Source organism: Vanellus vanellus (genome assembly GCF_965231255.1).
Source record: "Vanellus vanellus genome assembly, chromosome: 23".
Taxonomy (NCBI): Eukaryota; Metazoa; Chordata; class Aves; order Charadriiformes; family Charadriidae; genus Vanellus; species Vanellus vanellus.
The window spans coordinates 7,000,258-7,070,031 of record NC_138928.1 but is presented as its reverse complement, the minus strand read 5'-3'; the positions used below and the strand labels follow the sequence as shown (position 1 = coordinate 7,070,031).

Here is a 69,774-nt window from a genome sequence, read left to right as displayed (position 1 = left end):
TTCAGAAGGAGCCGGCTCCAAGCGAGCCTTTGGGACAGGCTCCAGCCAGCGCCCGGGGCCCCATCGCCTCCTCTCCCCGCCCCGCCGGCGGCGGGCGCTGCCCCTGCTCTCTCCTTCCCTGGGCCGGGAATGTGGCTGAGATGGGCCCTCGGAGGGAGCGGAGCCCACGGGCTCCCCCCCACTGCCCCCAGCCCGGGGCTGCTCCCCGCCAACAGCAAGCCTGTGCCGGGGCACGCAGCAGCCGCGAGCTCCTCTCCGGGGATCTTTCCTCCAAACAGGCACCGTCGAACAAAGCCGGGGGGATGGAGGCTTTCCTGACATTGTCAGTGCTGGCTCTTTGGGAACGGAACAAGTCGGGTTTTGGAACAAGTCGGGTTTTGGAACAAGCAGCACAAATGTGTATTTACACGTGCACACAATAGGTCGTGTGCTCACCAGCGTTGAATGGGAGCAAACTGCGGCCGTCCCACTGCCGGGTCCCACCAGCGAGGGAATGACGGAGACAGCAGCACCGACCGACTCAGCCGAGAAGACTCTCCCAGCGCACAGAGCTCTGCGTTTGCTTCCCTTTCCCCCGTGCCCCCCTCTGCGCAGCCTGCGGGGGCTGTGGGTGGATGGCAGCGTGTTTACACAGCTCCTCCGAGCTGTGCTCCGCTGTCGCCAGTGCCCGGTGATCCTGGGGACACAGAGCACATCAGCGCTCAGCACCAGCGTGCCCTGGGCACCTCTGGGTGCAGTGCTGCCAGGGAAGCCGTCCCTGCCGAGAAGGGCAGGCGGCCGCCCCGGCCGGGGCATTGCTGGCTCTGCCTGCCGCAGGTGCTGCCTTTCTCTCCCTTTTTGCCACCCAATGGGGATTATTTCAGGGGAACTTACAGGTATTGAGCCAGGCCTTCTCTCTGGCCACTGCCAGCCCAGAGAGGGAGAGCAGAGCTGGATGGTCCCTGCTGCTGCCGCCCCTGTGGGAGAGAGGCTCTGCAAGGTGCTGGGCCGGGGCGCCTGGGCAGGGCTGCAGCGGGACAGACACATGGACCAATGTCCCCTCTGCCTCCCCATGGCCCCAGCGTTGCGGCTGTGCCAGCATCACGAGCCGGGTCACGTTCGCTCCATGGAACACGAATGTGGCTCCAGAGGTGCTCCTGCTCGGGCACCCAGTCTGATCCATCGGGAGCTCACCCACAGGCTCTGCCTCCCTTTATTGCTGCAGGAGAAAGTGAGCACGGCCCTGACCTCCTCCCTGCAGCTTCTGCCCGTCCTTCCCGAGGGTCGCCCAGGCGCGGAGCAGCCCAGGCTGGGCAGTGCCAGCGGCACAGGGCTCTGCACTGGTGCTGGCCCGGCAGAGGGAGAGGGCTCGGTGCTTCTGAGGAGGATGGATGGGTGCTCATCCCCTGGGGGGCTGCACACATGGACCCCGGGACGGCACGCACAGCCCGCTCTGCAGGTGGTTCCTTCCCAAGCTCCTGCCAGCTTGGTTGTCCCATTCAGCCGCGCGCTGAACAGGGCCGCCAGAGCTTCCCAGGTGGAGTGGCAGGAGCAGGCTCCTTGCCGCCCACGACCTGCGGGCTCAGGCCAGGAAATCCCAGCCCTCCGGTACTCGCCAGGCTCCAGGTTTAAAAATACTTAAGGAAAATAATCCTCCAGTCTCATCGAGGCCAAAGCAATTCTGGGCAGGTTTCAGAACAAATACTGGGGGTTGTGTTTTGTCTGTTCTCGGCAGGCGCTTGGCTCAGCGCTCGCTGCCTCCCTGGGGACTCGCGCAGCCGTGACGTCTCGGTGGCAGTCCTCGGCCACGTCGCGGCTCGGGAGGGGACCGCGCCAGGCAAGACATCCGCTGCACGCCATGGGGCGGGAGCGCTCAGCCCCGCTTATCAGCCAGGAGTGCCCGACAGTGGCTGAGGCCATCTGCGGGGTTTGGGAGCGCCGTGTTTCATCCTGGGTCCATGGTGAGAGCCCTGGCCCGCACTCACCCTCCGCTTCAGCCTCTTCCTCTGTAAGTGGCACTCAGCAGAGCCCTGGAGTCTGCTGGCCCTGCTGCCGTGCCCCGCGGCTCCCCGGACTCCGCACACGCACATGCCAAAGCACCGGGTGCACTGGGCCTCCCTGGTGACCCCCCCGAGCCGGGATAGGCTGAGGGCTGGGGGTCACCGGAGGCAGCAGGAATAGCTGCCCCAGTGCTGGGGGAACCCTGCGCGATGGGCGGTGGGAGCAGGGCGCCCGGGCACCGACAGGCACCTCCACAGGCATCAGAGACAGCTGGGCAAGCCCCATGCCTGCAGGAGGGCAGGTTGTCCCCAATCCTCTTGGCTCTCAGGCTGCCTGCAGTCCCCTCCTTCCCAGACCTCTGAGAGTGCCCCAGGCTCCCCCAAGATGATGCAGGACCAAAAATTTCAAGTACTGCGGAAAGGAGCCAGGCTTTGTGCAACATCCCAAGGAAACAACCACTACAGGTGCTGCAAAGCAGAACCAGAGCTGGAAAGCAGCCTGGAGCTCCAGCTTATCCCCATGGTGATGCTTCCCTGAGATCACTGAATGCGCCATCCTCCCAGAAGCAGCCCAGTCACCAAAGCCACCGGCAGTGGAAACCGATCCTAAAGACACATCGCGTGGAGAGGAAGAGGCACTGCGGCTTGTTTGAAGATGAAGAGACGTGTCCATGAATGCTGCCAGCCTCTGGCAGCTGGGGATCACGCAAGGCAGGCTAGGAACCAAAGTGCAAACAAGGGACACAAGGGAGAGTAAAATGCAGGTGAGGCAGTGTTATTGACATATGAATTTATTTGGCGTAGGATATGGTTAAATTTTTTGCAGAGCCCCCACCTTTTCCTCCCCACCCCCAGAACAGGAATAGAGTCATTAAAACAGCATGTTCTGGGACAGCGGTGGTCCCGCGGGACAGCTGGACACAGTGGGAAGGACGTCTGCCGCCATGGCCTGACCTGGTACCGCTGCCTCTCTCCTCAGGGGTCCCCGCGTCTGCCAGAAAGCCTTTCGAGGAGGATGATCCCAGCATCTGGTGTATGTGGCAGAGCAGGATCCTGTGGCTGGTCGGACTGGTTTGGGTGTCCCCGAGGGCGCTGACCCCACCTGGAAAGGGACAGCAATGCGATGGGCTGCAGTTGGGTGTTACCCACCAGCATCACCCTGAGGATGGGGCCTCTGTGCCACCTACGGCACACGGCGGTGCCCCATCCCAGCGGTTCGCACACTGGCAAAGGTGCAGTTGCTCTCTGGGGTGAGGTTCACCTCCAAGCAGGGGGCTGAGCCCCTCCTGCGCTGGGGGACCTCGGCCCCGGCCCCTGCTGCGCGGGGCGCTGACAGCACCTGCGGTACACCCTATAGCATGGGCTGCTTACTTGAGCGGAGGACCGGCGCTGCCAAGATGTGCTTGTCAGGCAGCCAGCACTCGGGAAACGAGGAAGGAGAGCATGGAAGGAACGAGTCACTGCGCTGGGAACATATGGGACAGCAATCTGCAGGGAAGGACGGCAGCCCCCACACTCCCTCAGGAGCGAGCAGAGACCCTCCCAAGTCCTCACGGAGCAGTAAATTAGCATTGGAAAGTACATCGAACAGCATCACTTTCCTCCGGCTCCAGGGATGGCAAGGGAGGAGGAAGAGAGATACTATTTCTTCTGCCAGATAAGCTCCTTGGCAAAAGGCGACACGCTGGTGCACGCTGCAGCGCGAGGGGCCCACGGAAAGGAGCCAGAGAGCGCTCAGCCCAGAAGATGAGGGAGAGGCGCAGTGCAAGGGTCAAGGGAGGAGCACAGCGCACGTGTGATGTCTCATAACATTTGCTATGTGGTCTCCATGCGGTCAAGGACTCCTTATTTCAAGGCAAGCTCGCCAAGGAGAGCATCCTTCTGGCAGCGAGGATGAGGCGTGACAGCTGCCGGGATGCGGGCTGGAGCCAGGCAGGCGGCATGGTGCAGCCATGTCTTTCCTAGGCAGGAGGCAGAGAAGCTGAGCCAAAGCAAAATCCAAGTTCTGCAGAGAGCACAGTTTCCCTCTTCCCATCGAGCAACCTTGGGGCAAGCTCACCTGCTGGCACGGGCCTCTGACTGCCGCCGCCCCACGCCGTCCTCCTCTCCTCCCGCTTCCCCTGGGGCTCACGTGGAGGTGGCAGTCACCCTTTGGTCAGGGCCCCTGGGAGACACTGCCTGAGACCATCCTCTTTCTGCCGGCCTCACATCATCTCATGCCCCAAATCAGTGTATCTGTCTCACCGCTCACTGGTCACACCGTGCCCCTACAACCGATTTTGGTAAGGAGTTAGTGCTGCTACCATTGGGTAACGCGGATTGGGTGCAATTAGTGTGCTGAGCGAGTGCAAGAGAAACCTCAACTCCTCTTGATGCCGACACACCGGCAGATGTGGGTCTGTGGCACCATCACAAGTGTCTGGACCCCGGGGACTCAGGACACTTTGCAGAGACGCAGCCGTGCTCAGGGGTGGTCTGCGTGCCCGGGGGGACGTGTGTGAGCCTGACGGCAGGCGGGGGACAGAGCAGTGAAAGGAGCCCAAATGGGTGAAAAGAAGTGTTGACCTAAAGGAGTGTCAAGACAACCACAACTGCAGAGGTTTTCTGTGGCGTATTAGTGGCCATTTTGAACATCTTATCGGCAGACGCTCTCTTCCTAAGATGGATTATTTTCTAAACAATGACAGGGGCCATTACACCAACACACCCCTGAACAATGACGTGCCTTTACCATCTGACAGAGGCAGAACCTGCGCGTTCCCTGAGGAGAGTGCTCCGACGCCTTCTCTTCCCCATCCATTGTCACGGGGTTGCTATGATGGGTAAACTCAAAGCCTGGAAGCTCAGTTAAAGTGAAATGTGAATCCAAAAGTTCAGAAAACCTTTTTCCAAAGCCTAGTCAGGAAACTTAGGATGGATATCTCAAAAGAACAGACTTTCCCAAGAGATTTCCAATAATTCCTGGATTTGGACTCACGTTGTTGCCTCTCTTATCAAGCAGGACATGCGTACTCATGACAGATGAGAGAGTTACTTTTACACCTGCTAGAGACATTAATCCCAAGAGAAACCAGAGCTAATGATTATGTTTTAAGATTACTACAGGTTCTTAGTGTTTACAACAGGACACAGAGAGCCTGAACTTGAGTTGCTCTGCCGTGGCCCCTCTCGTACTCTGGAACTAAAATGCTTTGGCTGTGCCCGACTTTGAACTCGTTTAGCGTCCACAACAAATGCAGCCAGTAGCAGGACTGCAAGGCTGCTTAGTGTTGCTTTTCAAGGACAGCTTTGTTGCCCAATATCCTGAAACAATATCCTGTTTTCCGCACAAGAAAAAAATTCCTAATGGGATTAATATTAAATCCGTCTTTTAAAGAGACAAAAATGCAGCGGCACAGAACAGGAAGGACTCCTTTCCACCTTCCACAAGATGAAGAAAGAGCAGCAGCAGCGGCTCTGTCCTATGGCTTCTCGCCTGCCGCTCCAGCCCATCACCGCTCCGGCAGTTCTGCGCTCGCCTGGGCTCTGCCGGCCCCGGCCTCTCTGTTTCTGCATTTCTTGAAAGCACAGCCGTGCTCGGGGCACCGTACAGCAGCAACAGAGAAAGGACACAGGACACGCTCTGTGGCTGTCATGCGGCTTTACTGGTCCCAGTGGCACTGGGTGTCCTCCGAGGAAGCTGCAAGGCCGTGTCCCGGCTGGGACTTCCCTGCAGCACTTCCCACCTACAGTGGGCGGCTCTCAGCCCGGGCAGCGCAGGGCACTTCGTGCTAGCCAGCGTGTTAAAGAATGGCAAAGTGAAGTTTGATCCAAAGTTGCCCTTTTAAATTATTATTCATTTTGTTGTCTAAGCAAAACAGAGCGCAGACCTCTCCCTGCTCAGTCACACAGGAGTAGACGCATCAAGAAAACCTCTCACCCACTCGCTCTTTGGTGTACGGTGTCTTGCCTCAGAAGTGGGTGAGTGAGTGTTGTAGTCCCTGGCCTTTCATCGGGCGCACCTGGTCCACTCGGTGCCTCGACATGCGCAGCGCACACCCAGAGACACGCGGGCTGCAGCAGCGAGGAGCAGTGGTTTCCTTTGGTACCAAAGTACTCGCGCCTCCTCTGCCGCTGCTCCAGCTTCCGTCTGCGGAGCGCCACTGCTTTTTCCCTTCTTCTCTCTTGGCTCTGAGTTGAACTACACCACACTTCTTTTGGCTCTAAAACAAATTAGAGCATTAGACATACGACCCAGAAGATGATTAGCATCATTAGGCCGCAGGAGAGAACAGCTCATGAAAACCATTCGCAGGTAACTGCGCTTCTGTGCAGCCTCTGGTACCCGCGGGGGACGAGGAGCACCGGGTGCATCGGTGCCACGGGCAGTTTTGCATCTTGAGGGTGAGGAGCTCTGCGTGGGACGTGGACACGCTTCCCGCGAGGGCTGCTGTGGCACCGCGAGGTGCTGGGCATGCCGAGCCCGGGCCTGTTTTCTCCCACGGAACCAAATCGCGAGGGGAATGCCCGCGGCATCCAGCCCGGCCGCAGCCCTCGGCCCCGAGCAGGCCGCACCGGGCTCGCGCCCTCCGAAATAATACACCAGAGCCCTCCCCCGCAGGTCGCGCGCGTCACGGCCTCGGTGGGGAGTGGGCTGCCAGCGTGGGCTCCCCACCCTCCGAAATTGTGTGGTGAACACGCGAAGCACCGCAGTCGCGCCAGGGGAGCGCTGATGGTTCGCCGTAGAGGCATTTCGCGGCGTTCTCCACCCAAATGCGGCACGGGGGACACGCGGCTCCTGCCCCGCGGGTGTCCCGCCCGCGGGGGGCCGTGGGGGAGGACCGGGGTGTCACTCCGGCGGGACAAGTCCAGAGGAGTCCCGGAGCTGCAGCCGCGCCGGCCGCATCCGCCGGAACCGGCCCAAAACTCCCCGGACACGCGGGGCCCGGGACACGCGGGGCCCGGCGGGGTCGGGCGGTACGTGCCGGGGCGCACGGCGCCGGTGCCGGGGGCCGGCGGGGGCGGGAGGGGGCCCGCGTGGGCTGCGGCGGCGGCGCGCACGTGGGGCGGCGGGGGGCGGTGCTCGGCCCCGGCCCGACCCGCTCCCCGCCCCCCGCGGCGCGGCCCCTCCGCCCTTATAGCGGCGGGGCGGGGGCGGCGGCACTCGGCCGGCGGCGGCACGCGCAGGTAGGGCCCGGCGCCGCGGCCCACGTGGCGGGACGGGACATGGCGGGCGGGGGAGCGGGGCCGGGCCGGGCCGCGGACCCCGCCGCTCCGCGCAGCCGCTCCCGGCCCGGTGTGTGGGTCCCGGGGGGGAGGGAGGCTGAAGGAGTCCCGGCGGGGCCGGGCCGGGCAGAGCAGTGCCGGCGGCGGGGCCGGAGCCGCGGCCGGTCGCGCGTGGGCGCAGCCGGGCTGGGCGGGCCGGAGAGTTCCCCGCCGGCGGGAGTGGCCGTGCCGGGGGTGCACGTCGGGGGGCCGTGTTTTGCCACTGCTCTGAGACGGCCGCGTGGGTGAGGGTGCGTGGGGGGGGCCACTGGGCGCTCACACACACCACCATCCGCCCCCGTCCGGTTGCAGCGCCCCGGGCCCGGTCCCGCCGCCGGCAACGCCAGCTCCCCTGCCCCCCCCCCCCCGCGCCCTTGTCCCGGTGACCTCCCTCGGCGGGGCGCGGGCCCCGGGAGCGGATGGTGGCCGCGGGGGTCCCGGGTGGCCTCAGGGCCGGGGGTGCCCTCCCGCGCTGGGCCCCTCATCCCTTCGCCGTGGCCGCTGCTCGGCCGGTCTTGTCCCCCGGGGACCCGCCGGGCCGGCGGGGAGGGGTCTGGCCGTCCCCCCGAGGCACGGCTGGGTTGTTTCTAGGGGCTGTGCGGGGGGGTCTCTCCGCAGCGCCTTGCGGGTGCCCGATAGCGGTGGAGTGCGGGGGGGAGCGGTGATTAACCCCGGCTCTGGCAGCCGATAAGCGCGGGGGAGCTGCGGGAGGGCCCCGTGCGCCGCGTGGGAAGCGTGTCCAGCGGGGGCGGGGGGGGGCTCTCCCCTTCCCCGCCGGGCGGTGTTGGCGGGGGGCGGCCCGGGACAGCCCCGGGAGGCCGCTCTCCCCCTGGGCCGCCCCCACCGGCCCTCGGGAGTCGGCTCTTGGCGGGCGCCGCGCCTCGGGCGCTCGAAGCCGCTGGGGCGGGTGGGCCGCTGCAGTCGGGGTGGATGTTTGCTGGGAGGGGGCGGCGTGGGGGGGGGCACGGGGCCACGCTTGACCTTTAATGTGGGTTTTCGCGTTGCTCGGGGAGGAGACGGTGCCCCTGTGCCCGGGCTCCCGGTGGCCGGCCCGTCGGGCTGCCGGCGAGGCCGCGCTCGGGGCAGCGAGCGGCCGTCGAAGCGCTGCTGGAGGTGGCGGGTCGCGGGGGCGCAGCGGGGGCTCGCCGCGGCCTGGGGACCGCTCCGGGCACAGGCCGGTGGCCCGCGGCGGGTGAGGTGCTCGGGGAGCCGTCGGAGCGGGGCCGTCGGACGCGCTGCTGGGGGGCGGGGGGGGGGTCGCCTCGGTGGGTCGGTGGCTGTGGCCGAGGGGTGCGCGAACGCATCACAAAAGGGGTGAACGGTGCGTGTGGCGTTGGAAGGTGACCTGAGGAAAGGGGGGAGGGGAGCGGGGGAAAATGGTGGACAACCGTTAGCTGTGGTGGTGGGAGCGGTGGGATTCGCGTCCTTCCCCGGGGGGGGGGGGGGGGGGGGGGATTGTCCGCCCCCGCCCCCACTCTGAGGTCGGGTACTTGGCACACGGGTCACTCGTGTTCTTGGGTTTTACCTTTCTTCTAAGGAAAAAGCATGTGTTTTTCTTTTTTTAGTTGCATCCCAAGGAGCCTGAAATGTAATGGTACTGGTTTTGTGCTTTTAGATGAGCCTTAAGCCTTTCTGTGGTGCACAGGCATCCTATTTTCATGCTAAGTGAGGTAATTTAGTGCTGGCCGATCCTCCTGCGTCTCTGCGCTGAGCTTTCCGCGGCCGTGTGAAGGAGCGAAGGAGTGGGGCTGAGAATGGGGCCGGTGTGGGGCACGGAGGAACCCCCCGCGCTCCTCTTGGGCGGCTTTGGGAGAGGGGCCTTTCTCAGTCGTGGCTTCATCACTGGGGGTGGATCTCTCCATGACAAACAAGCGTTTTGCTGGAGTACCGCAGACCTCCCTGCCCCAAAGCCACGGGCTGCCTGGCGCTGGCCCGCGGAAGGTGTGAAGCATCCTCCCCTTCCAGGGGTGGTTCCTCAAAAGGTGCGAATGGCTTTGTGTGCTCTCTGTTGGCTTCTGTCTCACAATTGGCCTGGTTTATCTGGCAGCTAAGGTGGAAAATACCCAGTGACTTGGACGCTCTTATTTTATATATCCTTTATGAGGAGTTGAAAAGCTGCACGTAGGCTGAGGGAGGTGAGTTGCATCTCATTAAGCACTATAGTGCTAATCCCATTGTTGCGCTTTTATGGCTTTTCCTATTTCCTTCTGTGGAATCAGCCTATAGCAGGGACTCTGAGAAAGTGGGAGCCTCTCACCAGTGGTGTCTGTATGACTCACTGTCAAATGTGCCCTTAAAGCCGCTGCAGTGTAGCTGTACTGCAGCCAAAGAAAATTCATGTGGGGCTGTAGTTAATTCCCGAGACCGCAGTCACCTGAGTGCTGCTGGGGTGTCGGTGAGAGTCTCCTGTCTCCATCCCTATGCTCCCTCAGCCCTGGTCTGGGGGCTTTAACGAAGCGATAATATGGCGGTGGCTGGGAGCAAAGACAGCTCAGACGTTGCTCTTGGGGAAGAGAGTGGTAGTTATGTTTTGACTGTGACGGCTGTGACTTTCTGGGGTTTTGCAGCCTCCTGCCACCCTACTCCGCTGAGAAATCCTGTGGCCTCGTCCCTGGCTGGTGGTGCCGGTGTCTAATGAAAGAATGCCAATGCTATTTGGTACCACATTTTTCTCATTCTGAGGATTTCCTGGCGGGCACGGGGTGTCCCGGGAGCATTCCCGAGCACCACTGGTGTAGGGAGGATTGGCTCTGCTCCCTGGCAGAGCACGGCTTGTGCTTGGGGTGGGACTGTGAAACCCCACACAGGGGCGGAGAGCCCCCCGTCTCCTCCTGAGACTGGGGGGCTCGGCTGGCAGGAGGGTGACAGCCAGTGCTGCGGGAAGCCCTTTCAGTAGGGATGGGGTCACAAGGCGGAGTCTGGGGCTGTATCACCAGCAGTGCCCTTGCTCCCTCACCATCCCTCTGGCACAGAGGTACTGGGACGTTGCACTGCAAGGGCAGCTCTTGTGCAGCTTGTGCCTTTTGGGTGAGTCCCATCAAACCTGCCTGTGGCTCTCCCCAGCAAGGCTGAGCCTTCCCATGGCCCTGCAGCTCTCTGGGGTGAAGCACCAGCAGTGAGATGGGCTGTGAGCGTGGGGTGGGCAGCTGGCAGCCCCTGGGGCTGGGGGTGAGCTGTGGGGCTGGTTAGAGAGGGGCTCCGGGTGCTGCACCTCAGGATGAAGCTGATGTGAGCCCAGAGGACACCCATAAGAGCTGTTTCACATAACGTTCTTGTAACCTGCCTGCAAACCTCTCTGGGTCCGACTGCAGGGTTTTGGGTCAGAGGGCTCTGGTGTAGAAATAAGCCAGTGTTGGTCTTGTTGATAGCTCGCTTATGCTGGACTTCACGCTTTCTCATACCAGTAAGACACTTGGTCGTTGCTCAGGCAGGCTGAGCATCACCGGTGCTAATAACTGGGCATGGCAGCCCAGGGTGGGAGCTCACCTGGAGTCTGTCTGGCGGGCAGCGATAGCTGCCCATCTTTCTGTTTGGTTGGTTGTTCTCCCCCAAAGTGGCTCACGGCCTTTCACAGCCAGTGCACTATGGCTGCTGCACTGGGAGCTATCCCTGGGTGGCCAGGGGGCTTTGTCCACCACAGAGACCTGTGGCGGGTGTCCAGGGAAGGCCCGGGGAGTGCTGGCTGCCGACGGGGCGAGTGGGCCGCTCCGTGCCTCGGCAGGCTGGGGCTCGTGCCGGCGGCGGGCGCAGCTGGGAGCTGGAGGAGGGTGGCTGCCGATGCCAGCGTGGCCGCCGTGCCCCTGGCGTCTGCCTGTCTGCCTGCCTGGGCTGGCTCACCGGGCCGGCGGACCGGGGCACGTCTGAGGGCGCGCTGGCCGTCCCTGCTGGGGAGAGGCGCTGAGTGGGACCGGCTGCTTCTGGCAAAAGCCTCGAGCTTGCCCGTGCGGGCTGCCGGCCTCGAGCAAACCCTGCCCGTGCTGCTGACCTCGCCTCACCCCGCCAGCAAACGCAGTGGCTGAGCAGGACCTCAATTGACTATTGTCTTGGTGCAGAGCCCTTGCGAGCGCTGGGGAGTCACGTAGGCCGTGTGTCGCCAGGTTAAACCCCGGCTGTGGGCGCTCACTGGAATTACAGCTCCATGCTTAATGCCATAAACCCGCTTAAAACTGGTGGAAGTGGTGTCTCATTAGCTCATAACAATCTCTATTTCATCTTGCTTCTGGCAAGAAAAAGGCCAAATTTGAAGCTATAAAGCGTTATTGGCTGTAAGCAGCTTGCGACTGCTGGCACCTCTGTTTCCCCAGCAATAAGTACGAGGTCTCAGTTTAGTTTTGGGGACCAGAGGGGATGCTTAGGGTCTGCTGGGTCCCAGTGGTGTTCATGGCCCCCGCGGTGTCCCACTGTGTGTTGAGCACTGAATTGCTGTGAACTGAGTTTGGGAGGATGGGGAGGGGTAGACATGTTTCAGGCTCTCGTTTGGATAATGTTTTGGGATGGGGCTGGTGGGAATGGGTGCTTGCCAGGCTCCTGGGAGCAGCGTCGCCCTCCCATGTCCCTCTGCTCTGCCAAGGGTCAGGGTGGGAGCCCCTGCGGGGGGTAGCTCTGTGCCCATCCTGCCTGGCCTGGGCATTTCGGTGTCAGCGTTTGCTGGCCAAAGGCCGGGTCCAGCAGCCGAAGGCGTGAGGAACCCAAATGGCTGTTGTATGGTAGGGACGTCCCCGGGGATGATCTTGCTGCTGCCAAGATCCCGCTCCAGGCATTGCCGGGTCCCTCTCTGGAGCCGGGAGGGCGCAGGAGGGGCAAGCGGCCGGGAGCGGGGGCAGCAGTGCTGGGATGAGCTGCCATGGACCCCCAGCGTGCTGAGGTGCTGGGTGAGCCTTTCCCTGCAGCGGCACGGGGCAGCCCCCGGGCGGTGATGGGCTGCGGGGCCGGAGCCGGGCTGTGCTGCCCACCCTTGTCCTGCCTCAGCTCTGCCAGCCGCTCCGACCGAGGGCCCTGCTGCGGGGGAGAGGCTTTCCAGGCTGACCGGGCAGCCACTGCCGGCTGAGCGTGTGCGCGGGGAGCCGGCGGTGTGCGCGGGGAGCCGGCGGTGTGCGCGGGGAGCCGGCGGTGTGCGCGGGGAGCCAGCGGTGTGCGCGGGGAGCCGGCGGTGCCGGCGGATGTCCCTCTTCCGCTGAGCCCGGAAAGGAGCTGTGTGAGGACACTTTCGTAAAGGGTTTGCCCCAGAAATATTTTGTGGCATTTGCAGTGCTTTATAAATGTGAGCCTCTGTCTTTCTGCTCTGGAGGTCTGCCAATCCGGGGCTCTTAAAAGCGCAGCAATTTTCCACGTTATGTAACTAAAAGTCTTGAAATCTTCCCGTTCCCGGCTCCTCTGGAGAAGAGATAACAATGCTTGTGCGTGGGACCTAGGAGATGGAGAGGGTTTTAGTCTCCTGCAGGATCTGTTTTGAGATGATCCGGTCCCTGTTGCCTAAGAAGCCTCAATTCCCGCTCTCACCACTGCTGTGCAGAGGAGGGTTGCTGTAGGCTACTCATTCCTGCGGATTAGTCAAGGCCTTTACGGGGAGCAGATGTGATACTTGCAGTCATTACTTGGTCTCATCAGTCTTAATTACTGCAAATATGGTTATTTTATTTCCTAATAGGGCAAACTGTAGCTGGCTGTCTGGCAGCTGTGAATCTTATTTCCAAACATGTCTTACGTGTTGCAGCTCTTCCAAAACAGAGCTGTAAATGTCATAACGATGTTCTGTGTGTGTGGTGTGTTTTTTTTTTTTTTTTCATTTTTGCAAAGGGGAGGGAAGCTTTCCAATTGAACTGGCTGCCTCACATGTGCTTTTTTTTTTTTTTTTTCCCCCTCTCTGGTTTGAAACTACTTCTGTGTGGGGGCAAGGAGGAAATCGGCAAGAAGCTTTAATGTGATTGAAGGAAGAGCTTTCTAAAACTGGTCTTTCTTAATAAGGATTTTCAATGAGTCAGGGAAAAATGTTGTGGCATGCAGAACTCCTCATGTAAACCCTCTGGCGTCAGGCTTTGAGAATCTTGCTTCATGGGCTTAAACCTTACTGAGTTCAAGGTTTTTCACTGTACCTCAGCAATGCAAGAGAGGTCATGTCTAACCTGCCCAAAGTCTTGTCTTTCATAGCGAGATGCCACCTGAGTGCCTGCAGGAGGAGGAATGCTGCTTGCGGGGGAAGAACAAGTAGCTGAACTAAGCCACAGTAATTTCAGTGCAGTCGAGCCCCTCGGGAGCGGTGGAAGAATTAAACCTGTGTGTGTGTCTTGGGAGCAAAAGGGAAAAATCCCCAACACCTCATCAGCACCCCTCAGCTTTTGCTTTGGATAGCTTTTGTTACCAGTGGTTTTAATTAGTGCTAACAAATAGATTGTATTCCTTGCTGGTAGTTTTTATTGCCAACACCCGGTAGTCTCATCTTTTAAAAGTGTTTCGGACAAATCAGTGTAGTTAGATGATGCTTTAAAGTTCACTGAGTGCTGTGAGAGCTCAGTGTGACTCAAAGCAAGAGGTTGCTGGAAACTCCGGTGCGCAGCCTGTGCGGGAAAGTGGTGGTAGGTAAACCCCAGTGTTCATAGTGGTTTTGCAGAAGGACCGTGATGGGGGGGGTGGGCTGCTCCCCAGAGGCCAAAGGAACACGGTGAGCCTCTGCAGAGCCTGACGCATTCCTCCCTGACTGTCGGAGCCCGCAGGGGTGTGCTGGCTCCGGCTCTGCCAGGGGCACCTGCAGCTGGACTGGGCCCGGTGTCGGACGGGCAGCTCAGCGTGGCTGCCGTCCCCGGGGCACTGAGGGGCGACGTGGGCTCTGGCGGGGCATAGTTCAGCCCTGGACGTGCCTGGGGCAGCGTCTTGTAAATGATTCCTTTGTTGGAGTGGCGGGATGGCCGGGGTCTGCTCGTGATGGTCATGTGTCGCACTGGCCGGGGTGCAGGAAAATACCCTGCCAGTGCAAAATCGGTGTCTGGGTTGGGCTAAACCAGTCTTAGCAGCTTATGGAAACTGGCCTCCTGTGCTTGGCTTCCTCGTGCCCCGCATGGGTCTGAGGCATCACCTGAGTGCATCCAGGTGTCGGGTGGCTCTGGCAAACCCAGTGCTGTATCGGGTAACTTTGCGTCTCCGGTGCTGGGTTGGAGCGGGGGCTCCCCACGACTCGGGGCCACCGGCTACGTGTCAGCCAGGACACCCGGATCGTGGCCTGGGATGTGTGCCGAAGTGACGTGGAAGGAGCGAAAGCGAGGCGGGCACCGGCAGTGCTTTGTGTGCCGAAGGCACGAAGGGATGTGCCAGGTAGATGCTGTCATGTCGGCAGCCGTGGGTGAGATGGTAATCGCTGTGAGCCTGAACGGATGCGTGCTATAAATAGGAGGCTGCACCTCCCTGAGGCAGCACCCTGCTGTGCCACTGTGCCTGGTGTGACCCAGCGGAGCTCTGGAGAAAGCTCTCCTGCTCGAAGGAGGCTTCTAAAATCTACAGGGGCACACAGGAGTTCTGGGGACCGTAGCGATTCCTCTTGCTTTGCATGTTGTAAACCACGTTTGTGAGCAGCTGCTCTGGTTGCGTTTCCTCCCTGGGACGTTCTGTGCTGCTCTCGGGTGTCTGTGGCAGACTGATTTTCCGAGGGGCTGCAGCTCCAGGGGTGATCCAGGCGTGAGCAGCCCCGACCCTGCCCGTCTCCGCATCGCTCCAAATCCATCTCTCCCCGCTCGGCCTCTCTAAGGGGATTCCACACTTCAGCAAGCCTGGATGACATTTGCCCGTTTATTTTGGTTCCTAATCCCTTCTGGTTTTGAGCTTTTAAGGTGAATTGTTTTTACGCTTGGGTGCTTTTGTGAAACCTGCCGAAGCCTTTTCGGTAGATGTGTGGGGGTTGGCCCCCGCTGGGCCGGGGGTGCTGTGCTTGGAGCTGTGCCTGGGGCCGCTCCAGGTGGACCCCCCTCCCCTTCCCCGGGCGGCGCTGGCAGTGTGCAGGAGCCTTCCCTGGTCACTGCTCAGGCTAAGTTTAGCTGCAGCCCGTGACATTCAGGGCCCGCCGGGCTGGTGGGTGCGCTGTGACACCTGCCTGCTCTTTCCTCGCAGAAATGGAGATGTCCTGGCACATGTGTGGGGACTGATTTCCCCTGGTGTGTCTGCATTTAATAACCTGGCTGTGCTGCTCCTGTTCCAGGTGGTCTGGGGCTTCCCGCAGTTTTGTGCGGTGCTGGGGTCGTGGTCCTGGGGAAGCCGTGGGGGCTCTGCCCTGGCTACTGCCCTGCCCAGCCCCGTGCTGCCGGCAGCGCTGCCCGCTTTGCCGCTGTGCCCCGGCTGCTGCTGGCAAGGGCACTGCCTGTCCTTTTCATCCTGGGGCACAGTGTCATGCCTTAAATTTGTTGCTTATAAATACCTGCGGGCCAGGGCTCTTAAAGGCCAGTGGCAATCTGAGCGTGTGTTTTGGGACGGCCTTATGAGGCCACTGTGCTGGCAAGCCCCAGGTGCTGGCCACTCGGATCAGCCCTCCCGGGGGTGGTCCGGGGCACTGGTGCCGTGCCAGCCCTGCCAGCGGGGCTGTAGCTGTGCTGTTGCATGCCTGGGAGTGGGGATGCAGCTCTCTGCTTTCAGCTGAGACAATACTTTGTCCTTTGCAGATCTTTGAACCCCAACTGAGTCATCGCCAACTCAGTTCAAGATGCCACCGGCCATCGGAGGCCCTGTGGGATACACTCCCCCTGAAGGAGGGTGGGGCTGGGCCGTGGTCATCGGAGCCTTCATCTCCATTGGGTTTTCCTATGCCTTCCCCAAGTCCATCACTGTGTTCTTCAAAGAGATTGAGGTCATCTTCAATGCATCCAGCAGCAAAGTCTCATGGATCTCCTCCATCATGCTGGCCGTTATGTATGCAGGAGGTAAGTGGCCTGGAGACAGCAGTACATGTGCTGGTGTGTCACAGTACGGGATGTGGCTGTCCTGCTGGGTCTGATGATTCGCACCTTCTGTAGTGACAAGTATCAAAACTTTGCAAAAAGTTGGAATTCTCTCCTTATGCGAGAGGAAAACTTCCCGTAGCAAGTTTGCTTGAAGGAGGTTGCTCAAAAAGTTCTATTTAATGCCCAGAATGCAAAAACCGGGTTAATCTGTCCTCTTCTGTAAAGCTGTAAGTAAAATCTTTCCGGGGAATTACAACTTGTGTAATTCTGCCCTTGTCCTTGTTACAGTGCGCTGCAGACACTGTATCTGCTTCCAGCGCCTGCCCAAAAGCCGGGGGAGCTGCTGTGCCATGTGAAGGAGCCCCGCTCGTGGGGTCCCTTTCTTTTAGATAAGATACTAATTTTTAATTTTTTTTTTTTTTTTAATCTGGCAAACAGTGGCTGTATCTAGAGATCTGTCCCCGGTTTCTGGTCAGCTCCAGTGGCTCAGCACTGAAGCCTGGTGCTGTCTGCTCCTCCTCGCTGGTGCTGAGCAGTGCCCCGGGCAGCCTGTGTGGTTCGAGGGTGGCAGGGTGCACAGCAGGCATGGAGACATGAGCAGAATAAAGCAAAACTACTTAAACTGAAGCAGCTCCCCTCCCCCATCCTTCAGAAACTCCTTCTTGGAGTCTTTTAATCCCCAAGCTGTGTGCTTTATGCTTGTCTTTAAGCGGCGAGGAGCAGGCAGAGTGTTCCCCACAGGGTGATGCGCTCCCAGCCCTCCCCTCGCCGGTCTCCAAATCTCCAAACCCCGGTGTCTCGTACCTGCCTGCAAATGCAGCTTTGCACTGGGTCCCTCTGCTGAAAGAAACTCGTACTGGGAGCCTGTGGTTGTGCCCACTTGAGAGGCAAATGGGAGCTCATCCCACTGCTGTCCCCAGCTGGCAAGCTGCCCACGTCCTCGTTTGATTTGTGCATCGAAAGGAGCTGACGTCAGCGCCCGGCGAAGCACGAGGCTTTTCCTTTGGGGGAACAGGCTCTGCTTTGTCCTCGCTCAGCTAGCGAAGCGACCGGCACATTTCCCTGCGCCGATGTTATAACAAGCTTGTAAACCGTGTAACTGCTTTAATGAGACTCAATCTGGGCCATTCCTTCTCTCCTAATAGCTCAGAGCTGGTCCCTCTGGGCGCCCTGGGGGCAGCACTGCCCAGCAGTGGGGGCGAGAGCTCCCTCTGCCAGTCCTGGGGTCGCCCCCCTCCCTCCATGCTGGCACTGTCTCTCCTGCTCCCCTTGAATTGTTGCTGTTAAATCCCAGCAGCTCTCTGATCGTGAACCGCTTGCCCGTGAGCTGGTGGCAGGGATGCCAAAGGTACCCCAGAGCTGCCCAAGTGCATACCCGGCTGCTGGAGCACGGGAACGCGCCACTGCCCCGCTCACTCGTTCCAGGGCTCCTGCAGCCTGAGCCCAGACACTTTGCAGGGTCTGAATTGCGTTGGAGTGGTCACAGTGTGCATACTGTTCTCCCCCGTCGCCAGGGTACACCTGCTTGGAGGCAAAGCAGTAGCTCATGCCCTGGCTAAACACCCGGGGGTGATGGTGTCACGCAGAGCCGGGGTACCTCCTGTCCTGGGCAGAGCCGGGGCAGAGGAGCAGCATGTCCTGCAGCCGCCCTGTGCAGTCACCATCCGGGTACGCGGATGTAATGATCTCAAAGGCCCCTTTCTCAGCCCCATGTTAGGATTAGGGAGGACTCTATTACTTAGACTTTTTTCACAGCGTGAGTAATCAAAATAGATCAGTTAACATTTGGTCAGAAATGCTTCATGTGCATCTAGAAAACAGGAGTGGGTATGAATTCTTTTTTAATGAAGACGAAAAGAAGGGGGGGGAGGAATTGCTACCAATGTACGTGGCACTGCCCAGGCAGGCAGCTGCCTGCTCGCTGCCCTTGGAGCCTGCTGCTCCGAGCTGGATTTCCCGGAGGAAAGGCTGCGGCTGCCTTTAGACTCTGTCCAGGCGCATCACGTTTGCTGAGTTCAAGGTACAGGTTTTGCAAAGTGCTGAGCGCTCTGCGGGGAAGCGTGTGGGGCTTGGGGTGATGTGACGGCCCCTGGGACTTGCTGCCACCTCTCACGGGAGCGGGGCCATGGCCCCTTCCCCACCACCGGTGGCATTGGGTCGGGGCGGCTGGCACAGGCTGCTCAGCTGGCACGTAGGCGCTGAGCCGGCTGCGGGGAGCGGGGTGCTGCAGGGCTGGGGGGAGCCTCTGTGGCAGCAGGGCTTCTGTAACCTTCTCCAGGCTTTGTTTAAACTGGGCAAAAAGGTCAAGTAGCGTCTGAGGACCCATGAATAACATGTTGACAACCTTGCTATCTGTTAATGGCAAAACTAGGTCTGTTAATATTCAATGGATGTTCATTCAGTTTATTTAAATACATTTTAGTATCTGTAGAGCATGCTTTGCAGTATCTAATCACTGTTTGCTTTGGATTAAAGCTCCCGATAATGAAGCACTTAAAAGGCGGGTGCGCAGAGCAATTGGGCCCTTCCTACTGTAGGGGTAGCCGTGAAAACAGAAGCCCCCCTTCTCCCCAGGGGTGACAGTGCTGATGCTCTTCCTGCGAGCCCTCGGGGAGCTGCGCCTGTGCCCATCAAAGCAGTTTCTTCACAACTCTGTCCAGTCTCCATCAGAAACCTCTCAGTAGAGACAAACAGTTGCTGTACACTTGCCGAGCCCCCAGCCTGCAGTGGGCAGGGCAGAGCACTGTGTGGGGCAGGTGGCTTCACCCTGTCCCAAATCCCTGTCCCCGGGGGTGGCTGCTGCCCCAGCAGCTCCTGGTTTAGCCCGCAGAAGGCATCTTGCTCAGAGAAGTCTCAGCTTCCTGTTCTCTGACCAAATGTCGCTCTTATCTTCAGCTGTCTCTGGACCTCCCATCCTTTCCCCTTGTCCCAGTTCCCTCGCTGGGTGAAGTGTCTCTGGGCGAAAGCTGGAAGCCTGTGGCAATAAACCTCCTGTGTGCTTGCGTGCGTCTGTCTTGTCTCTCGTGCAAAGATAACTCATCTCTGGGCATATCTCCTTCGACTCCCTAGGTCCCATCAGCAGCATCCTGGTGAACAAATACGGCAGCCGGCCCATCATGATCGCTGGCGGCTGCCTCTCGGGCTGCGGGTTGATTGCAGCTTCTTTCTGCAACACGGTGGAGGAGCTCTACTTCTGCGTTGGGGTCGTAGGGGGTAAGTGACAGCTCTGCCCTAACAGGGCTGCAACAGAGGCGAGGCCTTTCCTGAGGCAGCAAGAGGAGCAACTTAAACCCAGTAGTTGTAGGGGAATGTCTACAATGAATTGCCATAAATCCTACGTTCCTGTTACATACTCTAATAAGAGGTGGCCCCGGTGACATAACGTGGGGTGACCGTACTGGCGACTGTACACGGGACTAGTATTTGGTACTGGGAATAGAGAGCACCCCTTGTTCCTGCCCCAGGTTAGGGTTGTGCCCCAACAGTTGACGCAAGGTGTGTTACGAGCCAGGGTGGTTCTCCCCTTTCGGCTCCTGAATTCCTGCATGCGGCTTTGCTGCTGCCCTGGTGCCTCCTCCCAGGTCGGCAGTGGGGGCTGAGTGCTGCTGGTGCAATTGGGAGGTTAACACAGCCAGAATAGAGCTGTGAAGCCCCGTTCGTCCCAGCAGCCCTTCTGCTGGCTTGTGGGGGTGGTCAAGCTCTGAGCCCCTCGTCTCTCCTCTCCTTCAGGCCTTGGACTCGCGTTTAACTTGAACCCAGCCTTGACCATGATTGGCAAGTACTTCTTCAAGAAGCGTCCTCTGGCTAACGGGCTGGCGATGGCGGGCAGCCCTGTGTTCCTCTCCACCCTGGCTCCCGTGAACCAGCTCTTCTTCGGCATATTTGGCTGGCGCGGCAGCTTCCTTATCCTTGGTGGTCTCTTGCTGAACTGCTGTGTTGCTGGGTCCCTGATGCGGCCCATTGGCCCCAAGCCGGATCAGCTGAAGAAAGAGGCCACTAAGGAGGTGCTGCAGGAAGCTGGGAAGGTGGTGAAAAAGGATGATGGTGACACTAGCACAGACCTCATTGGTGGGAAGACCAAGAAGCAGAAGAGCTCATTTTTCCAGACAATCAACAAGTTCTTGGACCTGTCCCTGTTCACGCACAGGGGCTTCCTACTCTATCTGTCGGGCAACGTGATCATGTTCTTCGGGCTGTTCACTCCCTTGGTCTTCCTCAGCAATTACGCAAAGAGCAAGAAGATTGCTAACGAGTCTGCAGCCTTCCTGCTCTCCATCCTGGCCTTTGTGGACATGGTGGCCAGACCTTCCATGGGACTGGTGGCAAACACCAAGTGGATCAGACCCAGAGTCCAGTATTTCTTTGCCATATCTGTGATTTACAATGGAGTGTGCCATCTGTTGGCCCCCATGTCCACCACCTACGCTGGCTTCTGCATTTACGCTGGCTTCTTCGGCTTTGCCTTCGGCTGGCTGAGCTCAGTCCTGTTTGAGACCCTGATGGACCTGGTGGGAGCACAGCGGTTCTCGAGTGCTGTTGGGCTGGTGACCATTGTGGAGTGCTGCCCTGTGCTTCTGGGACCTCCTCTGCTAGGTAGGGGGTGCTGTGCCTGGGGCGCTGTGCCTGTCCTGCCCAGCCTCACATTGAGGGGTGGTCGGTCTTCCTGAGCCATGGGAAGCCCTCAGCACTGGGCCAGGGGCAAGGGGGGCGAGCACTGGCCCTGAGGCTGCCTTGGTATCTGGGAGGTGGCCAGGGAGGTTTGGGCTGAGCCACCGGGATGGCATGGTGGAGCACGGGATTGAGGAATAAAGGCCTGAAGCTGAGGGTGATGGGCTTGGGTCGCTCTTGGGAACATCTCTGTAACTTGGAGCAGTTCTGTTGGTGCTGGGGGTGTCTGCTAAGCTGTCCCCTCTCTGTCCCTCAGGGAAGCTTAACGACATGTATGGTGACTACAAGTACACGTACTGGGCTTGCGGGGTCATCCTCATTGTCTCTGGGATCTACCTCTTCATCGGGATGGGCATCAACTACCGCCTGGTGGCAAAGGAGCAGAAAGCGGAGGAGAAGGCGAGGAAGGAAGGGAAGGAGGAGGAGACCAACATCGATGAGGCTGAGAAGCAGAAAGAGGCAAACAACGATGTGGCCCCCTCGCCTCAGAAGAGTGCGGAGGATGGTGTCAAAGAGGAGGAGAGCCACATGTGAGGGACCAGTTTCAATCCCGGAGTGTCGGGGAAGCGCCGCTGCCCTGGCGCGGCGGCTGGGGCAATGCTCCGCTGGCTCTGGGTGGCCGTGAGAAGTGTTTAAACCAGGTGTTCATTTTTAACCAGGCTCTGAATTGTCTTTCCATCTGTGTTCAACAAAGGTAACAGGGCTACACTTGCAGTATCCTCATGTGTTGGGGGCAGGGGGGCTTTTTATAGTCTGGCTTTTTAACAGTAACATGAATGTACTAATATGTGCCTTACAGTCTTCATATCTAGCTGAATCTGGATGAGCCTTAACTCTAAACTGTGCTTTAGCTCTGTATTCTGCTCGGGGGGGGTGTGTGTGTATGCGTGTGTTTTGGGGAGTTTTGTTGTTAAAAAGCCATAAAAAGCAGGATACTGGATTTGTTGAAGCATGATGGGCTTCAGGGCCAGCCCCAGATGAATACTGCTTCACACGCTTCTTACCGCAGGCCCTCCACAGAGGGGGAGATCCGGGCACGGGGCAGGGTGGTCTTCAGCTCCCGTGCCCAGTGCCTCCTGGCTCTGTAGGTGGTTCTTTAGGTATGTTTTGAAAACACTTTAGCTACTGTAGTTCTTTAAAATCCCTCTTTTGTAGCTGTGCTCTCATGGGATATTCGGGTTGGAGAAGGACGGCTGCGGTTTGTGTTGGGCAGGGTTGCCCGCTCTGGGGCCACAGCAGCCCCTGCAGCCGACCCCTCCATGGGGAGGGCTGGGGTCCCCCGGCCCCCGACTCTGCCCTGGCTGTGCCCCCTCTGCCCAACGCTGGGTGATATGAAACGGGTGTGAACGTGGGGGCTCAGCCGGTGGTGCTGGGTCGGGATGCCGCCCTCGGTCCTGCTATGGGGCCGTGCTGCCCCATCCCCCCATGGGGTGGGTTTCCACCCTGTGCTGATCATCCCACCCAGCGGGGTGTTTTGGGTGCCTGACCCTGGTCAGAGCGGTGGGGCGGAGGGAGATGGTACATCCCTGAGACAGGCCTTCTGCTTTCGCTCTTTTATCTCTTAGAGAAACCTCTTTTACTTGCTTCTGTTCAACTGAGACCTTAAGGCGGTGGATGCCTAACCACTCACATCTAGGACATGTAAGGGGGAGGAAAGAATTTGTACGTATTTATTTTTTATTTTTTAGCGCTGGAAAATATCTCAACGTACGTGGAGCAGGTTAATGGCTCTCAAGTTCTAGTAAATGTTGATCAGAAATCATGTAAGAGGCTGAGTTTTTGTTTTTGTTTTTTTTTTTTTTTCAAATAAACTTGGTTTTTTTTACAATTTACCCATCAAATGTTTAGCTTCTTTCCTAGAATCACACTTCTGAGTACCAGGTGACATGTGTTCAGGGTCAGGTTTGGGGAGCAGTGAGTGGGGCTATGGCAGAGCTGTTCCCGCTGTGGGGGTCCTGTGGGCTGTGGAGGCTGGTCCCCACCCAGCCAGGGCGAGATGCCCCTATCCCACCGCCTCAGCCACAAGAGGAGGCTTTGGTTGGGGTTTGGAATGTCCACAGCCAAGTGTCCCCGGGCACTCTGGTTTTGGAGACACTTCTGCTCCCCTGCCCTTCGTGGCAGGGGGCCTGTGAAGGCCTTGAGCTCCCTCTTTATTGCGAGGGGGGATGGACACACACTTCAATGTCTGTCTGTTTCATGAGTGATGGGCGGACTCTCCTGCTGTCTGTCTGTCTGCGCTGTCTCTCTGAGCTGAGCGGGGCCACTGCTGTGTGTGGCCGAGGGGCCTCTGGCCTACGGGCCGGGCCAAGACCTGACGTGGGGGTGAAGGAGGGTTTTCCTGCTGGAGCTGTGCCGGTGTCCCCAGAGCCCCGGTGAGGGTCAGGTGCTGTGGCTGCTCTCCTGCGCTCCCTCGGCTGCGGGGCCGCTCGGCCTTTGTTTTGGTCTACATCTCACAGGGCCTTTTCATACTATAGAGTAACTTCGTAAAGCCAACAGTATTTCATACAAAAGGATTTTGTTCTACAGTGCTGAGCTGTGATACTGTAAAGCCAAGAAACTGTATTTTGATAAATGGTGTGTCTGCTGTAGCTGCAGTAATGGGTTCACATCGCAATAAACCAACCCTGAGGAGCTGCCCCTGTCGTCCCTGTTTTTGTGGGTACGGACACGCTGCTGGCCCTGCCCGCTCCCCTCTGTATGTGGATGGTCCCCTCTGGGGCCGAGTGTCCCTGTCAGGCAGAGTCGCTGCGGGAGGGGGTTTGGATGCAGCCTGGGCTCCACTGCCCCCCCTCGGGGTGTGTGGCTGATGGCTGCCGCACGCTGGCCATGCCTCAGTCATCCTCTGCAGCGAGGGTGTGCTCAGCCTGGGCCCGGCCTCCCCCAGCCCATGGCCCGCTCTCCTGTCCACCCTGGGCAGCAGCAGCACCGCAGGCGGTACTGTAAGCGGTGCTGCCAGGGAGAGGCTTGCGCAGGCGGGGCAGGGTGCCAACCCCTCTTCTAAGGAAAAAGTGTTTAAATAATTTCCTGCTGCTTGGACTTGGCTGGCTGGGGACACCAGTAGTAAACCCGGGGTTGTTCTCTCCGGGTGGCCTCTGTGCTGGCCAAAGCTGGGTGCCAGCCTGGTGCCACGATGCCCCATCTTGGCTGCAGGACCTCCTGTGGCACTGCTCTGAGGAGCCACTGCCGTGGAAGGAGGGAGGGAGGTGTGGGTTCAGGAGGAGAAACTTCCTCTTGCCCTGTGCTAGGCTATAAAGTGACTCAGTCCAGAAGTCGTACAATTGTGCTTCTTGTAAGGGCAGGGCACGGGGGCCGTGGCAGGGCTGGCACCGCAGCACGGCACGGACTCTGCCCTGCGGCAGCCTGGTTGGGCAACGGCTGTCTCTGCCCGGTCCTCCCCCGCGGCTCGGCTCGCAGGAGGGACGGGACTATATTTAGTCACGTCATTTCTGTGAGGAAAGGTATCTGCAGTGCTGGGAAATAGAAGAGCGGTGCTTGATTTCCAGAGCTCCTCACCATTATTTACCCATAAAATGGGAGCTAAAATAAGCTGTGGGGTGTGGTGTTGCTGGCAGGAGCCCTGCCTTTTGCTGTGGTGATGGGTGAGCGAGTGGTGGATGCTCAGACCAGCCCCTGGTGCCTTCAGGAATGTGCTGGTGTCCCGGGGGGTATTCCTGTTGCTGAACCCAGGGGGCCGCTCAGCCACAGCGGGCTGGAAACTGCTGAGACTGTACCTCTGTGAAGGGCCATGGAAAGCCCACGGGGACGTGGTGCTTCCCCACTCCCCAGGCCAAGAGGTCCTGGTGGCAGTGGGCGAGCAGTGTGGGCATTGCCGCCCGGTCCCCGCTGACTGCAGCGCTGCGAAGCCGTCCCCTCTGTTACTGCAGATTTCCTCCACACGTTCCGCCAGGCTGCCTTCCTTCCTCCTGGGGGTAGCAAAATAAAATTCTCTTCATAGCGGGCAGAATTGAGGAAATACTTGGGAGCTAATTCCCGTGCAGTTTGTTTTCCCAAACATCTGAGGTCTCTGGCCAGAAATGCCGGGCAGCAGGCGGGGGGGGCGGGGGCTCCCGGAGGAGCGGGCAGTCGCTCCAGCCTCCGGCCGGCCAGGAACCGCTGCCAGCTGCCAAGCACTGCTGGCACCACCGGCCAGCTGACGGTGCGGCGGCACTGCCGGTGGCAGTCGGGGCAAGGTGGGCAGACCCAGGCTGCGGGCTGCAATTCCTCCTTTCCCTTTTTCCCTGTTTTAGGGGATTCGGGAGATGTGGGGAGCAGGGATGCTGGGTGACCCCCTGCGGATGCAGGGGCTGTGGGCCGTGGAGCTGCGGCCACCTCTGCCCTGGCGTTGAGGCATCCTCCACCCACCCACCGCCCTGCTGGGGGCTGCCCAAGTGCACCTCATCCCCGCGGCTGCCCTGGGCCCCTTCCCCCTTTCTGCGGGGCAGGGAGCTCCGGCCGTGGTGCCTGCGGTACCGCCAGGGCCCGTGGTGGGCAGGGGAGGGGGGGCCCTGCGCGCACAGACACTCCTGGCCCCTGAACCGGCCTAATCCTCCCCACAATGCGGCACAATCCCCTTTGCCGGCGAGGGGGGAGCCCGGCCACGGAGCTCATTCATGTGACAAGCATGAGGAGGGGATCTGGGTCCCTGCCCGGCTCCCGCTCCGCCTGGCGAGTTTATTCAGGTTTTTCGGGAGATTTGGGTTCTGCTGAGTGTGCAGCTCCAGCCGAGCGCGCCGGGCTGCTGCTCTGCAAACAACTGCTGCCGTTCCCAGCTTCCCGCGAAGGCGCTGGCCCGGGCGATGCTGAGGCACCGTGCTGGGGACGGGATGGCGGCCACAGGAGAGGCCAGTCTGTCCCACGGGCTGGGTTGCCTGGGTGGGCTCGGCCCCAGCGGGAGGCGGCAGGTACCCTGGCTGGCTGGCACAGGGGCAAGGAGAAGCAACAGGGTGGCCAGTGCCAACCGCGTGGCCACTGCCAGCTGCCACCTTTTTGCTGCAGGCAGGTATGTGGGGGTGACCGCAGCCCCGCAGCACCCACCTTCACTCCCACTTTTGAGGTGAACCACAGCTGCAGAGACGCTTCCTCAGGCATCACCCAATCCCCCCAGCTAGCAGCCAAGGAGCAGGAGGAGCCCATGGCCCTCGGGAAGCCTTCCTCCTCCTCTTTCTCCTTGGGCTGCCTGACGGACTGGGCTGGTTCCAGGCTCGCTCCCCAGCACAGGCAGAGCACTTGGCCTGCCGCGGTGCGGTGAGCACCCCGGTTCAGCGCTGAGGTTGGCCCCGAGCCCACTGCCCTGCCTGCAGCACGGAGGGAGGCCGGCAGGGACGGGCCGATGGCCACGGGCATGGCTGGGTGCTCAGCCTTCGCCGCCTGCTCCGGCTTCCGCAGGGGAAGGAAACAGCCCCTTGACGTGTGAGCAAAGCAGCATTACGGGAGACAGCTAATCAATGCCTACAAGATGATCATCAATTATTTTCACTGCACATTATATTCTGTTAATGAGAGCCCTTTGCTGGTGTCATGGAGCCATTACAGGGAAGCTGAGCGATGCTCAGCTGCTGCGTGGCTGTGGGAGCTGACTGCAGGGTGTAGTGCACGCCCTGGGGTGGCTCCCGTGGGGCGGATGGGCTGTGTTCACTGCAAACACCGCCAAGGACAATCCCTGCTGCACTTTGCCCAGGCTTTTTCCCTGGGTGGAGCCGAGACCTTTGCGCTGCTTCATGGAAGTTGTGGCATCCTCGTGTTACTCAGGTGCAGCCTTGGACAACAGCCCCGAGGTCTGGAGGCATGCGGTGCTGCCTGGGCAGGGGCTGGGATGCCACAGCCGGGGTGCCCGCAGGGGGCTCGGGGTGGCTCCAGGCCAGCGAGCCAAAGGTGTTTGTGTGAAAAGCTGGCCGGAGGCACCTAGCGGGCAGACTGGCCATAGAATCACAGAAGGGTTTGGGTTGGAAGGGACCTTAAAGACCACTCAGTTCCCCCACCCTGCCCTGGGCAGGGACCCCTCCCCCCAGCCCAGGTTGCCCCAAGCCCCGTCCAACCCGGCCTTGAGCACCTCCAGGGATGGGGCAGCCACAGCTTCTCGGGGCACCCCGCGCCGGGGGTCACCGCTCTCAGCGTAAAACATTTCTTCCTGATACCATATCTCAATCTCCCCTCTTTCAGTGTCAAACCATTCCCCCTCGTCCCATGGCTCCCCTCCCTGATCCAGAGTCCCTCCCCAGCTCTCCTGGAGCCCTTTTAGGGAGTGGAAGGGGCTCTGAGGTCTCCCCAGAGCAGGTCCTGTCTGCGCTGTGTGCTGTGGCTGTACATGGTGGGAAGAGGCTGCACTGGCCCCATGACGGGCCCAGACATGTCCTGAGAACCCCGGGCTTTCTGCGGCACTAGCCGATGGCTGCTGTGCTGGCAGCAGGGAGGTACCCGCAGCTGACAGGTCTGGTGCCTCTGCCAAATGCCCTTCTGTGCCCAGAGCCGTGCCCACCACCCTGCCCATCCTGTGCCCACATGTGCGGTGGGGGGACGAGGAGATGCTTGTGGCCACCCTGGATGCTGCTGGGCCTGGCAAGAGGGAGCCACAAGGCCGGCTTCCCCGGGCACACAGGGATGAGCTCGTTTACCCCGCGGTAAATCAGCAGAGCCTCCTGGGGCTGCAGTGCATCGCCTGCTCATCCCTCTTGGGCTGTCAGTGTCTCAACAGTGGCTTTTATTGCCGTGCTGCCCCATGACATTGCTCTGTGGCTTGATATGAATTTAATTATTACTATTAATCATGAGACGGGGCTGTGGCTGTGGTGGTGGCTTGCAGAGCCAGACACCAAGATTTACGGCCGGAGCAGCCGGTCGCTGGTAGAATTAGGGCTGGGGCAGAGCAATGGTGACCCACACCAGGGATGGCTCTGGGCTTGGCTGCCACAGGACCACCGTCTGGCACAGCAAGGGCAAAGGCTTGGTCCCAGCGCAGCGCGGCACAACCCCCTGCTCCTGCAACAGCTCCAGGCCAGGCCTGCTGCCAGCCCCGCTTTCCCTGTGATGGATGTTGCGCGGTGCCGATGTGCCCATTTCAGGACATGACCCTGGAGACCAGGAGGAACACTTCTTGTGCGAGAGCTGGCAAGTGTCACTGCCGCAGCGATGGGGACCTATCCCCACATGTGGGGCAGTGGGGGCATAGGGACCAGGGTGGGTCCATCGGCCCCAGAATGGAGGGATGGGGCTGCGGCTGTACTGGGAGCCCCTGGGGCAGCCGGTGCCCCGGGCAGGGACCAGCGCTGCGGTGCGCCGGGGCAGGCGGGAGCCGAGGAAGGGGCAAACCCACCGCCCGAATCACTGCAGGCGGGTGGTCTTTGAGGGGGGCTGGGGGCTGCTGCCAGGCCTGCAGGCAGGGGCAGCTTGCAGGCAGGGGCAGCTCGCAGGCAGGAGGAGGCAGCTCGCAGGCAGGAGGCCCCCCCTGCCCTCCCCTCCCCAGGCACACCCCGCACGGGCAGTCCGGCGGCGGATCCCGCTGCATGAGCACCCTCTCGTGGCACCGCCGCCCCCCGGCCCCGCTCCCCCCGGCACTGCCGCCCCCGCCCCCCCCGGCACTGCCGCCCCCGCCCCCGAGCATCCCGGGGGGGGCGGGCGCTGCACTCCGCGCCGCTCCTGCGGTTTAACGTCGCTGCCGGAGCCCGTTCCCACGGGGGGGGGCACGGGGCGTTCGGGGCGCGGGGGGGCCGGGGGGGTCGGATGGGGACCGGGGGGCCGGGGGGGGCCGGGCAGGGCTGTGCCGGGTTAACCCCGCCCGACTGCAGCGGCGGCTCCGGGGTGAGAGCTGGGGAAGGTTAACGCCGAGAAAATCGAAACAGTACGATCCGGGTCACGATTAACAAAGTATTAATTACGTACCCACAGAAAAAAAAAAAAAAAAAAAGAGAGAGCTAATTACCTTCTATGGAAAGTTAGTGGGGAAAAGACAGAAAATGAAACATGTTTAAAATTTAATTAGAGGTCGCATGTTGTGCATAAGAATGAGCCTGTTTTTGTGAATTTGTTTGCAATTACAGACCCGTCTCTCCTTTCCATCCCCTCCCCACCAGCACTGAGCTGCATGCCCCGCCAGCGCTGCAGGTCTCCCACCGCCCCTCCACCTGTCCCTTGCTGTGGGGGTGCTCCCATGCGTGGGTACAGGGCCCAAACCCCCCGCAGACCCCTCCGGCTCTCCCCTTCCCTTCATGTCTGTCTCAGGGGCGCCAGCAGCCCACAGACAATGGAACGGTGAAGCTAACCAGGCTTTGAACTGCAATAAACCGTGTGAAAATGGAATCAATTCTGCAGTCGGATGACTCAGTAATGAAGAGTCAAGTCCCACACTGCGGTGTGTCTCAGCTCTGATATCTTCATTGCTTTTATCTGCATGGAGGGAGCAGATTTACCCGGCTTTCAACTGAGACTGCAGCAAACGGGCTGGTGATTATCCCCTTCCCAAAGACATCCCGGAGGTTAATCCCTTGATCCACCCCGGCGCACCGGGGCAGGAGGGGAAGCTGCCGGCAGAGCTTGGTCCTGCACGGTCCACGGGTGCTGCAGGAGCATCACCAGCCACCCCCAGCCGTGGGGCCCCGCCTCTGCCTGGCACGAGCATGCAGCTCGGCACTGGTGCCCATGGGCAGGCAGGATGGCCGGAGCAGCCCAAGGGGCACCCAGCGGGCTCTGGGGCTGTTTGCCGGTGAGAGCGTGGCCTGAACAGAGCCGAGAACAGCTCTGGGCTCCCGGCGAGGCCGGGGGGAATCCCTTGCGGGGCTGTGCAGGACATCGCAGCTGGTGACGGGGTTTTGGGCTGGGGCTGGGGCCAGGGTGGGAGCAGAGAGCAAAGCAATAAGGGAGTAATATGTTAGTAACATTTTAAAATAAAACACTTGATCTCATCTAGAACAATTTCTGCTATGACATCAGGCCAGCCCCAAGCTTTGGAAGTGGCTGAGAAGCCAATCAGGGCACCACGTCCCGACATGAACCCTGGCCTGGCACTGGGCACCGTCCCAAACCACTTCTACCCCTCCGTGAAGCTAAAGGGGAGAAACCTCACCTGGCTGCAGTCCCAGATCGCAGCAAGTGCGCTCAGGCCGCCCCAGCTCTGAGCCCAGCTGGCACGTGCAGACACCTTTACAGTGCCTCAGCCCCTTCACCATGCGTCCTCGCCAACGGCGCAGCTCTGCCGCTCTGTCCCCAGCAGCTCTGAGCAGCCTGTGCCGGCCACATCGCACGCAGGACCTGAGGGAACAGTTGCAAATGTCTTTAAAACAATTTAGGAGCTTCTCATCCAAGTTTCTTCCTGCGTAAAGGGAAGGACCAGTAAAATGAGGCGATTTGCTCAGCAGCAGCTGGGACCCAGAGATGGTCCCACCCGGGCAGGAGTGGTGCCTCGCTGGGAAACAGGGTCCTCGTCGGCACTGCCCGGGGCAGCTGGGACTGCTTGGCTTCACTGGCAGGATGAAGTGCAGATCAGTGGACACATTTCCCAGGCCTCAGCCTTGGCCAGCGCTGCTTTCGGAGGAGTGGTGCTGCCTTTGAACCCGTCCCCATGGCAGCCTGGGGTCTGTGCTGTCCTGTGCTGGGCACCACGACACGGCCCCGTCCTTCGGGGGAGGTGGCAGGTCTGGGGCAGCTGTCACTGCTCTGTGATGCACCTCGTGTCAAACCCAGTAAGATCTGCCATTACTTGAAGCTATAGTTTTGTCCTATCCTAAAAATGATATCTTACCAGGTTTGACTTTAAGCATGTAATGAATAACGTACAAGTCAGGACAAACCTAATTATAAAATACGCTTGTGCTAATAACTGCTTTTGAGACCATATGGGGATCTAATACACGCCAAATAAAAGGCAAAGCAAGCCATTATCTTGAAATGTCTAGTTCTCGCTCAGCCAAACACTATGAAATCATTATGTTTAATTATGGGATATCACCCTGGAATACCAGCTTACTAATTATTTATAATGATTTCTGAATGCACATTATAATCTCCTGGACAGGGCAGTGAGAGTCACCGCGGGCAGCTGCAGCCCGTACTGCTTTCCTGTGGCCAGGCATTGTTTCACCCTGGAGTTAAAGCTGCCTCATTGTATGATCCGACGGGCTCGGAGGTCCCTGCTCTGCAAGGACACTGCCACAGCAAACGGCTTTTGCCTCCTTTTCTCCCTGTGACACACCATGGTGCTGGCTGTGCACCCGCAGCCTCCCCGAGCGCAGCCCGAAGGGTCGGGGGGGTGCAGGGCCCCGTTCCCCCATCCCCGGGGCCAGGGGAAGCAGCAGGACAGGGAAAGCAGGAGAGGGTATCGCCCGGCCGCTGCGGCAGACCTGTCCCCTCTGAGCACACGTGCCAGGGGCTGAGGAGCCGTGGGTGCGCGGGAAGTGTGTGCTTGGGCATTTTCCAGGCAGCTGCACAGGAGCAGCGCGGCAGTTTTGGGGGAGCAGCCATCCTGAGGATGCTCCTGCCATGGCCGTGGGTGCCCGGGGTGGGTGCAGAGCCCATTGTGGCCATCACCCCTCCCTGACAACCTGCTGTCCTGCATTCATGCTCTGCAGACCCGTAAGCTCTTTGTCACCGGAGTGTCTCCTGCCCATCGCTCCGCACCCTGGGAAGCCTCATTAGTGCTAATTATCGAGGGGTTGCCAGGACGGTGCTTGGGGCTGATGCCCCCGGCGGGCAGGGCACAGCGCGGGAGGGCAGAGCAGCATCTCCACACCGCCGGGGAAAGAGGCGATGGGAAGAGGGACACACGACCCCCTGAAATCGCTCCTTAATGACATGGCCACATTAACGGCAAAGGGAACGGTCCCCGCATGGGCCACCCACCTTTCGGCTCGGCGGGGGGAAGGGAAAGGTCTCATAGCCCTACAACCCCTCTCTCGGCCTCCGCTCTTCCCGGGGGGCTCCGGGCAGGGGCGGCCCCCGCAGCCGGGGACAGGCCAAGGCGACCGCCGCGGCTCTCCCGCAGCCCTTCCCCGCGGGGTCGCCAGGGGGCACCCAGGCGCTGTGCCGGGGCCGGGGATGTCCCGGACGCGGTACCGACAGTGCCCGGCGCCGAGCGGCAGCTCCCTGGGGGGCGGGGGGGGGCAGGACGGGCTGGGCCAGCGCCGCTGGGCTCTCCCTGGCCACGTGGTGGCACAGACACGAGTCCCCAGCCCTTAGGAAAGAGTGGGTACGCTACGGTAAAACACTCGCCCGCGGGAACAGACTGCTCATTGCGGTCCTCTGGCTAATTTGTTGTTGTTAGAGGTAATGGACAGCTTTTCTTTGGCCATGAAATTTACAAAAAAAAAACAACAAAAAGCAGGAAAAATAAGTACCAGCACTCTCAGCATGTCTCCATGGAAGTAGAGCAAGTAGGATTAATGCACAGCACGGTCAAATAAAGAAGTGCCGCTTTCAATGACTTAAGAGGGACAAGAAAGGAGGAATGAAAGCAAAGCGTGGGAGGGGAATTAAAGCTCACCCTCACCGGAACAGAACGCAGAGGAGCTGAGAGCAAGGGCTGCTCTGGCATCTCATTGAAGTGATCTTCACCTGCAGAGCCGAGGGGAAAACCCACGGGACGCAACATCACTGTTCCTGCGGCCTTTCCTCGGGAGTCGGGGGCGAGCGCCCTGTGCCGCAGGACGGGGGTGGCCGTGCTCAGCCTGGCCCCCATGCAGGAAACCCTGCCGCTGCCATGTGAGGACCTCAGCGCACCGCTTGGCACATGCAGCGTTACCTAATTTACAGGATTTATGACCTCCAGTGCTTCCCATGTTTTCTCTACCCTCTCCTATTAATCAATAAGCCATTATCATAACCCTTAGGAAATGATTTATAGATTGTATCTTCAGTTTCATCGTGGAGACAGCACTTGTCCGCATCACAGCTTGCTCTGGAGCCTCTGGGCTGAGGACGTATGCAGACAGCGCGTACTGGCTCGAAGGGGAAGGGGCGCACGGCCACCCGCCCGGCAATGAAGACATCCCTGCACAGCACCAAGGCATGTCCCCCCGCGCCTGCCTACGCCGGCCGTGCAGGGGGCTGCGGGCCCAGGCGCAGGGGGAATGGTCTGGGCTGGAGAGCAGCGGCCAGGAGCAGGAAGCAAAGCACCAGTAGCCCAACTACTGGTGGCCACCAGGCTACTGGTCTGTACAAAGGCATTTTCCTGGCACTGTGGTCACCGCCGGCAGCAAGAGCACAGCCGTGAGCTTTCTGTGCCATCAGCTGCAGAGCGTGTTAACTCCAGAATTAATATGCGATCGGCCAGAAGCATGGATTATTATAGCAAAATTATGCAACTAAGTAGGTTGTTAACAAGTTGATTTAGAATTCATAAATGAGGGGGGAAAAGATAGCAGGGCAGAGAACGGCAGGCCCAAATTAATTTCAACTGTTTGATGAGGAATCAGCGATGTAGGGAATGAGATAGGGAGCAGGATTAAAGTGAGTTCATATTTAAAATCAGTTTGAAAGGGTGCCAGAAACCACTCCATTCAGACTTGGTCATTGTGAGACCTCGTCACTTCTTTCATTAGTTCCAAACTCTTTGGCTGTAATTACCAGGTCCCAGGCGGGCGGTGGCTGACCTCCTTCCAGTATCTGTAGAAGACGCTCACGTAAAACTGCTTTTCTCCCCCACCTGATTTGCTCAGAACCACAACGGCCGGGATCCTGCACCCGGAGGAGCGGGAAGGCGCAGTGGTGCCTGAAGAGCACCCAGCTGGCGCGTACCAGGACGAGAGGCTCGCGGGGAAGAAAGGAGGAGGGTGGAGAAGAAAGGGCAGCGGAAGGTGATGGAGAGACAACTCCAGGTGACGGATCCGTGATGTGGAGGCCCGGCTGCTGCAGGACACAGAGGAGGAAAGAAAACGCAGCTGCACTGCTTACACCTGCAGGTTCTTCACCGGCATCACACGTGCTTTCATCATAGATTTACATAAATAAGGCTCAGAATACCAGGCTGAGGAGCGGGGGCAGGGACTTCTCTCCTGGCTCAGGACGGAAGCAAAGCACGGTGGAGAAAGCTGCCATCGCTTGTCTTCTGCCTGGTCCTTACTGAGAAAGAATCTTTTGCATTTTCTAAAAATCATTTGCTAAATTGCTTTCGTCTGCACACGCGTCCGTGTGCGGGAGCACGCGGGTGGCTGTCACACACTGTCCAGCCCCGGCCTGTCTGTGGCCACTGTTCAAATACCAGTGAGGTGCATTGAATGGGAGTAATTTTTAAATAATAGGAAAAGTTGTAAGAAAATGGTGTCAGTATTTAAATTTAATTGGGTTATGTGAGGCTCAAATTCCCAAAATAGCCATTTTTTAGTAACAGCAGCATTTTTATGGGCTTAAATGTGAGACCAAAGAACTGTTACGTATTTTAGGCAATCAACAGACTACTATACTTTTTCCAAAGTTAATTTGAAATGTAAATCCATATAGTTGTTCGTTATGCACTAATCCAACTGTATGAGCATAAAGCTCACTGCAACAGAGGTTCGCTTAATCTGCTATAACTTTCATTTCAGGCTTCGCGGGGGCCGTGACTTGTCCGGTTCCTCTGTCAGGCCGCTGGAGGAGGGGGCTCTGCCCTCCCGCTGACGCTGGAGTGGGGGGATGCTGCGGGCTGGTGGGATGCTGCTCCTGCATCTGCCGCATCCCGCAGGAGAGGCGGCTTCCCCGGGCGAGTGCAGCGCTGGGCACTGTGCGGTGTGCCGCAGGGACAACGCCTGTGATCACAGCCCGCACCGACTCCCCCTCTCAAATAAAGACCTGCTCCCAAACTGGTTCCGAACAGGGAGACATACTAAAACCCAATTAAAAATATTCCAGCTTTGTTTTTAGTCTCGGTGACTTGTCAATTTAGCAAACAACAGTGCTTATAACCATTAATCATCTGGGCTCAATTTGTGCCGGCTGACTCATTTACCTCCCGAGCAGGCACGGCTGCAATACTTCCATTGTGTGTTTAACTTTACAAATAATTTATCAAACACAACACCCAATTAAATTGCCCTTCTGTATCCATTAGCCATCATATTGATCTTCTTTTTGCTACCTTCACCACTAGCTGTGGGCCTCTGGTTTGTTTAATACCATAAATATTATTGCATCTCTCCCTGCAGTCCTGCCGAGGAGCCTGTGCCTGCGCTGAGCGTCGTTCGGGTCTGCTCTGCGCTGCCTGTCCCAGCCGGAGGGGACATTCCCCTCTCCATCCTCCCCTGGGGGGAATCGCAAAAGGGCGAGAGGAGGCGCGGAAGTGCAAGACGTCTCAGCAGTGAAATGTAAATCTCTTCACTGCGGAGCACTGAGGGAGTGGGAGATGGAGGGTCCTCTTTGCTCCCAGCGCTGGGGACGAGGGTGCGAGCACTGGGGGTGCCGGGATGTGCCCCCAGCTGGACTTAGTGGTGGTGGCTGCCCAGTGCCTGTACAATGACATGGGATCTCAAAACACTTCCAAACATTTCCAGGCTTCAGAAATGCTGCGGGGCGTGTAAATAGCTGGTGGTTTATCTCGCGCGGCTAAATGGCCAAAACCGGGAATTAAGTGGCTTGCCCTAGGCTACAGAACACATTACGGGGAGGATTGAGATTAGAAGCCAGGTGTCCTCAGTGCCTCTCCTCTGCCCTCATCACCAGATAAGGCACCTTCTTTAGTCCTTCTTTGTATCCATGAATCTCAATTTAATTAGCTTTATCTCCATATACCTGCTTTATCTCTTTTCCTGCACCTCAGAGACTGATCTCTCGCCATACTCCTGGGCTGTGTGTGCTCTTTGCGAAGACCATCCTCTTCAGCCCCACCAGAAGTGGGCAATAAATGAATTTACCCTTTGGACTCAGGATTTTTCTTCCTAAGTCACTGACACACTAAAGCATTTTTTCTCTATTCCCGCAGAAACCTTCCAAGTAGGAAGAGTTTCCATCAAAGCAGGGAAGTTTGTGATCCTGTGCAATTTCACGGCCACTTGGAAATAACACATTAAGGGAAAAAATCCCACACTGTGCCAAGCTGTTTGGGAGTGCTGGGTCAATAGCAAAGATAATTAGATACTAACAGAGTTATTCCACATTCTCCTCTGAATTGTATTAAAGAAATGCTCTGCATCAAAACTAAGTGGAAAAATGTCACTTAGTCTTTTTTGTATCCAGAAAGGCACAAACTGACTTTTCCTGCTCCCGTCCTCACAATCCCGCTCTGCTGCCTGTTGTTGGAGCCTGGGATGCTGCGCGGCCACTTGCATGAGGGATGTCCCGAACCCCCTCTCCATTACCCCCAGCCCTGGCCACGCTGTGGGAGCACGTGGGTCTCCGTGGGTCCAGCACTGTGCTGAGCCCACGGGAGACTCAGTCCGACACCGGGGGGGACCCAGGGAGGAGGCCGGGGCAGGCTGGACCGGGGCGTCTCCTGCCCAGCCTGCAGCCGGGAGCGCTATCGGGACTCATGCAGAAGAGTCCACAGCATCTAAATTAATCACTTTATTTATTTACTTAATTAAATTGGAGTGGTGCCATCAGAGAGTCAGCAGAAAGTGGAATGAAAGTCACAAATAAAAGAGGAAGGTGTGAACTTCGGCAGCAGTGCCGCGGGTGGGCAGCGTGTCAGGGGGCTGCAGGGGTCCCGCGGCAGCCGGAGACCCTCTGCCGAAGGGCAAGGGGGGCTCAGCGGGCAGGCAGGGGCCGTGGGGAAGGCTCCCAGACTCCAGGAGTGACAGTTCAGGCACTGACCCCCAAATCTAGTGTCCCATCCAGAGCCTCTCTGGTGCCAGCGTGTGCCTCCGCACGGCTCCCCTGGCGGCTCTCGCCCGGCGGCCTCGAGGGAGGATTAACTCAGGGCAGTGGAAACTCCTCTGACAGCAGCTCTCCCTCAGCCCCCTCTCTTCTTACGGCCTGCTGAGGGGAATGAAAAATAACCCACGCACATCCCTATTATTTCCACATTAATATTTCCTAATGTAAAATGCCACAGCACATTAATCTAATGAAAACATTTAAACCTTCTTCCCTGTCTCGGCCCTCCGGCAGGCTTGGCACACGCTGGGTTATCGCCCTGTCTCCCTTGCCCCGTGGAGCATCCCTGCTCCCCCGGCTGCCATGGGCACGGGGCAAGGCAGGGTCCGGGAGGCTTCTGCGGGTACCACTGAGCGTTGCTCACCTCCCTCCTTGTCCGGCGAGTGGAGGCACGGTGGGGTCCCGCTCCAGCCTGCAGCCCCGTCCCCGAGGCTGCCGGACCACCGGCTTTTGCCACGTTTCCTCTCCGGATGAGGGCTGCAGCCTGCAGGGAGTGGGAGCGCAGGGGTGCCTGTCTGCGGGCGAACGCACACGCCTGAAGCCTGAGGAGGAAAGAAAGGTCAAGAAGCGTCTCACACTGACACAGCGTGGCACGATGTGGTTTGGCAGCGCACGAGGTGATGGCTTGTGATGGGAGCGGCAGAAATTACAGACTCCAGAGAACATCTGTGGGCCAAAGTGACACCGGCTTCTGCGCTGGGCTGAGGAGGGGGGTCCCGCTCCCGTGCTGGGACGCAGGGCTGAGCAGCCCAGCGCTGCTCCCTGACCAGCCGTGCCCCAAAGGCAGGCGAGCGCCCACCCCACGGGGACAACGTCCCCTGGTCACCATCCCCAGTCGCGGCTTCAAGGCTCCAGGTGCCAGGACGGTGAGAGGATGGCTCCGTAGGCATGGAGAACCGCAGGGGCACCGACAGCTCAGGCAGTCGCTGGCTCCCTGGCGCTGGCTGGGAAAAGATGCATGCTGACGGGCAGTAAGGCAGCCAGCCCCCCCCGTGTTCCCCAGCGTCACTCAGGGCACCCCCAGGGGTCCCGGCAGGAACCTGCCCCGGTGGGCAGCCCTCCTTGTTGGCACCGTGCCCCCCCGCGTGAGAAGCCATACACCCTGCCCCGGCTTTGCATTCCCAGCACATCCCTGGCTAACGGATAACTGCAGCAGTACTATAATTCCATAATCACTTGCAGAGAGACTGGTTCCTGCCTTCTCATTTAAAATGTCACAGCTTGTGTTTGCTCTTTTATGCTTTGTACTTTCAATGAACTTCTTCTTCCCAGGACCCATTAGCTAGTTTAAAACTTTATAACGATCATTAGGGAGTTGTTCATTGCTAATTGTGCAGTCAGAAATACGCCTGCCAAGCTCCACCGCCACCCCCGCCTCCTCCCCTGCTCGTTAAGGTGCATCGCTTCTGCCTGACGGCCGTCCTGCCCACAGCAGGCAGGGCAGGGATGGCACCGCCTGCTGCCCGCTGGGCCATGCAGCCGCAGAGCAGGAGCTGCGGGGAAAGACGCTTTTGCTTGATTTATAGATGCTTTCCAGCAGTTAACGCACAGCTCCCATCCTGCTCCTGGGGAGGGGAATCAACACCTTCGGCACGTGCCCAGGCGCCCTGGCAGGGTCCCCCCAGCACACAGAGCGTCTGCAGACAGCGAGTTCCACCGCCTCGCGGCTGCCTTCTGCAACCTGCCACCTGCGGGGGCTTTGCGAAGGGGGGAAAGGCTCCTTTCCATGGTGGTGGGGGGAACGGGGCGCGACGGCTGCTCCTCAGCCCCGCTGGCGCCCACGAGCCGCGCGTGGGGCTGCGCCCAGGGCACGGCACTGCGGCAGAGATGCTGTGCAGTAGGTGCCCGGACTGGCAGGATCCGCCCAGCCTGACCCAAACGCTTGCTGGCGTTGGGGCAGAGAGAAGGTGGTTTCCAGAAGCTCTGGCTTCCCCTACGGCATGCACCCAGCCCCTCTCTGAAGGGCTGAAAAGGAGACGCTTCAAAAATGAAAGCTGCTTTTTACACTGAAAAGTATAAGCTGAATCCATAATGACTGCAGAGGGATAACATGTCTAATCCTCCCAAGCAAGAGGGAAGATCCCCGCTAATCCACGCTTAGCCCCGGGAGGAGCAGGCGGGGGGTGCAGGGGCATTTCAGAGACCAGCAGAGGCACAGAGCGCTCCGGCCTCCCCGAGGGGATGAAGGCAGCCCGCAGCGCCACGGCCGAGCATCGTGCCCGCGGGGGGCTGGGCAGGTGAGGGCTGGGCGCAGGGCGCGCGCCTGGACTGCACGTGTGCCATTGGGGCTGCGGCTGCGCCCCCGGACACACTGGTCAATAGTGGCCGGGGATGCTGTGGCCTGGGACGTTTTCCCTCTTCGCCACTCTCCTGAGTCCTGCTTCCCCCTGCTCTTGGCTCCCCGACTCATTTGTTCTCGGGAGAGCTCGTTGCACCAAAACCAGCTCCGCTTGCAAGCAAAACAAAACCCCTTTGTTAGCTGGATACTTTTCCACTGCTGCTGTAACAAAATGCCAAGTTAAATAAGTTATATGAACAGTATTTGATTTGGTGACAAGCTGAAGGAGACCTCCAGTGCCCGGAGGATTAATGACTAATCTTTGTCCTGTATGTGGAGCAGGCGAAGAGTGCGGCAGTCAATAACACACTCAATTTTGTTGCCTTCTTCACCAGCAATTAGACTGGGAAATGAAGAAGTGTGGGGCTGGTGGCATTTGCATGCTGGCTGGCTAGTGCTAATCAGAAAGGGGAAAATACACTTCTTTTAATTGGATTACACAATCAGATCTGATGAGAGGAAGAAACAACTTCTTACTGAACAGTGATTTGTTGTTGCTTGAGCGAAGGTTTTGTGCCCCACAATTTCGCTTTGTGCCATACCCTTTTAGCAGACCCATTTTCCCATCTTAAAACCAACTAATTTCCTCTGTGGCCAAACACATCTTAGGTCATATTCTGTGTGCTTTCCAGTCAATAGCTTGGGCTTCTCTTTCACCAGGGGACGACAAAGATTTCAAAAATCACCGACATTTCAAGGTTTGCACTGACGTGACCATATTCACCCACAAAGTACGGACACGAGACACTTTCGGTGTAGACGCAGGGGGAATTCTGACAAAGTTGCAAGTTTGTCCCCATTTATCCTCCCACGGCCCACACCGCAGAAGAGAATTAATCTTTCCTGTCTGCGCACCTCCTCGTGCCGCCGGCACTGCCCGTGCAGACCCTGCGGCCACCGGGCATCGCGGCGGGGGCCGGGATCGCTCCCCGCAGCCGGGCTGCCGTCAGCACTTGTTCAGCTGCGAGTTCCTTCGAAATGTCAGCCGGGGAGCTCCTGCTCCACCGTGCAAACCCAATCAATGCAGCTTGTCAGGATGACTGAAGGAGTTAAAGTGATGAAGGTCACCTCGTCACCGAGATCCTGAGCAGTGCTGCTTGTTCCACTGCCTGCGTCTTTCTCTGTAACCTCCCGTGGTGCTGCCCGGGCCCGTTTCTGTTCCCAGTGGTACTCACCGATTCCTCGTGGCATTCCCGACATGTGCACATCAGGGTCTGACCGCGCCACCAGCCGTGGGGACGGCAGCAGAGCAAGCGGGAGCGTTCACAGCCACACTGACGCTTGCTCAGGCCAGAGCCCAAAGGACGAGGACAGGAGATTCCCACCGCCTGCTGCGGCTGAGGGCTGGCGACCCTTTGTACCAAAACTGTTATTTTCCCACAGCTTATGTACGTTTGACACAGCCATTTTTGAGATGTGGGAAACACAGACCCACACCCACACATTGGACATCCCCCGGAGCAGAAGGGTTTTCCACGGCATTATTCCCGCTGGAAAGGGCAGCGTAGGAGCAGCTCAGTGTCCTTTACAGGGTAATGGTCTCTTTGTTTCACAGTGTAAAACAGCTGAGTGCTCTTGGCTTGTTGGTGTCTTCTTGGTAGTAACTCACGCTGTCCCTGTTTGCCATGACACTGTTCTCCTAAAGCACCATTGCATGATGCTGCCACTGCATGTCACTGTTAAGACAGTGACAAAAAAGGCGCCTGTATTGAGGTTTAGTGTGGGGGGGGTGGACCCGCCGCCCCCCGCGGGGGCTGTCCCTGCTGCCCTACGGCAGGCAGCTCATCCCCCACTCAGGCTGGCGGGAACCCCGCAGAGTGGGGATGGGGGGGCAGAGGCTCTTGGCAAGTGCGTGGGAATTCCGACAGCCACCGACTCAGCAGCTCCGGGGAGGTGCCTTGTGCCCAGATCCACGGGACAGAGCGGAGCCCAGAAGCCCCAGTCCCGGCCCTGAGAGTTACAACATAGGAAAGACGCCGTTGACGTGCAGCTTGCATCCCTGCAGAATGAAAACCCATTATCCCTGTTGAAACTTTCAGGTCTCAAACCATTTCAGACGTAATTCAGTTTCTTAATGCAAAAGAGCAATGCTCTCCAGGTCCGCGGGGCCGGTCGCAGCGGTGCCTCCTGTTGCTGCCGGAGCTAAAAGCCGTGTTCGGAGAGCGGGCTGGCGCAGAGGAAGGAAGCGATGGCAAAGCGAAGGGGCGCGGTGCTACCACCGATCCAAACGCATCACAGCTCCAGAGGCTTTAAATATTTATAATTATTTTTCTCAGCTCTTGAATTATTAAACACTGGGGGTGTGGTTTACTCTACACTGAACGTGAGCAGCTGAACTCTATTTTTTCTGAATGAACTGGGTGCCGATAAGGATTGCCAGGGACGCATTCCGCGCAGCTTGTGTGCACCACAGCGGGTCTGATCCGTCTCAGAGCCATGAGACCACCACCAGCGTGTGGCCCTGTGGATGCCAGAGCTGCTTCTCCCGTTCCCGGGGCTTAGTTCCAGCTGTGATTAGCACAGCCCAAGCAGCGCATTCAGACGCGCACAGCCGACAGCAGCGGGCTCTCCGTTCGCTTGGCACAACGCTCCCTCCGGCAGTACTTCATGGGGAAGGGCTCACATCGGCACAACTCCCTCCTTGTCCTCCCCGGGCTGAAGTCTGACCAAGGAGCACTGCTCAGCTGCAAGCTGCACGCCGGCTGCTCTGCATGGACGGGTTAGGCGAAGGGCAGACATTAATTGAAGGGGATGTGATGATGTAGCCTGGGAAATGCCTCGCGTAGCCCCGCCTGGGGATTTGTATGCAGACCAGGATGCATATCCCTGCTTAGAAACTGATTTTCAGCCCTGCTGTGATGGAGGAGGCGAGGTGGAGGCCAGCAATAAGGCAGGCAGTATAAAGCGTAACTCAGCTGCAAACTGCTCTCTGTTTTTAATTTGCTTTGTATGAGGAGGCTGCAGCCCCTCACGCACAGGGCAGTCCTTGCTAAGCCCTGCTTGCTCAAGCAGGAGGGACCATTTTGGGGTGCTCAGGCTGGTGGCAGCTTCACAGACCGTGCTTAGAAGAGGAGGCGGCAGCAGAAGCCGCGGAGGGAGCCTGCGGTGCAGGTCCGAGCCGCAGGCACGGCACTGGCTGTGCCCATGGCGGGAGGCTGTCGGTAAGGCAACGCGCAGCGGCGCAGGAGGAGCTGAACTGACAGTCCTGAGCCGATCGCCACTTGCCATTCCCCTCCACGCTTCAAGGCTTATCCACAGACAAATAGGGAATATCCTCTTCTGAATTCAGCTGCCATTAGAAAGGGCTCAGCAGCCTCTCTCGGGTGCCGCAGATAAGGAAACGACATGTCCTACGCACAGCACTGGTGGCAGAGAGACGGCTCAGCGCCGCGGGCCAAAATAAGGCCATGCCAGCGGCGGACGGGAGCTGCCCGGACAGGAAGGGCGAACGCGGGGCTGGGGAGGGGATGTCCAGGCTGCGCCGGTGGCGATGGGCGAGTTCTGCCTTGTGCCGCTGCGCCGGGGCTCTGCAGGGCAGCGCGGGGGGAGGAAACCAGTGGGGACCCGCAGGAGGCACTGGGGGCTGCAGTGCGGGTGCCCGGTTTTGCGAAGGCGTCCGGCTGGAAGAGCCCGCGGCTCTCGGTGAGTCCTTGCCGGGGTCTCCCCCACGCGCCCCCCCATCGCTCCCCAGCCGCTGCCACCTCTGGTGCTTCTCCCTTTTGCCATCACCTCTCTCGCATGAAGAAACTGTCCCAAAGGCACATGTCCCAGTTGTCCCCGAGCAGAGTTTTGCTCAGGATATTCTTCCCTTCCCTCCTGTGCTGGGGAGCTGAAAGGTGGAATGAGTTTGATATAAATGCCAAGGGCCCAGAGCCAATTTGTTTTAATCTGCTAATACTGCAAAGGCTGAAATGTATGATTATTTTTGCATATATTACTTTGAAATGCAAATTCTAATGACAGCTTAGATGTCTGTGTGTCTCTCAGGGTTAAAGGACAAAGGGTAGGTAATAACTTGAAAAAAAATTATTTCCCTGTAACACTTTGTACCATCAGGCAGCATTTAGCCCTCATTTCTTCTGCCTGGCGGGTTTTCACAAATCCCCTGGCCCACCAGGACCAGGAGCAAGAACTCTGTTGTACTTTGCAAACTCTGGCAAGAGCGCAGGGCACGGAGCAGCGGCTGGTTCTGGCTTCAGCCCTTCGGCGTTCACAGCCGTGCCGAGCGCTGCGGGACTGGGCAACTTCCAGGCTTTGCCTGTTTGTCACAGGGAGTTCCCCCTTTCCTCTCTCTCTTCTCCCCAGTTACCGGGATTACATTGAGCAGTTGGTTTTAATTTCACTGTTAATGATGCTTAAAGCCAAATGGATTTACAGGCGCTCCCAGGTCTCCAACCCGGGCACACGCTCCTCTCCCGTCACGCGCCTTTGCAGACGTGAGCACCGCCGATGCCCAGAATGGTGTTAATTACACCGGGGCACTTTGGCAACAACGTGTGGGTACAGTCAGTCCTCCCACCCCCTGCACATGAATGTGATCAATAAGCAATCCAGTCATTAGAAATAAAGCTACTCCTGTTATCTGCTGATCGATAACTCATTAGTCTTGGACACACCTGCCTTACAGCACCTCTGTACGGAGCGGAGCTCACAGCGGGCAGACACGGGCAGCGGCTGCCGCCCCCCGCCGGACCCCCCGGCGCTGCAGAGCCCCCGTCTGCCTGCGGCTCTCACCAGCCCTCACCTTGCACCAGCCAGGACACGACCCCCCCGCGCCACCGCTCCACGTCCGCGCGATGATGTTTGCGGTGCCAAGGGCAAACGCGTCTCATCTCCTAAAGGGCTTTGCTACGCAGCATCTCACCGCCACGCGCGAGCGCAAACGCAGCCGGGACTCCGCTGCTTATTTCACCCCCGGTACGTCTGCACGTGGGCAGATGCATCTCCCCGGAGGACACTGCCGGGCAAGAGCCATTTGGTTCTCGCTCTATTTCCCTGCCAGTGGCACACACGTCCCCGCCAGCGCGGCGAACCTCTTGCACGCTGGTGCTGGCTGTTAATTTGGGGCGGTTTCAGGCCAGTCGCAGGCGCCCTCCTCTGGGTTTGCCCAATCTGCCGGCACAGGCAGTGCCTCTCGGGGGCATCTGGGGAGCAGTGGCCAGGGACCCAGGCCAGGGCTTGCAGGGACACTGCCATGGCCACCAGCAGCCCCGCTGTGCCCTGTGACTGCCCGTGTTTATCTCCACAGCGCTCTCACCTGCCCCACGGGTGAGCCTTCCGTGCCTGAGGACAGCAGGATGTTTCTCCAGTCTGGGCCCGTATCTATTATTAATATGCAATTGTAAACAGCTTTTTATTATTGCGCACCTCCAACCTCTCCATCCCCCGTGCCCTCCCTCTGCTGCTCCCCACTGCCCCTGACTGGAAATGCTGACAGTAATAAATGGCTGGCAAAGCAATTATACACATTAAGCTGAAAAGTATGAAGCCGAGGTCAAAACTATTTTCTTTCTATAATTACATGGAGAGTAAATTCGTTTTGCCAGGAATAAAAGCGACACAGAAGGTCACAGTGAGCAGAAGGGAGCCGGGCGGCCGGGCTGCCCCACTCGCTCCATCACCAGCTGCCCCCGCAGCATCGTCCCCCCCGGTGGGTGCTGCCCGACCCCTCGCAGGCGTGGGCACGGCCATGGAGCTCCCCTGGAGTCACGGCATCTCCCCGGCTCGGCTCGGAGCAGCCCACGCTGCCGCTACAGAGGGTGCTGGCACCACACGGTCCGGATGGGACCCTGCCAGTGGTCCGGTGTCCGCATCCCGCGGTGCCCGTCCCCACGGCCCCGAGCTCCCTGCTGGGGCAGCCCCAGCTCCAGCTGCAGGGTCGTGCCCGTGCCCAGGGGGAAGGGGAGGGCTCCCGAAGCCCCAGCCTCGGCAGTTCTGCTTCGCAAGAGCTTTTTGCTTGGATTATGGTTCTCTTTTTGCTTTCAGGTCACTTCCTAACTTCTTGAGTGAGCAGCTGAGCTGGCTGTCCCACTTGTTTGAACGTGAGCCAGCCCTGAAACACGGCTGTTCAGTCTGAAATAAGGTTTATTAAACTGTAATAGGGTTTGTTACTCTGCTAATGCAGCATAGGAAAAAAGCTATGAAAATCAACGGCTAGGTATAATGACCTGCTCATTCCCCAGCTGAAGTGTCTCGGCCATATTATAACTGACTTTATTCGCAGCGGAGGAGGAGAAAGACCTCCATCCCGCGGGGCCGGGATGTTGTCCCCCCCTGCCTTGTGCCCCACTCCCACCTCCAGGCCCCGTGTGTGGCTGGTGCCGGGGGGTCACCCCCGATTGTCACCCACGGCCGCTGGGAGGGATGGGCTGGGGAGCAGAGGTGGCCGGTGCCCGTCACCAGAGGAGCTCCTCTGGTGTGTGATCACCATTGGAGAAAATGCTGGTGGTGATGGCATCAGAGGTGAACTTGAGCTTCCAGGACCTGAACAGATTCAATTTTTCCTGGGTATTAACAGTCTCCTGGGTATTAACAGTCTCCCGGGTAAAAGCATGTAATTGGCTTTTCCAGTGCCTTGCAGCACTGGGCTGCCTTTCCCCCCATCCCAGTTGCAAGAACCAACACTTCCCACAGCCCTGTTGCCCTGGAGGAGCCTTTCCAGCAGAGGCAGCACAGGGCAGCAGCGTTTGCTGCTCCCCGGAACCCACCAACCATCGGCCATTGCCGCCGCGAGTTCCCTCCCAGGGTCCCTGGCCGGGGCACGGCTCACCCTGGGGGTCGCGGGGCACCGAACGGGGTGTCCCGGGTGGCCTTGGGGTGGGGGTGAGCTGGGCACAAAGCCAGCACCTCGCTCGCAGCTCTCCTTGCTCTGGGCACCAGAATAGGTTTCTCCTAAGACTTCCTCCTGGCTGGCTCTGAAAGGTCCAGTTTTAGCTGAATAATCACCTGTCTCACACTAGAAAAGGATTTCTACTCTTTAAAATGAGCTTTGGTGAGTTTTCGCTTTCTTCGAATCAAAGCTCTGAGACAATTAATCACTGCCCAGCTCCTGCCGGTGCGTTTAAGTGCTCAGCTTGAAACCGAGATCAGTAACAGGAATTAATCTTTCCGTAACAAGGTCTTCAAAATAGCGATCACTGTCCCGCGGCTGTTCTGAGAGAGTTGTTCCACCGCCCTGTGAACAGAGGGGATCCCACTCTGGATTTCACCAGCAGCGAGAAATGGCAGGGATCGCTCTGCAGCCGCCCCACAGCTCCCGCTCCGACCCTTCCCCGTTCCCCGGGACGAGGTTCGGGCAGCAGCGACGCAGCAGAGCAGTGCTCCTCCACGGGGGAGGACGATGAGGAGGAAGAGGAGAGCATCCCCGACCTCTCTGGACACGTGTCCGTGCCGTGCCCTCGCACAAGGCAGAGCAGCAGTCGGGGCACGGCTCCGAGCCAGAGAGCGAGCGCTGCGCCAGCCAGGCAGAGGGCTCCCCGTCCCCCCCAGCTGCGGGAGGAGGGGGCGCAGCGAGGGCATGACACCCACCTCGCCCGTACCGGGCACTGCCGGGGGCAGAACCAGCCCCGCCACCGCTCGTCACGCAGCCGGACGGTGACCTCCAGCTGTTCTCACCGAGCGCTGGAGTTAACATCTGGCAATATCTAATGAAACTCCAGATTATTAATGACTTCCGTGCAACATTTCCAGTTAAAGGGCATTTCCCACAGCTGTTTATATTTCAGCAGAGGCGTGTGCAACCTTTCTCTGAGATCCCCAGAGCCCAACTACGGGAACTGCATTCGATAAGGAAAATTAAAATCAACTCCTTTCCATTTTTCCCCCCTTTCTTTTTTAGTTCACAGACCATGAAGGAAACAGATGGGAGTTGAAAAGAGATTGAAAATGACAAAGGAAGTCTAGAGACATTTATTTCCACTCAGAACAAATTAATTAGGATGTCTGGGGACACCTGATTAAAGTTTCTGACAGAGTAAGGGAGCTAAAGCACCGTTCCCTCTGCGTGCAGGCAATGCTTTAACACACACCGTCACCAGAGCGGAGCTGCCGGGGCGAGGGGACCCCACTGCCGGCAGGGCCGGGGTCACTGCCCAGGGACCCGCCAGCCGCTCTGCCCTCAAACTTCCCAAAGCCTCTCATGATTTTTTTTTTTGGGTGCAAGCCTCTCAGCTGGGTTATTCTGGGGTTTCTTGCCTGTATCATTTAGAAAGCCAACAAAAAAACCTTTCAAGTCTTTTTGACGTTGATGGCTTTGCTCTTTCTTTTTGATATTGGTCCCCACTCTACAAAAAAGCTGTGGCCAGGCTGGAGAGGGCCCGGAGAAGGGCCACCAGGATGATCCAAGGACTGGGAAGCCTGCCCCGGGAGGAAAGGCGGAGAGAGCTGGGTTTGTTCAGCATTGAGCAAAGAAAGCTCAGGGGAAACCTTATCACCACGGTCCAGTATTCAAAGGGTGGCTACGAAGGAGATGGAGATTCCCTTTTTACAAGGGGTCTCGTGGAAAAGACGAGGGGTGATGGGTACAAGTTAATGCTGGGGAGATTCCTACTGGACACGAGGAAAATTTTTCACAATGAGAACTATCAGTCATTGGAGTGATCTCCACAGGGGAGTGGTGGGTTCCCCGCCATTGGACACTGTTAAGATTCAGCTGGACAGGGTGCCGGGCCGCCCCCCCCCCAGTTTCAGGGGGAAAGGTCAGGGGTCTCAGGGAGGTGCGATACCCAGAGGACTGCAGCCGGCTCCGTATTTCATTCAGCTTTATTTCACGTGCTTTTATATATTTCCAGGCAGTCTCTGCTTAAAGTGCTTACGGCTCGGATGGAGACGGGAGGGGGTCTCGGTGCCCAAGTGCTCTCTGTCACAGCGCAGGCGACGGTTAGGGCGCAGGATTCGGCACGTGCCTGTGCCACAGCAGGGACAGCAGCTAAATGGGGCTGCCCGCCCGCCATGGGGGTCTTGGCATGAGCACCCTCAGAGAGGAGTCCCTTGGGGCTCCTGGGTAGTGCTTCACCATCCCTAATTAATTAACCCACTGCTTGTCTCCAAATTGCCCATCAGCTAAGAACAGCTCAAGACTTGGGTTTGCATCATACCACAAACTATCGCAGAACGAGGGAGCTCCATCGCTGCAGGCTGGGGCCTACGACCAAGGCTACGAAAACCGCTGCTTTTCAGGATTTCCCACGGGCCCTCCGGGTGCTGCTGCAGCCAAAGCAGGAGAGCTCCTTCCCACCCGGGCTGCAGAGCGCCGGCAGCCCCTGACCGGTGAGGTGCCGCGAGGCTCGGCCATCGCTCACCAGGGTTATAACGCTGCTGCGAAGGTGTGCAACCTCCTGTCCCTGGGAAATGACAGCGTAACAAGCCGTTTCCACGTGCCGTCTCCTGATCTCAGTGGAAGCATCACAGCCCACGGCAGCAAAACGCTGTGTTTAAATCTGTAATGACTCCTGGCACCATTCCCAATTTAAACCAAGGGGTATGTACTTATGGGGGAGAGAGTGTTTTTTATGACCTTGTCTTTGTATCATCTGTCAAAAAGACAATTTGGCCTCTGTAGTATTCATCTATTTATCTAAGACGTGCACTTGCTACTACTTCAATGCTATCACTTTCCACTCAGCAAGATAGTTATTTTTTTTTCCTTTTGGCCACAGAAATTGCTCCATTCCCAAACTGCTGTGGGTGGATAACTCGTGGATACACATTTACAGCCTGATGTAAAGTGCTTGAAAAGCCCATTGAGACTCACTGTGTGGGGCAAAAATGGCACAGAGCGAGGTGCTGAATCCTCTTTTGTCTAACTGTATTTGGAAGTTTGCTCTCTGAAAGAACACAAGCATTTTGAAAAGCAAAAGGAAAATTGTGCTTTTAAACCATTTCACCCCCAGGGGGTTGGACAGCCGCACCGGGGTGATGGAGATGAGCAAACGCAGCGATCTAACCCATAGATGGGGAGGACGTGCAAACCTGCCGCCACTTCTCGCCAAGAGCAGGACGTAAATCAGGCTGTCAGCACAGTCAGCACTCAGCAGGGGACACACTTTGTAAAAACACCCACTTACTCATGTCCAAATCCAGCTCGCGGGTCCCCAGGCCCCACCAGCGCTGCGGTTCGGTGGGGACAGCGCTGCCCGTGTCCCTCCCTCCTCCTGCCTGGCAACTTCGCAGCCTCGCCAATAAAAACAGCAAAAGAAAGGAGTGTTGGTGACTGTTGCTCAGAGCTGTTGCCCCATCCAGCTGAGCCGCTCGTGGCGCTCGGGCAGAGCCCGGCTGGGGACGAGCCGTGGGCTCGGTGGAGCCGGGCAGCACCCACACTGAGCCGGCAGCGGGTTATCTCCCCGGCGCAGAGCAGCCCCACTCATCACAGCAGAGATGGGCATCTGGTTAGACGGGTCGGTTTGTTCTGGGGGGGGCAGAGCCCAGGGGGGCCCCGGGCGGCAGCAGGAGGGACTCAGCCCCACGGCAGGACAAGCCATCGCCTGCATGGGAAACGTGGGAACTGCCGCACCGCCGGCAGCGGCGAGCAGAGGGGGACGTCAGAAAGCCCCTGCGGTTTGCAGCCCCTGCGGGTACATCAGGGGAAAGGGGACAGAGGCAGAAGGGTGCGCTAACCCGGAGGCCACAGGAGCGCGAAGAGCGGGGGGAATTCAGCGGCTCAGTGTCACATTCATTGCCGTGACCGTGTTTCCCCGCTCCTCATGGAAAGCTGTTCCAACAGATAAATAGCCCGAAGCTACTGGGTTATTTCTTCCCCTCCCATTCTGTGAAAACATCCTTTGGGCATCGCATTATTTAAGTGGAAATTTGCCCATTTTTCCTGGTATTGAATCTAGTAACAGATCTGGCACAGCTTCCCTCTGCCTGTGTGCACTCGCAAAGGAGGAACGCGATAGACTATCAAATCCCTTAACTTGTGTGTAGCCTCTGCTATTAGATAGTGATGTAGATATGGAAAGCATAAGGGAATCGCAGAAATGGCATAATGACTTCTTCAAAAGGATATAATTTGGAAACAGCTTTTCTATTCCCACTTTATTGGTTATTTTTAGTTGAGCAGCTGTTCTTCTCGTGTTGATATAAAACCTGTTTCTTTCATTCCTAAAGAAAGAAGTTCTTATTCTTGTGGCTATAGAATTCAACTTTAGAGGTCACTTATTGTTTCCAAGTTCAATGTGCTCTGGAAGGAATCTATATTCTTCTCATATGGTTCCTGGGCATGAAAGCAATCTCTAAATACTCAGAGGATAAAATGAGGTCAAACCTGCAATTCCACGCGGCTGCTGCCGAGTGAAACCAGCGCTCCGACCTGCCGCTTTGTTTCTGTCAAAGCAGTTTAGAAAACAGCGGTGGGAAATTATTTTGCGATAAATAGAAACCTACAAGCACGGGCGGCTCTGCAGCCTTGGGTTTTCTTTCAAGCTATTCCCCTAAGAAGAGATTGGGAATTTCAATTGGTGGGACCAAATTCATAGCTGAAGGAAGAGTCGTTTCACATACAAATTATTACAATTGCATCATTTACAAAACCCTCTCGTGCAGCGAAGACTGCACACCCTCCACCAGCACAGGGCTCGAGCTGCGAGATTTCCCTTTGCACGCGGATGAAGACAGGTACTTGGAAACAGCATCCAGCGCTTCACCGCTCCTACAGAGTGGGGGACGTTTCCCTCCACGTCTCTGCGAGAATCGGAGCCGGAGAAGCGCTGCCGATATTTACCCGGAAGCAGTGGAGATGAGCCATGTCCCGGGGGCTCGGAGGAAGGGCTCCTGCGCTGCCCAGGGCACGGCCCGGGCTCCCTTCAGGGGCAGATTCCCCCCGTTTCCCGCAGGGGGACGGGGTGTCCCCACAGCACACGGTCGGGACGTGCGGCAGAGCCACCTGGGCAGGAGCTGCGCACGGCGCTCCAATAAAGCACTAATTGCCATATCAAGGCATTTAGCTTTCTTCTGCGTGCGGTTCATCTCGGAAGCCTCCATTGTGTCTGAGGCTAAGTAAAAGTGTTAATTACACCGTGCTCATTTCCAAGGTGGATATTACAATGCCTTTCCTACTGCAGCTGGAGCTGGGGGAATTTACAAAACCATTAATACCTCATTCCGGAGAAAATAAAGCATTTTAAATGTCCCCCAAAATGCACTTAAAACTTTCACACAATCCAGCACTTGCAGAAGTTGCAATTAGCTAAGCCAGTGCTGTATCTCCCAAAATAACCAGTTCCTTTCTTTTCTGATGCTTGTTATAACACTGCAGAGGTTGTTAGACATTTTCACACCATCAGATTGTAGTTAGACTCCATTCGTATAATAGAGAATTTGAAAACAGCTTCTTTTTAACCCTTCTCTTACAAAAAGCTTCCTTCCCTCCACCCACTGGGATCCGAACTCGGCAGAAATACTTTGAAAGCATCTTTTGCCACAGTCCCAGTCAGGGGAGGATCGCTGCCTCCCTCCCCGCTCAGCCTCCGCCCCCCCCGCAGAGCCCCGCGGTGCCCGAGAGGCGCTGGGCTGTAGCCCCGCGAACCGCCCCTCCGTCCCCTCCGCACACCTCGGGGGGCGGCACAGCCTTCTGCCTCGGGATCGCTCTGCGCGAACGCCTGCGAAGGTGGTGTCGAGCGCCCCGAAGACACGTTGTGCTGCGGTTCCCGCTGGCGCCAGAGCCACCGAGAGCTGCTATCGCAAACATACGCTAGCGACACGATGCAACTGCCACGCAGCAACCCCAGCTCGCCACGCTGTGTGCTTAAAACGCAGCGGAAAGGCAGGAGGGGATCCAACAACTGCTGCTGCAGCGAGCAAGAACAGACTGCGTGTGATACGCTTCGACGACTGGCGAACTTTTGCTTTATAACACCCAGGAAACGTTCGACATCCATGGAAGTGCATGCAAACACATTCCTGCTTAAGTTGTCCCTTTTTGGTGCGCAGAAGCTCAAACCGCTTTACAAAGTTAAACTGATATGCAAACTAAAATTTATGTATGTATACATATATAGACACAGTCGAGCTTATATCCTGTAGTTTCTATTTCATGTGTCAGCAACTCTATATAGAAAAATACTGCGCGTATAAAGAATCATTGCTCTGACTGTAAAAATGCAGGTTTCTCTGGGTGAAAAACATTATCTGTTTAACTGCGCATAGCGACACTACAAATCCATATAGAACGTTAGGCAACTTTATTACCTCGCCATTTCCCGGGGAGTTTGGGCAGCATCCAGCGGGCCGGCCTGCAGCAGGGATGGCACTCTGCGGTCAACCGCGGCGTTCGGGCAGGGACTGGCCGTGACTTCAGTGCTTCCACAGCTCATACCCCCACTCTTGCAAAAAGGGTTAACACACCTTTAATTGCCTAAATACCTGGGTCCCTTCCTCATCTGGAGGAAGGCACCCGTATTTCTGTGCCCTCAGAGTCCGGCTGTGCCATCCATCGCTCCCATACCGCCGCAGCCGGCACTGGGGTCTGCTGAAATCCCGCATTTGGCTCATAGGAGATGCCAATCCCTTTTTGCGTCTGTCAGCCTGGAATTCTGACCAACAGTAAAAAAATAAGCTGTTTAAAATGTCTAAGCAACTCTGTATATGTAGCTCATTGAAGTTAAAAAAAAAAAACCAAAAACGCACACTGCAACTTCAAGATCTTCGTAATTAATACACATAAGTGATTGATTGACCTCAAAACTTTGTGGCAGGAAATCTATTCACTTGCCAATCAATCCAGAAGAGCTGCCATTTAAAAAAGACTAAGACAGATGGCACCAATGAATTGTACTGCAGTGAAATGAAGCCAGGAACGGAACTTCAATTTTTCACTTTAATCTACACCAGAACGTCACTGTGTTCATTTACAGTATCCGCGTACGTTGCCACGGACCGTATGTAAAACAACTGTCTGCAGGCTGAGGGGAGGCAGAAGAATTTGGTAACAAATTACATCAGGAGCTGTAAACAGAATGAGAAATGCTTTACCCCAGAACGAGGTTTGCCCGAGGCCGGGCCCAGAGCGTCTGGCGGCAACGAGCCCACACGCAGGAGGACGCCCAGCGCTGCCTCCACCAGCGCGGCTGAGCCTCCTCCAGCTCCGCTCCCGGCGGAGCGAACCGCTCCCAGCCTCCACACGCTCTTCCGAGGAGCTGCGTGAAGCGGGACAACTCTGCAGAGCCTTCTAAATTCAGGGGAAACCGCGATTTGTGGATTCTTACTGTGCCGCATTTAGCCCGCGGCTGGAGCATGAAATCCAAGCGGAGTTCCCCAATTCTGCGTTCATCGGGGGCGCTGACAGCAGAGAGCAGTGAGGTGCGACCAAAGGCCACGCGGGCTCGAGGACAAGCAGCAAGGCTGAGAACCACCGCTGTCGCCCCCGTTCCCACCTTCGCCTCCATCCCCCCGTAGCGCGCTCAGGAGCCAAACGGAACACACACACAAGAGCATTGCGATGCCTTCGGCTGTACGAGTGGGTTCCTGGCCACGTCTCTCCCAGGCACATGGCAATGCCGTAGAGAGGTCACAAACCGGGCAGAGCTGAGCACCAGCCCTCAGGGCTTTCTGGCGGCCCCCTCACCGCCGAGATCCCTCATGCTCTGGTCATGGGATGGAGGCACCGGCACTCGGCTCCCCTCCGCCCCGAACCGGAGCACACCTCACTGGGCAGGGATTTCACATCACTTAGTTTTCCGTTCTGCAACAGAAAATCGTTTCTCCCTGCTTCGGGGCGTTAAAGCGTCTGTTGAACAGTGATGTACCAGGCAAGAGTTTTGCCGTTACGGCGCGCAGCCTGCAGCTGGGCCGACGCAGCACAAACCATCCTCTGATTCTGTGATAATTTCACGGGAAGTTACTCCACAGAGGCTAAACCAAGGCAAAGGGGCTTCCCAAACGACACTTGGATTTTTTGATAAAACACACTTTATCCCATGAAAGCAGGAACTGCTTTGGACACATGGACAACAAATAATTAAGAAGCGCAAATGAAGGTGTTTAGCAAAGTGTTTTGCTGCATTTCAAAGGGACACACGCACAAAATCTTCCCTCAAAGGCTGCCAGTGCACAGAGCGTGCGGGAATCTGACTCTGCCAACTGCCACCCCCCGCAGCGCGGAGCGGAGGATGCACATACACACTAATTGGTGTTGGGCACAGGGTTTTTTAAAGTCATTTCTTCCTTCTCATTTAAGCTTTCTCTCTTCCAGATGAAAGCGAACCGCACTAATTTCTCCTGATTTAGTGGAACCCCGGCTCTATTTACACTGACTCAATGTTTCCTAATTTAAACCCAGGACATTTGTAATTTCAAGTTTATTTGCAACCGTTAAGATTTGAATATGTTGGCTTGAACATTTTCACAGAAATATGCTGAGCACTGTTTCCATGATAATTAGTGCTGCAAAACAATTTTGGTTCTGTCAGCTTCACTTTTAATATTTCATAATCAATAGCTAGATAAATAATTATGCAGTCAGGAGCCCCTTTGCCAGTGGAAGGAAGACACATGATTCTGAAACCCAACTACTCCAATTGGCATTTTCTTCTAATTTCTCTGTGCAGAAAATTAAGATTGCTGTCAGCAATACTATATTTCTTGGAGGAGAAAAGTAACTAAATTCTGGCTGTGCTGTGGCTCAGAGGAGGGATCCCGCCCATCCGAGCCCACCGTGTCCCAGCCAGCCCGGCTCGTGGCGGTCTGTCCCAAGCGTGCCAGCAGTCCCCGTGTCCTGCATCCTCCTGGGGGCTCCCCGCTACCCACGGGAGCCAGTTCCACAGCACTTCGCTCGAGCCCTTGGGGAGGGCCCTTCCCTCTCTCTAGGAGAGGCTTTCGCAGGTTTTTCCTCTTCTCTGTGAAATTAGGATAAAGGGTCCCTGCTGCATCCTCTACATCCATCCCCCCTCCAATCGATTGGACAAGGAGAATAATACCAGTATCTGATCTACCACTAATTACGGAGACAATTATCTTAAGAATCCACTGACTAACATTTCCCTGTGGGAGATCATCATCTACTCTGATAGGAATTTCTTCTTATTAATAGTGCTATATCAAGTGTGGTCGGCGCTGCGCTCCTGCATCAACGGGAGAGGCCGCGCTTGGGCCCCTCCTTCGCACCTCGCACACGGTTAGACCCTGTTGGCACCCGGGACTCATTCCTATCGTAGCCCAGCAGCACGCGATCAGGTAACGCCCCTCGGCCCGTGAGAGGGAGCAGCTGGTTTTGCCAGGAATATCAAGATACGATACTCATTAGCAGCTTTCTTGGTGCTGGATCCAAGCGCGGACACAGGCAGAGGAGACCCCCAGCCGGTGCAGGAGCTCAGCCCCCGGGCACTGACCGCGAGGGATACCGACGGGGACACCGGGTTTCAGACGATGCTGGAGAGCAGCGGGCGGCCCCTCAGCGCGGCGTGCTGCGAGGCTGCGGGTTTCGGGGGTGCTGCCACACGCGCCCGGCTCCCACCCATCTGATAACGAGTTCATCCCCCGAGCGTGGCAGCGGGATGGGGAGGGACGGGCGATGGATGCGGCTGTGGGCGGCACAGGCTGCAGGAGCCAAGCGAAGGCGATGTACCCGCAGAGCCGCTGCAATTCCCGCCTGCAGCCAGGGTAATCCGTGCTATAAAACTCACAGTTCACGTCCTTTCTCAGTAAATAAGAGGCAGACATTAAACAAACGGGACAAACACGACGCGTTAAAGCAGCAGAGGACAGTGGTTCAAAACCAAAGCAGCTTTTCCCCGGAAAGGGGCCGACCCGGAGCCGAGCGGTGCTGAGCTTTCCCCGGTGCTCATTCCTCCAAGTAAGGGTTTGCCTTTCCTCGGACGAATTACAGTATTTACTGTCAAAGCAAGCTTTATTTACAAAATAGACTGTTTAGCAAAAAAAAAACCCCAAACAATCCCGAGGACACTGCAAGCCGCTGGCAGCCCACCCCCCTCCCCCCCCCCCCCCCCCCGCCTGGAGCGGTTTTCCTTTCTGCAAGGGGAACAGTCCCCACACCAGCCAATTTCAGCCCTACAGCGGTAGGGCTTTTCCTCCCCAGATGAGATGTGTTAAAGAAGATACGCAGGTAGTTCAGGGCAAGAGGTTCTTGTGACAGATAGTGAGATAAATAGCGAAGGCAGCGCGGCACCGGCACGTAGCGGGCGCTGAAGGCAGCGGAGCTGCAGTAATTTAGCGCAGCTGAGCTCTGCCCCCTGAGTCACAAACCATGACTCTGCAACAACACATATAATTAAAATACTAATCTCTATGGAAAGTGGATGTATTTAGGAAGGCCATAATCACAGCTGAACACAGGGTCCGTTCTCAGATGCAGGACAGTTCCCAGCAGGTAAGAGCTGTCTGTGCAATGCATTTCCCTCCCTCCTCCCTCGTTCTCCCCAGCCGGGGCTGATTTCTCGATGGTTTAAATTAAGCAAAGGCAGAAACAGCTCTACACGAAGATAAATACATTCCTTAGCAGCAGGGTCTGATATAGCTTCATTAGTTTATGGCATCTAAAAATGTATTCGAGTTATTGTCTATGTCACTAGAACGTGACTCCTGAAAGCCCATTGCTGTTCCAAATGCTGCGTAATTTCACGTTTCTAGGTGAGCGCGTCTTGGATTTGCATGACCATGTGTCCCCACAGTCACAATCACATGCTTTTGCCGAGATGCTGGAAGCTTTTCCCAATTTTAAATTGTTCATGTACAAGATATCACCATAAGAATTTGATAGAGTTTATCCTCATGAAACGAACTCCAGTATTTAGTGACAAAAAGACTGCTCCATGGAGTAAAGGGCTCTAGTCATGGAGCAGCTATCTGGAAGAAGTAAGATTAGACAACATCCTGAGAATGTACAGTTATAAACAAAATATTCAGAGTCTCAGTGGAGAGGATATTCGGAGCTTGCACTGTGATATGTCCTGTGATACCGGGGAAGGAAAGAGAGAGAACCAAAATGAACTAAGTCTGGAAATATTCTAGTTCCTAGCATGCTATTTCAAATGCTCGCATTGAAATTATCCTTGGAGTGAGATGGTGTGGAATATTTATTATCGATTACATGCTCCTGCTGCTCCACTTCGTGTTTACAGGAGGCTGCTTAAAATTCAGAGCGGATGCCTCCGTGTCAGCCTTGCTGTTCCCAGGGAAGCGCCATCTGAGCACCAGTTCCTGAACAAAATAAACTTCAGTGGAAACTATTCATTTGCTTCAAACTGAAGCTCTATTTCAGGTCAGGAGAATCATCAAAAGATACTTGGAGCAATTTGTATGCAGATGTGTTTATTTAATCTGAAGTTATTTGTGCAACTGCATTGTAATAAGATGAGAAACGGGAGATAATTTCACAGAGGTTCTGTTATCTTCTTCTTTAGGAACAAAACACTTTGGTGTCCTTTGTCAGGGGCTCAGGCGGTGTTTTATCGTGTGGGAAACATGAGTGGTGCCGCTCCAGGGAGTCAGAAACTCCGCTGGGGATTTTGGTTTAGTGCTCTGGGCAGGAGCAGGGAGGAGAGGGGGTGGCGTTGCTGGGACCCCAACTGTGCCCCCACCTGCGCCGGGGGGGTTGGCACAAAGCTGGATGGCCAAACCAGAGCACTTCAACGGGACACTGGGAGAAATTAAATACTGAGATGCAGTGAGACCAACCGTTACTGACCGAGCCTCCAGCACTGCGGCAGCGAGGGTGCTGCCAGCCCCCAGGGAGCGACGCCTGCTCATCCCGTGGGAATGGCCTTCCTACATTGTGGAAGCCACCACGCAACATGGCAAAGAGCCTGTGTTTACACACCATAAGCCCGCAAAACCCCCCCAAATAGATGTGCAGATGCTAAGTTTATGGAGATGGTTCCACACCCGCAGTCTGCCCTTAACACAAGCTGCCCACCGCGCTGTCCCGTCCCATGACCGAGCCTACTGCTCCGCCAGAGTCACACGCACTTTTGCAGCGGCAGCACTAGTCCCGCTTCACTCCGAAATTATCTAGCCATAAGTTTTAAGTGAAAGAAAGTCATTTCATACACCATTTTTCCCAGAAAACAGGTTCTGAACCAGCCCTACCTGCAGCCAGCCAGCTGCCAGGGAAGCCACCAGGTATCCTCCACCCCCAGAGGACATCCCCGAGGCTTTCCGGAGACAGCCTGTCCCAGGGTCCTGCCCCGAGGCACAGGGGGGCGCTGGGGGTGAGCAGGAGCGAGTCTGGAGGCACTGCACAGCACAGGGGTGCTGGGAAAATTAATCTCAAGTTCTGATATTCTTTCAAACTTGTAATTGCTTAATGATTTAGAGTTGGGTCCCTTGGCACGGCAGCGGTTGCCTGAAACCTAAGATATCACCAGAAAGTATTCCAGAAAAAGAAGTTTGTCTATTATGCTTCTAATCAGATGGTCTTGAGAAAGTGCTGGATAAAACTAAAGAGAACCAGAGAAAAAAATAAATGAAAAATGGGAGAGCTGTAATGGAAGAAAAGCAGAGATAAAGTGCTGTCTGGAGAGAAGAGTGAGGAAATATGCCCCACGAAATAAATTGAGAAACATGAGAAGACGATGAGATCTCATTTCTCTCTCATGCGTTTCTCTTTCAGTGATTGAGCACTAACAGAGCAATAAAAGGGCTGCTCTGAAATCTTCTCTTGCTCAGGATTCACAAGAAGAACACCCAAAGAGCAAGCTTTTTAGCACAGCTACGAATATTTTTTAAGGCTTTCCTGAAAAAGATACTTGGCATCACCAACTCTGTATCATCTATAAGAGTTGCTCATCACAAGTTTAGGTGAGCAAGTTGGTATTAATGAGGCAATTAGGCGTTTAACCTGAACAGCAGGTGCAATGAGAATCCCTCTTTTTTTCACACTGTAATAGAGGGGCAAACAACTTAATCAGGGAAAGGTTTTGTGAAATAAAACCACGATCTTGAATCCTCAAGAAGAAATACAGGCAACTTCACAGCTCATACAAATATTTACAAGTAAGTCACTTACATCAGCGCTGTAGATTATGAACATTCTCCGTTCGAGTCCAGCAGCACCCAAAGGCCACAAGCACCCCAAGGAACACCGCCACAGTAGACCATCCATCCAAAGGAATGAAAAGCCTTTCCCCACAGAATTTATACTCTGCAATAACGATGCTCCCACTTCCACCTGCCCCTAATTGCAGGCCTCTGCTCCACCCCACCCTTAAGCCAGGCAATTACCCTGTGATTAGGGGCAGTCACCTCTCTGCCCCGCACTGCTTAGGGCCACTCACAGCCATTGCCTTCAATGAGCCCAGCAGGCCTGCCTGTACCCTCTTCCAAAAGCAATGCTGTCCCAGACCAGGGCCACCCGCGTGGGTCACCCTTCAGGAGGCTTTGGTGGAGCTGTGGGAGCGATGACCATGGCAAGGGGGGTGACTTCAGTCACCAGGGGCCACGCTGCATCGGCTTGGCCGCGGCCTGCGCGAGCGGCCGCTGGCTCAACAGCCCTGTTCAGCTCCCTTCAACGGAGCCGGGCCGAGGCCCAGGGATAGAGCATAATTAAGCAAGTTTGTAAAGAGACGATGGAGCACAGCCCCACAGATATCTTATGAAATGTGGCAAAATCTTCCGTGGGGCCCTGGGCCAGCCGGAGGGAGAACTGCTCATTAGACAAGCACTGGACGCTAATCCAGCGTCCACAGTGTGAGCAGCAGCGCTCGGAGTTTCATTTCCATGTCTCGCTGTTGGAGGCTGCTGATACGTATTTCAACCATTAACCATTTCCTCAGACCCCATTAGGAAGCAACTGCTTTAATGACCAAGGTGTGTCCTGCTAGTGACGGCTCTGGTAAAACCTTCTGAAGGGATCGATGTTCATTAGCGCTCGGCCAAGCAGAGCTCATTTAACCCAAACACGGACGGGCGGTGTCGGGACGGTTGCGGTGTGGACCACAGTTCTGTATTTCGGGGGTGGTGTCAGGAAATAAACATGAAGAAAACAGTGTCTCCTGATTGACATGCTGCTGCTGTATGAGCCGCCTGCGGGTCATGGCTCTGCAGGAGGGGAGAAGGTGTCCCACCAGCATGGGCGATGGTGGAGGTCACACAGCCCGCAGCATGATGGCACTGGGCAAGCAGCACGGGCCCGGCCGAGGACGCTTGCTGCTGGGAGATGGCGAATTGGAGTCTGTGGTGCAGAAAGCATCCTGCCTTCTCCCGAGAGTCCAGAGTAAGTCAGAGAACTGGCCATAAAATCCCCATGTGGAAAAAGCCAACAAGAAATCACGTTAACTCAAACCCAGATTTAGTCGCCAGAGAGTGGCCTCATCTCTGCTGCTTCCACGCTCTGCCGCTGCCGAGGGCTGTGGGCTCCTGCCCCGGTGAGCAGGGGCTGGTGGTGGAGCTGGGAAAGAGAAGCCGGTGTCTGCTGGTGCTGGAAGGTGAAGACACGAGATGTGGGAACCCAGAAGATCCCCGGTGATTCCTCCAGTGCAGGCAGAGCCTTGGCGTGCACGTACCATGCCTGCCCCACCTCAGCAGAGCCCAAAGACCAAATTGTTCAGAGCAGATGTGCTGGGGAGTGTAAAACATCACCAGCAAGGAGGGAAGCAAAGATAACCCACAGTCCCCGGCCAGGTCCTGTGGCAAAGCCAGCGTTAATGATCCGGTCCCCCCCTGCAGCCCCCGGCCCCCGGGCTTTCCGCTATTTCTGCTGCTCACTGTAAAGCATAATTTAATGTGGTTGCTCCTGGTAACTAATGCTGTCTGGCTAGAGATTAATTATTACAATTTCTTAATCTCCTTTTGAGGAGAAAATAGAGTTTATTTGAAAATGGAGCTTCACGGGCCACACAAACGTACCTCACGCGCTGTGCCTTGGAAATATGAGTGTTCACTGGCATTACTGGTATACGGTGCTCGACACATTAATGGGGGATGGTTAGAGCACCTGTTAAATGAGATGAATGCTTTCAGGCCAGAGAATAGTTCCAAACTCCCAAGTTTGGTGGTTTTCATACAAAATCTGTGGTTCCCATTCTGATCTCACAGACCGGCAGCTCTGTGCTAACGATGGGAAAAACTGATCCCAGCTGAAACATCCCATCACTTCACGTTTGTCTTTTCTTCCCTTGTGTGACCTGGAGTTACCCGAGACGGCAAACGCGGATGTTTCTGTGCCATCCATCGCAGCAGAGAGCCCTGCAAATGGCGATTCCTTTGTTTGCTCGGCGAGGAAAATACCTCGAGTTTGTACTTGTGAGAGGGATTACAGTGTTTGGGCTCAGAACACGCTAATCCCCCGGTGCCAGCACGCCCGTTGTTCTTTGGTAGCTAATAATCAGCATTAATTCTTTAAAGTCTCTCGCTTTCCCCTATTCCTCTCTTATTCCAATAAACGTCACAGAATCATTCCTTCGCCTGAGACGACAGGCTGTAGACTCTGATTTGATTTCCCTCTGCACACACCGCTGATGTCCCTTGGGAGACAGAGTAATTTTTGCCGCACATTTTTGGAAAAATTACATGCCTATAAACGCCAACAAAATAGAGGGCGAGGGGGAGTTCACAGAAAAACCCTTCCCAACTCTCTCCATCGAGGAGAGTGCGAGGGCCCGGCTCTCTGCTCTGCCCTTTCTCACAGGCAATAGCGGAATATTGCTCTAAACTGTAACCCCTGGAAATTGTGGGGTGTCCCTTCCCCGGGGTCGGGGCCGGCCCCGGGTCGTGCTCTGCCATGGCGAGGGCCGGGGCTGGAGGAGCCACCGCGCGCCGTCCTGGCCCTCAGCTGAGACTCGGCGCACAGAGAAGCCCAATTCAGCCAAGATTTAATTGTAAATCTTGAATAAATGAGCCCCGGAGGCCCAACGCCTCTCCCGCCTCGCCTCAGCCCGCACAGCCCTGCGTGTGCAAGGCAGATAAAGCGTTTTCAACCAGAGGCTGCGGCTGAGTGGGGAAGAGATCAAAACGCTGGGCGGGCGGCTTCTGGAGAAAGGTGCTAAAAATTCCCGGGAGTTTGGGAGGATTTTTCTCCTTTCAGAGGAGATAGCTTTTGTAACGACTGTGCACACATTTTATTTTTAGGACGACCTATCCGGAGGCTTAGTGTTAGCAGTGCAAAACCTCTGTGTTGGCGTTTGGTTAGAGCAATTCAATTTGCATTTGGCTAGTACGAAAACTCACTGTTGTCAGCGAGAACAGCAGCCAAAGGCTTGCCTGGAAACCTGTCCCGGTGCCCCGCGCTCTGCCCTCTGAGGGTCCTCAGCTCTGCAATCACGCACGCCGGCTCCCTCCAAAAACGCTCTGAAATTGTGCTCTGCCTCCTCTTCCCAGGTAATTCCGGATTTTGCTCAGGAGGTCACGTTGCATATGAGAAATAATATCTTGCACATGAGGTGCAAGTGCTAACGGCCTCCGACACGACAGTCGTGTGGCTTAGGATGAGATCACTCCTTTCCAGGAGAACATAACAGCTCATCCCACCTTTCTGCACCCCTCAGCCTCTGAGGGTTTCCCCATCCGGCGGTGTTTCGGGGGTGAAGTTAGGCGGATGTTGCTTTAGGAAATAGTAATGGGCATGAATCATTTTCTTACAATGGCTGTGGATTGGGGGTGGCATTAGAGGCAGAGACAGGGAAATAAACCACCTTGTGGAGGAAGACGAGAGTTGATAGAAACTGTTCCATCATGATAAGAAGATAACAAGCTTAAAGGCAGTGGTTCTGTTTAATTACAGTGTATGTTATCCTTGTGCTCGCAGGGGGTAAAGAGAGACGTTCCCCACAGACACGATACCGTGGCAAGGAGGCCCTTTCAGAAAAAAGAAAAAAAAGTAATGCTAATGTTTGAGTTTATTGGAGAATTTCAGCTACATTGGTGGTACTGAAAAGGCCTCACCGTCTCAAGAGCTTCTGGAGTACGTTCAAATAAAAGCCCAAGGTGATGCCATGGAAATTCTGTGAAAAACTGCCTCCACAAAGTGCCTGTGGCAATAAAATTCAGGAGTGCTGTTGACATGCTAATGTTACGATCGAAATTTGAAAAAGTAATTCGTTGCATGATGGCAGAGCTGAATATAATCAACACCACCAGCAAACGAGACAACCTCTGCAGGTGTGTGTGACAGCGCAGGAATTTTCTGGAAAAGCAGGGCCGCGTGCCCAGCGGTCCCTCGCGGCCCCGGGCTTTGCTCTCGCGGCATCACCTTGTCGCACCCCCGTCGCTGTGGGAGGCCGTCGTCCCGGGGAGCCTCTGCTGCGCTGGGGCTTCAGGCCGCGGCCACCGTGCCCGGGCTAACTTCTCCTGTGGGTTCGCTCTTCCGTCGTCCACCTTCGTTAAGTTTGCGCGGCGCCCGGGGCTGTTCCTGAGGACGTCAGGAGAACTTCCCCGCGCCCCCGCCTTCCCCCCGCTGTGACTCCCTCCGCAGCGCCTGTTCCTCCCGGTGCTCGTTAGCATTCAGGCACATGTCGGTGGGGTTATGTCTTCAAGGTTAAAAAATTCCGATGGAAAGTAAGATTCCTGGCCTGAAGTTTTCCTTTGAAGTCCCTTCTGGCGCGGCGGGGGAAGGCAGTGGGGGGAGCGCCGTGCGGAATCCTGACAGCGGCGCAGCCGCGGCGCCGTGCGCGGGGACACGGGCAGAGGTCTCTGCGGGGGCAGCGGGATAACGCTGCGGGACCCGCGCTCGGGGGGGAGGGAAAATGAAATCGTGCTGTCGTGAGCGATGGGAAAATTAATCATTCAGACTTTTGTTTCCAAAACTATAGCTGTTCAGCCAGTTAATATTCACGAGAGGTAACTTAGTAAGTAATGTACAATACACTAAAGCCTTTATTTCAGCTTCCTTCTGCTCTTTCAGCAGAGTGCATGACACACATTGTGAAACTAAAAGAATCATTAGAATTCACCTCTGTGAAAGAAAACTAATTAATTACCACTAAAAAAATCTTTCTGCTGTTTTCTATCAAGCAAGCAATCCAGTGACGGTATTCCCAACAATCAATAGCAATGCACTTCAATAACCCACGAGAAGAATGGTGCCATTGACCCGACAGTGGGGTCTGTCTGGGCACAACAGGGGATGCGGCAAAGCCCCCTTGCGCAGAGTTGTACCCCAGTCCCGCCGCAAAGGGAACGGGCCGGAGCGGTGGGGATCCATATCCGCCTCAGGGAGGCGAAGCCGAGGTGCCTGTGCTAATGGCAGGGGGCAATCCAAGGCACAGACAGAACGCAAGCTTCAGCGGTTTTTCCCTTAAGTTACTTAGGGGTTTCAAGTTGGAAACATCTTTTATGTCCTTCCCTAAAAGTCCGCGCGCTGTCCTGCATGATGAGAAGCGGCTGCCGCGCTCCGTCCCGGCCGTGGCGAATCTCAGCAATCTGCATCTCAGTGTGCGGCTTGGGGACACTACAGCACCAACCCCCTGATCCCTGATTCAACAAAACAAGCGAAGCACAAGTTAATATCAATGGCTGACATTAAATACGTGAGGAATTCACTTGGGGCTGTGTCCGTTTACCCTTGGTGGGCTGGGGTTGCTGGTCGGACACGAGTCCTCAGCGGGAGGACCGGGCTGAGAGGGCCCCTCGTTTGCTGCCAGGCAGTTTGATCTTCTGGGGGTGGCAAGGCTGGCTATTTTAAATACTTTCGATCAATTCTTTTTTCGACCATTATTGGCTGAAATTAAGTGAGTTTTGATTGGAAAATAAGCTTAACCAACTGCTTTATTAGTCAGCGGAAATTGCTTTGGCTAATTGACAGAGGAAATATTGGAATAGAAATCAAGACCTGGAAAATGTTACTTAACAGGAATAGTTCAGGAATAAATCACGTCAGCTCTCCATTTTGTGGCGGTATTGAATGCAGACATGTTATAGGATCTTTTTCAAAGGGAAATAGTAGGAAATTTTCCTAGTAGTGGAAAGTAATTGCATTAGATTTATTGAAAGAAAGAGGATTTATCCAAGTGTGTGACTGAGAATATGAGTTCTTGAGGTGTAAAAACCAAACCTGATTATTTGATTCGCTTTCTTATAAAATTAAAGGTTTATTACTTGAGATGGAGAAGGCGGAGTGGGGTGGCACTTTGTTCCCAGCCGCCCAGTGCCCTTCAGTCCGTCCCTCCCATCGCTGCCAGCTGGGGAGTGCTGATGGCGAGACGCCGCGGGGGGAGCCCGGGGCTGGATGGCGGCTCCTCGCTGCCACCCGAGTGGGCACACCCGCACCAGGGGTTGTCCTGGCACAGGCACCGCTGGCACCGGCACCATGGCACTGGCACTGATGGCAGGGGCACCGCTGGCACCGGCACTGCTGGCACAACACCCATCTCGGATGCCCCGTTGCCAAAGCGGCTGAAACATCTCTGTGGTTTTACTTTGAACAAAAGCTTTCTCTGAACGAGGAGGATGGGCCCTTCGTTATTTTCCTGATGAGGCCCCGGGCGTGCTGCCTGCGCCTCCTGCCCATCCTCAGCGCAGCCCGACCCAGCGCAGGTACCGTTCGTTGTGAAACTGCCATAAATAAAGTGTGAAAAGATGCGATAGCACTGGTCCATCCCCGTCCCCTCCCTGGGGCTGTGCCCGAATCATTGAGTGATGGATTCGGCCCCTCTGGACCTTAATCATCCTCCGTTTTGGCTGCTGATGAGGTGTGAAAACAAATCCCCCGGGCCGGGCTCTGCCCAGCTGCGGCGGGAGCCCGGAGGCAATCGCTCTCCCATCCCGCGCCCCACTCTGGGGCTGAACCCCCAGGGCCGGCGTCCACCAGGAGAAGCAGAGCCCCTGCCCAGCGTTGGCCATCCTGCGAGCGCTGCGGGCGCAGGGTCCCTGCCCGGGTGCTCCATCACACTGACAGCTCCTGAACAACCACCGCTGCCGGCTGCTCTGTGTGATTGTTCGGCCGCCGGGCTCCCAGTGGTGCCATCAATCCCAGCCTGTCAGGGCTGATTGTCCCTTACAGTGGTCAAAACAAAAGCAAATTCGGGCAGCAGCGAAGAAAGAAAGAAAGAAAGAAGAGAAAAGGAAAGGAAACCTCTGGATGCGCGGGGAAGGCGAGTTGAGCGATGGAGCCCCCGTCACACAGCTGGCGCGAGGTACCGAGGGGTTTTCCTCGGGTGTGCGGCACTTCCCGAAGGGCTCCTGGTCCCCGGCTGGACGGACCGACTTCTCCTCCCATCTGCATTTCGGCAGTCGCGGTGAGCGGGACGCCGGCAGCCACCCCTTCCCCAGGCGCCCGCGGGCGGGGGGATCGCACCGAGGGGCGTTCCACGGGCCGGACACGAGCTGTGGGCACCGCTCATCCTCGCCTGCTCCCGCCCAGGTTCCAAATCCACAGAAGATAAAAACAAGAGCTCCGAGACATGATGGCCAATGTCTGTTCCTAATGAGAGAGGCCTTACACTGGGTATCTTGGCTTAATTAGTGCACTGCCTGCAAATATTACTGTATGTACGTACTCAAACAGAGAGAGGATCATTTCAATTCATGTTGTATGCCTTGGCCTTAAGTTTCCTCCACGGTGAATTATGAGCTTGGTGATAAATACATTTTGTCATTTCCTACATCATAAACATTTATTTCTAGTGCTAATTAGAACAGATTCATTGTTGCAGAAGTTATAAGTATCTATAAAAGCTTGCAGTTGTTTCACTAAGCGCTCCGCGTGCAGCTGTGCCCCCACAAATCTGGAATACAGTAGCAGATGGCAGGTATTACCGTACAATTAGCCAGAAAGGCTGGGTCATATGCCTACCTGCCTAATTAAGGAGTTTGGAGAAAAATGTTCAGCTAAGGCAGAAATATTAATATTACATCCCTTCTGCCTAGGCAGGCCCTGCTTTTGGGCCTTAGGCTCACTTTCGCTTTTGAAAGCAGAAGTACAAGGGATGGCGCAGAAAAGGAGCTTTCCAGTTGCTCATGCGTTATAGAGGGATTTTCAGGGCTTCAGGGCTTTTTTGGTTGGTTATTTGTTGCTTCAATGAGGGCTGAAAACATTTTGCTGTTGCTTTCTGCTGCTTTGGTAGTAACCAGAAAGATTATTTTCGCTTGTGTTTTCTGAGTGTTATTGTTGAGCATGGGTGTGCTCGAGACAGTCAATAAATGCTGGGGAATAAAATGATGTATGAGACGTTTAAGACACAAGAGCCGACGTAGCAGTGCTTGGCCACAGATTATGTTTTTCCTGCTGGCTGTGAGCCCCAGGGACGGGGGAGGTTTCAGCAGCTTCTCCCTCGTGGTCCCTGTCGGCGCAGGCAGCCGGAGGATGGTTTGCCCGGTGCAGAGGTGACTCTGGGCAGCAGATCCTATGGGCATCATCAGATTTAGAGCCTGCACGTGCCTTAGTGCCATAAACGCAGTGCTGTGCTGGTGGCAAACCTTTCAGGCTGGTACAGCGTGCACCGTAAATTACTGCCCGTGAAAGGATGCCAAAGGCCAGCTGATAACCCGCCGGCGCTGACGCCTCTGCCGTGGTGGGAGCGGGGACGGGGACCGGCAGAAGGATGCAGCTCCCCCCGCAGACACCCTGGTCCTCAGCCGAGCCCGGGGGCTGGTGCGAGGCACAGGGCAGCCCGAGGGGGCCGTTTTGTCTCCGCTGCTCTTGGAGTCCTGTCCAAAGGGGAGGGCGAAAGTGGGCTTTGGTGTTGCTTTGGTGCTAGAGGTTTGGGTGGGCATCGACAGAGGAAAAGCGTAAGACTGTGCATGGCAACAGCAGACGTGTCTGTGCAAACCGACCTTGAACTCGAGGAATTTGGCCCTTCCCGATGCAGCACATCTCAGCAGAGGTGCGCAGATATCCCTTAGCTTTTACCATACACAGGACTGTAAATCTGAGCCCATTCCTGCTTTGCCTCCCCTATGTCATGTAGTATTTCCACTGGCATAGAGCAGGTGCAGAAAAAGACCTAACGCAAACTGAGAGGAAAAGATTGAAATTAACATTAAGAGTCTTGCCTAATTTTGTCTTGGAAGACATTGGACCAAGTTCCTATTTTGGTTATAGTCAATAACTCTGTTCCGAGGTATATTGCTCGGATCCTCTGCAGAGAGAATAAAGTTCGCAGGCAGCCTGGCAGCCTGGTGAAGATGCAGTCCAGCTCAGGCTTTAGCATGCGATATTCCTCACAGAGTGATGAACTCTGAGCCGATAGCTGGGCAATTTCTTCTCAGGATCTCATTTGGGCCAAAAATGACAAATGTAGCTGCTAATTTAATTGTCTATTGAATTGCCTTTCTCAGGGCTGGCTCAAAAATCAATGTGCGGAGATACGTTGGCTGCATGTACCCAGCATTATATATACCCCCAAATAAACTCACCTCTACTTTGCAAAACAGTGTAAGATGATAATAAAGACTGAACACAAATAGGCTATTTGGCTGAAATATCTGTAATTTAAAATGTGAATGTTCCTGCTTGCATGGGAGCTGAATGGAAAGGTGGTGCATCGCGTGCTGCAGGCGAGGGCGGGGGGGCCCAGCGAGCAGAGGCATCGCGACGGTGGGAACTCGCCGTGAGCAAATCCCTGCCGGAGTGGGGAAACACCCGAGGAACGGACCGCGCGGTGTGAAACACGAACCCCAGAGCGCTGCGTGGCATTGCTGCTGGGGAGAGGTTTCATAACGAACCTGGGCAGCCAAACCGCTGCAGGGCTGGGCAGAAATGGTGCGCTGACGTGTCGTGGAGCACAGCGCGGGCAGGACCCGACGGGCGTTGGGCACCGGCTCCAGAGCTGCTCAGGCCCCGGACGAGTGCAGGACACCGCACCTTTCCCAAGGGCTGAGGTGTGCCGGTAGCATCCCGCTGTGGCGGTTCACCCTGTCCCGCGGCACCGTGCGATCCTGGTTGCCGTCCAGGGCAGGGCGCACCGGGGCTCCCGGACCCCGTCCAGGGCAGTTGGTCCTTACGGAGGAGACACAAGAATTGGTATTTCCCACGAGCAACATTACCCATGTATTGTTGCTTTAGCTATTTAGATCACCTAATTTGTTTCAGACTAATTACTACTTCATTATAGTGGCATGTCTAATGCGAGCACAATTTCAAAGAATTTTAAAAATTTGGTATGCAATATAGTCCTTGAGCTTTGGGCCAGATTTTTGCTTAATAATTTAATTTAAAATTCTTGCGAAGCCCCAAGCATCGCAAGCTGCCTCTCTAAGTCCAAATATGTTTATCTCTGAGCATCACTTGTGTAGCCCTCAGTACTTGTAATATAATGTAACACACAATGTAATGTGAAAAATGCTATTTTCTCATCAAAAGTACAATGCCAGAATTATTTTCCTCCTGTTCTTTAAAGATACCTATGCTTTCCCATCCTCGATTAAATGTCAGGTCACACTGGGTATCTAATCAAAGCTGGAGCCGTTTCAGATCCCATTTCACATAAGCATGGGAAGAATGCTGAATTTTTATCACCTTTTTTTGAATTGAAACCTCCAAGACTGAGAACAGATATATCCAGCTCACAGAAAAACAACGCTGGGGCTGCCTGTGCCCGCCACCGCAGCCCGCCCCGAACAAACCCTGCACGGATCTCATCGCCTCCCTCATGCACTATGTTCCACTGAATTAAGCTCAAAGATTAAAGCAATAATAAAATAAAATTGAATTAAGTTGATGAGAATGCAAATAATGTCATTTGTAATTAGATCTTTTGTCTTCCCATTTCGTTCCCTGCTCTTTTATAGTCTTTCCAGCTTTTGTCTCTTCTCCTCATCCCTCTTTTGAATTTTTTTTAAATCCCTTGCTGAACTCTGGAGGACACGTCTGCCTTATGCAATCCCCGGACAAATCGTGAACCGCGAGCGGTCGAGGACGGCGCTCTTCCCCTGGCACTGCCGCTGCCCCGGCCTCTGCCCGCAGCATCCCCCAACGCCCGAAGGCACTGCACCCGCTGCTCCCGGGGAGGGCAGCGCAGGGGAGAGGATGAGC

The 69,774-nt window shown here is 56.5% G+C and overlaps 1 protein-coding gene across 1 annotated transcript; it reads left to right on the top strand.

Annotated features, from left to right (window-relative positions):
- Positions 1–15,864: 15,864 nt before the first annotated feature.
- SLC16A1 (solute carrier family 16 member 1) lies at positions 15,865–22,641 on the top strand. Its single transcript, XM_082494675.1, has 4 exons — positions 15,865–16,120; positions 19,211–19,354; positions 19,871–20,734; positions 21,066–22,641. Exons 1-4 carry the CDS (start codon positions 15,904–15,906, stop codon positions 21,341–21,343), a joined length of 1,503 nt encoding a protein of 500 aa, XP_082350801.1. The 5' UTR covers positions 15,865–15,903; the 3' UTR covers positions 21,344–22,641.
- The last annotated feature ends 47,133 nt before the right edge of the window (positions 22,642–69,774 follow it).

Excerpts from the sequence above, each read along its gene's own strand:
- SLC16A1 (XM_082494675.1), top strand. The coding sequence starts at position 15,904 with ATGCCACCGGCCATCGGAGGCCCTGTGGGATACACTCCCCCTGAAGGA. Across the intron at positions 16,121-19,210 it reads GGCCGTTATGTATGCAGGAG|GTCCCATCAGCAGCATCCTG; the intron begins GTAAGTGGCCTG and ends TCGACTCCCTAG. Across the intron at positions 20,735-21,065 it reads TCTGGGACCTCCTCTGCTAG|GGAAGCTTAACGACATGTAT; the intron begins GTAGGGGGTGCT and ends TCTGTCCCTCAG.